This window comes from Ovis aries, chromosome 2 (genome assembly GCF_016772045.2).
Source record: "Ovis aries strain OAR_USU_Benz2616 breed Rambouillet chromosome 2, ARS-UI_Ramb_v3.0, whole genome shotgun sequence".
In the NCBI taxonomy this organism is placed as follows: Eukaryota; Metazoa; Chordata; class Mammalia; order Artiodactyla; family Bovidae; genus Ovis; species Ovis aries.
In genome coordinates, this window is record NC_056055.1 from 29,191,170 (window position 1) to 29,263,258 (window position 72,089).

Below are 72,089 nucleotides of genomic sequence, written 5' to 3' on the forward strand. Positions count from 1 at the left end.
TATTGGAAGACACTCAGCAAGGGTCAGTTCCTGTTTCAGCTGGTAGAGAACTGAGTGGACCGTGATATGTCATCACCAGATTCCATTCAAGGATTAATGGCTCCAAAGAGCAAGATGCCTCTCTAAGTCTTCCTGTAATGTTACACCCAGTAGTGACTTGTCCCACCATTCCAGTCCCCTTTGCACGTTGAGTGACAGAGGATGGCTTTTTACAAGTCTCAGAGAAACAGGACACATGAATAATCCGGTTCATGTTCTAAATCATCTTGTTTGGTTCAGGCCAAGTCATGGCACTTGTGGGATCTGCCAAAACAGAAGCACCCCTGCCCTGGGGTGGGTGGGGTAGCAAGAGATGGAATTTGTTTAGAGCCATCTCTCACCACTAGGGAAGGCTACAATGTCCCTGCAAATATACTGTCTGATTCTGCTACTAATTTGGTTCTGATGACCTTGAAAAACTGAGGGATTTCTGTATAACTCCTCATATATAAAGGGCTGTAACAATGAGATTTCAGGGCAGCACCTGAGGCCTTCACAAATCAGAGCTAAGGATCCAGGAGTGGGACTGAGAGACTTGCCCTCTGTTGTAACCCAACAGGATATCAGTTCACCTGCAAATTCATCTTTAAGGTACAGTGTGTTCAGCTCTGTGTTGTCAGGTGTGGGAACAGCTTACCTCTGGAGCTGGGAGTTGAGTCCAAATTCTTATACATGTGTTCTTTTTTGGACTCATTCTTTTCACCCCCTTCTGCACCAGTTTGGAAATAGAGTTAGGCCAACAGAGTTTTTCTGTCTCTGATTTCTATGTGTCAGTTATGCATGAATTTCAAGTTAAAGAGTGTGAGAAAGCAGAGATTAGCTTTTTATCTGACTGAGCAAGGCTTTCTTAAGATTAAATAAAATACAGAATACATCTCATGTTGATTAATGGATAACTTAGTCCCAATGAAACATTGATTGTGAGTGCTAGAAGCATGGAGGCTTCTCAGAAAGCTGAAGGTCAGGAGAATCAATCTTTAGTTGGTTTTTTCACTTGACTGAATTACCTGGAACTTGGGTAATTAAACTGTAGAAGTTTTTTTGTTTATATAACTCACCATTGCCTTGCCTCTCATTAGATGACATAAGTGCTTGAGCCTCAAACAAAATCAAAGTTCAATAAATGTTTTTGATTAAACTGATATTTATTTAAAGGAAGTCCTAGTATTCTTTCAGTATAAGTTATTTAGCAAACTTACCAGTTTCCAAAGGAACTGTGACTTTCCCAAATTGGTATTGAGTTGCTGCAAATAAAACTAATTACTTTAATAGATATAAACTTTAGTAAAAAGTACTTTACTATGGAGAGGAAGAGGAACAGAACTGCTCATTTGGCAAGAATAGTTCCCTTTTGCTATAGTGCCTTTTTGTCTAATCATTGATATTTTCCCTTCACATATGTGCAAAGCAAATAGATATCCTCATTTGGAAGATATAAACTGAAATACAAAGCTCCTATAATGCTGAAAGTACGGATTATTCCCTTGAACTTAATACTGATGGATTTCCCTGACTATTAGAGCTAGAAGAGAAGCTTGGTGAACGTCTAAACCAAATAACTCCATTCACAGATGAGGTGACTGAAGTGAAGTGTCCTTGCCAAAATCTAAAAGGAAATTATGTAAGCAAAGTGAATGAAACTCACAAATAAAAAAACATTTAAATATGTATTTAAGAAATGAATACGTTAATCATAATACAGTTGGGATAACTAGAGACTACATATCATCCAAAGAAAATAGAAATAGAAAGCAATAATTGGCCATATAGATTATCTACCTACTGTGAGAACTCTGAACATTTAAAAAAATTATCTCAAAATATGTTTCTTTCTGATTAGCACAAGAATGCAATTATACTTGTCAAAATTTATGTTTGTTTAAATGATGAGTTCTTTTTATGTTTGAACACAATTGAATTGAAATACATACTGGCTTTTTCTAACTCTATAAACATTCCAACACTCATATAACTGCAGAACAATATGGAATTATACTTTCAGCATTCAATAATACATAGCCTTTGACCTGTATTTATACTTCTAGGAGTTTATGCTCCATATAAACTTGTGAACAAAATGAATAATTCACTCTATAATTTTTTTGTAATAGATCTGAATAGGAATTAACTTAATGTCCATCCATATAAGCATGCTTAAATAAATTATAGCACATCCATTAAAAATGCTGACCATAAAAACAATACAGGCTGGAAAGGAAATATTTTTTAGAGTGAAAAATGGAGGACAATGTATTTAGTATAGTTCTACCTGTGAAAAAACATGCACACACGTGGTTTCATAAAAATGGAAATATACATTAGACAGCATTCACAGTGGATATCTTTGAAAAGTATATCCGGCAGCAGCAAGGAAAGAGAAGACTTTGAGTATTATGTCCTTTTAGTACTTTTTGAAATGGTTTGCTATATACTACCATATTTTCATATTCTTCAAGGAGCATCTTTGCTAATAGTGTAAAATTTCAAAACATGTTGATCAAATTATTTGGGGAATTTTCTGACAAGAAATATTGAATACATTATGGCATGCAATACTTCTCATATGTATCCCCAAATATATGGATGGTCACAATAAAGGGGAAAAAAATTAAATGGACCTACAATACTCAGAGAGAGAAAGGAGAGCGAATGTTTCCCTAAGTCTCCTTATTTTGGTTTCAAGTGTGTTATCTTTGTCAATATCACCACTAAGTGTGCCAAATGTGTTTATTCTCCTCATCATCCCTGCTCATTGTTTCCTCCTCACACTCCAATCTTCCTGACTTTTTCTGTTTAGACACAGCTGCCTCTCTTACATCTCTTGATTTTCTAATGAATTATGTTTTATTAATCACAACGATCCAGTTTATTTAGAAACCATCATCTATGGTGCAAAAATGTGAGTTAACAACCATCATGATTTTTATTCTCCCTCAACAGAGCAATAAAGATGATTAAGGAGGTTTGTTCCAGATATTCCATTTTCTAAAAGAAAAAAAATATTTCTGGACACAACTATATTGAGAAATCAGACTCTGGCTAATGCCCACTCTTTGAAAGGAGATGCACAGTTCATTTTCTGTTCAGAAAAAAAGTAACATTGATTAGTGACAGTCAAATAGCCAATGGGCTAGAATTTGCTGGGGTGGGGTTGGCGGTGAGGGGGGAGAACAATATTTTAGTCAGATTTTATATTTTAGCTATCTTACCACTTACCTTTAAAGCTTTTTCAAAGAATATAAAGTTTGCTAGAGGAGCTATCACTTTTAACTCAAAATTCGTTGGAGAATTTTGGCTTACTAGATGAATGATAACATCATGAGGAAATCACAGGCATTTTGTGCATTGGACAGGTAAGTTTATGATGCAGTGAGTGAAGGGTGCTGTATTAAGCAAGGTACTTGGCCTGCAGTGTTTAGAGTACAGTTAATGGGACAAGGGAATGGAGTTGGGACCTGGCTCTTGGTTCCAACTCAGCCAGGCACAGAGGTTCTCTGTGCTTCAATGGAGTTGGGCAAATGCAGACCCAGAATTTCTCTGTGATGGGCAGGATGGGCTTTATAGCTCCCCATTTCACTTTCAACCCCAATTGGATAACTAGACATCAATGGAGCAGCAGTCTAGATGTGGCCAATGTAAACCTGCAGTGGTTAGCAATGATCACAAAGGTGGAGGAGGCCGAATTCTGCTTGCTTTTGCTTTGCAGTTTTTAATTTTAACTCTACATGTGCTGGGTCTCTATTTCTCTCTGGAGAAGGGAACGGCAACCCATTCCAGTATTCTTGCCTTGAGAATTCTGTTGACAGAGGTGCCTGGGGTCTACAGTCCATGGGGTTGCAAAGAGTCAGATACAACTAAGTGACTCACACACTAAGGCATAGCTACATAGCCTGTGGAGAACTCCATGGTTTTTCCCATTAGACCATGTAGGACTCAAAAACTGGTGACCAAAGAGCCAAATCTGGCCAACAGACATTTTCTGATATTTACACAATGCTTAAAGTGTCTTAAATCCTTGTAGCTCAGTCAGTAAAGAATTTGCCTGCAGTGCAGGAGACCCGGGCTCAATCCCTGGGTTGGGAAGATCCCCTGGAGAAGGAAATGGCAACCCACTCCTGTATCCTTGCCTGGAAAATCTCATAGACAGAGGAACCTGGTGGATTGCAGTCCATGGAGTTGCAGAGTCGGGCAAGACTGAGCGACTAACACTGCTGCTGCTAAGTCGCTTCAGTCGTGTCCGACTCTGTGCGACCCCATAGACGGCAGCCCACCAGGCTCCCCCGTCCCTGGGATTCTCCAGACAAGAACACTGGAGTGGGTTGCCATTTCCTTCTCCAATGCATGCAAGTGAAAGGTGAAAGTGAAGTCGCTCAGTCGTATCCGACTCTTAGCGACCCCATGGGCTGCAGCTTTCCAGGCTCCTCCGTCCATAGGATTTTCCAGGCAAGAGTACTGGAGTGGGGTGCACACAATGTTTTAAAATAAGGAGGTTACATATTTTTAAAACTTGGAATTTTCAGCTTCACTTGAAAAACTTTTGGCAGCCCTGGGACCAAGCACTGCTGGCAAAAGTCAGTTAGAGCTAAGTAACAGTATCTCCTTTAAATGGGCCATGTATTTTAGAATTTGTTACAGAGCTGTCTAAACAAACCTGGACCTGCAGGCTTCTGAGTTTGTAGCCCTTGATTTGCAGGCAATCAGCATTTGCTGTTGTTGTTGTTGTTTAGTCCAACTCTTTGCAACCCCCATGGACTGCAGCACGCCAGGCTCCTCTGTCCTCCACTGTCTCCCAGAGTTTGCTCAAATTCATGTCTGTTGAGTCAGTGATGCTATCTAACCATCTCTTCCTCTGCTGCCCTCTTCTCCTTTTGCCTTCAATTTTCCCCAGCATCAGGGTCTTTTCCCTCATTCACAATCAGTATTACAAATATAAATAGACAACCCAGGATTTTATTAAGCACCACAGTAGTCAGATGCTGAATGCTTATCACACCAGTTTTTTCAATGGAAAACTTACTAATCTTGCAAAATTATATATTGTTCCATTTTACAGGTGAAAAAACAGACTTGGTTCAAGTAACTTGCCCAAGTGGAAAGTAGAGATGTCCTAATTCGTAGTTCAGGGTTCTTTCCATGACTCAGGTTAGGCGGTGCTCTTGAAGGGGTTAATTCTAAACTCATTGAAAATGCTCCTCTGAGAAAGAATGACCCATAATTCACGACTGTCAATAGTGTTAGGAAAATGCATCTGCTTAATGTAAAGCCCATTTTTAGATTTTTATTTTGAAACCATTTTAGATTTAGACAAAGTTGTGAATCTGTCACCCAGTTTTCTCTAATATTAACATCTTACATAATCAGGTACAGTTACCAAAACTGTATAATAAAATTGATACAATAAAATTAACTGCAGATTTTGTTCTGATTCCTCCAATTTTTCCACTATTTTTTTTTTTCCTGTTTCAGGATCCAATCCAAAGTACTACATTGTATTCATGTAATTTAGATGAGATATATGTATATATGTGTGTGTGTGTGTGTAAATATATATCCTTAGTTTCCTTCAGTCTATGACAGTTTTTCAGTCTTTCCTTGTCTTTTGTGACCTTAACATTTTTAATGGGTAGTGGTCAGGTATTTTGTAGAGTGTTCCTGAATTTGATTTGCCTGCAATTTTCTTGTGACTAGACAAGCAGAACTTTCTGGAGTTAAGGGAAGTATACCACAGAGATGACGTGCCCCTCTGTCTTATATAAAAGGACATGTGATATCAACACTGCTTATTACTAGGGATGTGAACCTTGTTCATATGGTTAAGGGTGCTATTTATTTCTCTACTGTAAATTTACTATTTTCTCCTCAGTCACCAAGTCATCCAAAACTCAAGGGGAGAGGAATTGAGCTTCATTCTCGGGTTGGGGGTGAGTAATCAATAATTTATGGTCATAAGTTAAAATTACCACAATAATTACTAAATTTTTGGAGAGGTTTTTTGAGGCTTTACAAATACCCTGTTTCTTCTTAAAGTTTCCTCCACTAATTTTATCATCCATCAAAGGATTCCACCTGAGACAGCTATGTGGTATTCTTATGGTGATATTTCAATTCCCCTCATTCCTTCTACATTTATTCATTGGAATTCTTCTAAAAGGGATGATTTTCCCTTTATCCCATTTATTTATTTCACTAATTTATATGAGATTCATCCTTTGGGTTATAACTAATGTCATGTTATTTATTTTGTGGCTCAAATTGTTCCCAGTTTTGGATATTGGGAGCTCTTTCAAGTTGATCTCCCATCTTTCTGCAATTCCCTCTGGTTTTTAAAAGACTTTTCTTACTTTTCGGCATTACAAAATGCTCAGTAGCAGGGAGTTTAATAGGTAACACGTGCCCAAGGTTTATTTACCAGAGGTCCGTGCTCTGCATACGAGGGTGGCAAGGCAGTGTGGTAAATGTGAGAGAAGCAAGGTGAGTGAGTAAGTGAAAGTCGCTCAGTCGTGTCTGACTCTTTGCGACCCCAATGGCAATTTTTCTCTTGAAAGAAAGAGAATAGTAATTTTTAGTTTTTTAACTTCTTATTTGGGAAAAAAAAGTCAAGATTGTGAAATGTTACAAGAATAGTTTTGGTCTAGTTACCAAGCCTCCCAGTTTAAGCCCGCAGAGACACAGGGATTCTCAGGATTGAGAGCATAGGTTGGACCTGGGTAAGTCCAACACATGCCCTTGCAGAGAATAATTATATTCTCTGATGACAGAAACTAAGTAGTCTTTATTTTTTCTAGGGTAGGTGAACTTTTCCCTTAATGAGTGAGGGAAGTGGTTCAAATTGTGGGAGGTGATGACAGGACTTTTGGAATCAGACAGCACAGGTTCAATGCTCAGCACCAGTGTTTACTGGTTCTGTGATTTGAACAAAAACGTAAACCTTCTAAACCTGTTTTTTGCCTGATAACAGGAAATAAGATCTACTTCCTAGGGCTATTTATATAATTAAATGAGATAATTTTCCAGATCTCATTAGCAACTGCAATGCATGATACGTCACCTGCTGCTACTTCTGTGTGATGTCAATATCTGATGAATGAACAGACCAGGGACCGTGAAATCCACAGGTCAGAGTAGATCCATGACTTTCCCTGTTGTTAACTCTGTGGCTGGGGGTAAGTCACTAAACTTCTTAGACTTACTTTCTTATCCACAAATACAGAAATAATAAAACCTACCACAATATTTTGTGGGCTAAATGAGACATTTGGTACTGTACTTGATGCAGATAGATAATCTGAATATAGATGAAAATGATGAGGATGTTTTCCCATGAGCCAGTTATTATGTTAAGTATTTTAGATCTAATCTCATTTAATTCTCAGAACAATCTTTTTTGGTATGAGAACTTTAAGTTTCAGAATGGTTATAGAAATTTCCCAGGGTTACATGGACTCAAGGCCACTTCTTTATTTAATTAACTACTTGCCTAATAATTATTGATACTCCTTCTTCATGACTTACTGTCATTCCAATTAATTCAGATAAATCCCAGAGGAAATAAGACGACCAAATTTTTATGAGCACATTCAATACAAGTGTTATTTTCTCATTAGTCTTCTCTTACTTAAAATCGTTAGCTAGCTCAGAATTCACTTGTCCCGTCCCAGGCAGTCTTTTATTTCACCTATGCCTATTCTTAAGACCCAAATATCATCAGTTCAGTTCAGTTGCTCAGTTGTGTCTGACTCTTTGAGATGCCATGGACTGCAGCACGCCAGGCCTCTCTTGTCCATCACCAACTCCATCCAGTCAGGGACACCATCCAACCATCTCATCCTCTGTCGTCCCCTTTTCCTCCTGCCTTCAATCTTTCCCAGCATCAAAGTCTTTTCAGTTGAGTCAGTTCTTTGCATCAGGTAGCCAACGTATTGGAATTTCAGCTTCAGCATCAGTCCTTCCGGTGAATATTCAGGACTGATCTCCTTTAGGATGGACTGGTTGGATCTCCTTGCAGTCCAAGGGACTCTTAAGGGTCTTCTCCAACACCACAGTTCAAAAGCATCAATTCTTCAGTGCTCAGCTTTCTTTGTAGTCCAACTCTCACATCCATACATGACTACTGGAAAAACCATAGCTTTGACTAGACAGACCTTTGTTGGCAAAGTAATGTCTCTGCTTTTCAATATGCTGTCTAGGTTGGTCATAACTTTTTTACCAAGGAGCAAGTGTCTTTTAATTTCATGGCTGCAGTCACCATCTGCAGTGATTTTGGAGCCCAGAAATATAAAGTCACCCACTGTTTCTACTGTTTCCCCATCTATTTGCCATGAAGTGATGGGACCAGATGCCATGATCTTAGCTTTCTGAATGTTGAGTTTTAAGCCAACTTTTTCACTCTCCTCTTTCACTTTCATCAAGAGGCTCTTTAGTTCTTCTTCACTTTCTGCCATAAGGGTGGTGTCATCTGCATATCTGAGGTTATTGATATTTCTCCTGGCAATCTTGATTCCAGCTTGTGCTTCATCCATGATGTACTCTGCATATAAGTTAAATAAGCAGGGTGACAATATAAAGCCTTGGTGTACTCCTTTGTCTATTTGGAATCAGTCTGTTCCATGTCCAGTTCCAACAGTTGCTTCCTGACCTGCACACAGATTTCTTAAGAGGCAGGTCAGGTGGTCTGGTATTCCCATCTCTTTCAGAATTTTCCAGAGTTTGTTGTGATCCACATGGTCAGAGGCTTTGGCATAGTCAATAAAACAGAAGTAGATGTTTTTCTGGAACTCTCTTGCTTTTTAGTTTTCAATACCAATGCATTTTATTCTATTGCTTATGTTAAAGAGGAGAATTATTTCTCTTTATCTATGTTTTTATCAACACTTGGAAAATGAAAAGATCAAAACAGTAAACCTGATATATATTTTTAAAGGTTGGGAATCACTTATTCCTAATAGTTTCTTATGAAAAAAATAACTCTTTTATGTGAACATTTCCAGTTAGCTGAGTGGGTAAAGAATCTGCCTGCAATACAGGAGATGAGAGTTCGATTCGATCCCTGGGTCAGGAAAATCCCATGAAGGAGGAAATAGCAACCCCTCCTATAGACAGAGGAGCCTGGGGGCCTACAGTCCATGGGGTCACAGAATCAGATATGGCTGAGCACAAGACAACATGGCCATGATAGCTATTTAAATTTGCTGCCCCTGATTTTCGAGCCATTGGAGGTGGGGGGAAACATAGCTATCTAGGTGTCAAGAAAAGGTAATTGTCTTATACTATCCTCTGTCCATGGAATTTTCCAGGCAATAGTACTAGAGTGGATTGCCATTTCCTTCTCCAGGGGATCTTCCTGATCCAGGGATCGAACCCAGGTCTCCTGCATTGTAAACAGATGCTTAACTATCTGAGCCACCAGGGAAATCCTCTAGGTGTCAAGAAAAAGTAATTATCTTATATTCTTAGAGAATCTCAGGATTGTTGTTGTTTCGTTGCTAGGTTCTGTCTGAGTGTTTTGTGACCCCATAGACTGTAGCCTGCCAGGACCCTCTGTCCTTGGGATTTCCCAGGCAAGAATATTGAAATGAGTTGCCATTTTCTTATCCAGTGGGTCTTCCCAACCCAGGGATCAAACCCACATCTCCTGCATTAGCAGGCGGATTCTTTACCACTGAGCCACCAGGGAAGCCCTAATACTGGAAATTAAAAAAGACTTTAGGAGCACACACATAGATTCATCTAAAGGGTCTATTCCTCTCTAATCTGCATACACCATGAGGTGAAAGTAGCAAGTTGAAATATAAAAGGAATGAGGGTAAAGATCTAAACTTGGGTTTATTTAAAAAAATCAATTTCAGAAGAACATAATGGAAACAACTGAGTTTGAAAAATTTCTCAGTAAAAGATATGATCTTAATCTCAAAGATCTTTCAAAATGACTCAGGAGTTTTCAGCTACCTGATGAGTTTATGTGTCCAGACATTCCTTAGCATTTTTTATCCCTGTGACTATCTAAGCAACACTGATCTGTCCCATAGTAGATTACAGTGGTTTTCCCTTCTTCCTGACTCCACTCAGAGAACAACTTAGGAACGTAATGCCTTTTCAGTTTCACTGAACCTACAGGGGCAGCACTACAGACGTAGTTGATGAGACATATAAGGATGCAGAGAAAGTAACTATCAGTGCTTAGGTTTCCCATTAGCACTCCTAGGGAAAGCTGGACACCTTTAATTTTCTGTCCCCTGCCTCATTTGGATATTTTCCTAAAAAATGTTTTTCTAAAGTTACTGTTAATTCTGTTTCTTGAGGCTAAAAAGGAGAAGAGCTACTACCATGCTGCTTATAGCACGGTATATGATGCAATAGATGTAACACAAGTAAAAATAAAGGAGTACAGGTGGCATAGCTCATCTAAAACAAAACGTATTTCCTCAAATGTAAATCCTTACAGGCTATAATGATCCTAAATGCTGAAGTTCACATTTTCCAGCAGTTTCTAGCAAAACAAGCAGGTTATGAAGTAACATGGGAGGATTGAGTCCAAACTTTGGCAGAATAGCAACTTGTCAACTTTAGTAAGACAATCACTTCTTAAACATATTGGACATTATTTAGTGAATGGGATTATAAAATCTGACCACAAGGATCCCCAAATACATGTTTCCTCCCCATGATGTGAAGGTGAAACATAACCAAGAACTTTTGTTGATGTGTTCTCTGTACTTTGCCCAACTCTGGGCCTTGAACAAACACGGAAGCATCTTATCCCTTAAGTATAAGGCTTTCCAGTTCTGACAGCTCATCAACAGAGATAAATAAACCTTAAATAATCTGAGCCAAGAAAGAGTAAAACATTTAATACCATTTATAAAGTAAAGAGGTGCTCAGTCACTCAGCCATGTCCAACTCTTTGCAACGCCATGGACTGTAGCCTGCTAGAACTCCTCTGTCCATGGAGTTTCCCAGGCAAGAATACTGGAGTGGGTTGCCATTTCCTACTCCAGGGGTTCTTCCTGACTCAGGGATTGAAATCGCGTCTCCTGCATTGGCAGGAGGATTCTTTACCACAGAGCCACCTGGGAATCCCTAAAGATGATAAGAGTTTGTTTAGGTGATGGTTCAAATTCATTAACATTTTTTGATCTTTTACCAGGGATAGGGCAATAGACTGAGCTCCCTGAGGGCAGGCATGTGTTGTGCTGGTAGATGAACATTTGGGGCATGAATAGAAGTGTATTAGGTGATTCCCTCTACATTACCACAACTAATCTCTAGTTTATGGATAATGAAACTGCGGCTCAGAGCAGCTGAAGGAGTTATTGCCCAAAGTCACAGCAGTAACAGTTCTCTGTCCTCCTTCTTAGCTCCTTGGCCATCCTCTAGGTATGGTGAATGGGGCCAGAACCAAATCTGTGTTTGGTAGGCCACTGTACCTGTATGTTATCTAGTAAGTGAGGTGAAGGTTGGTGGGAAGTTTCAACCCCGTTGCTGCTGGGATGACAGCAAGAGCCACTCTGGCCAGTGAGGATGGTGTTTGCACATTCAGGTTTGGAGGCAAGAAAGTGGCTGCTCAGAGAGACTGGCAGGGAGAAGGGAGACAAAGTGAAATAGTACAGGATGCCCTGCAGAGAGAGGCTGTGGAGGGGGTTTTGAGAAAAGGAAGAGAGATGTAAAGCTAAAGTCTTAGATAGAGAACACATCCCTTAAGAGAAGCAACTAGGGAGCCGTCAGACAGCACGCAGTTGAAAACCCTCTTTTTTTCAGCAAGCACAGTGTTCACCTCCATCTTGAATGTGATGTCTTGAAGCAGAGCATGTACTCTGCAAATGACCATGTCTTTCCCGCTCCCTGTTGCTTGGGTCTAGTGGCTTCACTCCCCTAGGAGTAAAGGGAGCCTGGCTTGACCCCTGAGAATATCTGAGTTTGACCCTTGTTCAAGTCCTCCCAAATGTTACAGCCTCAGAAGTGCTTTCTGACACAAAGGGAAACAGTGCTAGCATGCATCAGATTCTTCAAAGCCTGCTGCTTGAATTCCCAAAGGCTCACCCTGATTTAATTTATTCCTTGGATGTGTAGATATCACCCTGCTTTCAGCTGTTTCTCTTAACCTAACTTTAATTACACAACTGAAATGTTGTTTGAAATAGATCTTCAAATTGCACCTTTTTGCACCAATTGCACCTTTTTTTCTGAATGGAATGAATGTGAAATGACATGATGATGTGAGCAGTCTATGTTCCTGTATAGGCCTCTTTTTTAAAAATAAAAATCTCTTTAGAAAAAAATATTGTAAATATCAAGAAAAGAAGTTAGTGAACAAACTATCCTTTTTCTGAATACCAGATACCTAATATAAACTTGAAATCTGGGGGGACATTTTGTCATAAAAGAATGTGTGAATAAATCTTGCATTACCTTCTGTCTACTTTAGTTGCAAGTCTGCATTAACACTTTCCTCCCAGGTGAAAGCAAGTGGTATTTTCTTATCTAGTGTTTACAGAGGCAGAGATCACATCAAGAGAGTGAGAGGCCTTAGATTGCTTGAACTAAATTCATAGGAAACCTAATCGCCCATATTCTATACTCTAATTCTATGAATGAAAATTTGATATGCTATATACTTGTTAAAATCTGATATATTCTTTTATTAACAACTCTTTTAATGTCAAGTGATCAGGAATTTATCAGAAATATGTGCATTGAATCCTATGGCCAAGGACAGAAAACAAATGGGAAATATACCCTTATAAAACAGAACATGCTCCCGTCAGGCTGCAGAATGGGCCTTGCTCTACTCTTAAGACTCAGGGTCAGAGAGAATCTGGAGAAACTCTAGGGTACAGCACCTCCCCTCATGTTCCTGGCACAGTTTTGTCTGAGTCATTTGTGACTACAGAAATGACCAGATGACTAGAAGATGGGTCTAGGAGACAAAATAGGAGTGGATTTGGAAAAAAGCTTTATGGAATACTTAAAGCTGCCTTCAGTTCCAGAAAAGTCAAGCTTCTTTCTACTTTAAGACATTTATACATCCCTCTAAGTGGGAAGGTCTTGCCACCTCTCTGGTACAGAGAGTGAGAGTGTTAGTCACTCAGTCATGTCTGACTCTGTGCGACTCCATGGACTGTAACCCGCCAAGCTTTTCTGTCCATGGGATTCTCCAGGCAAGAATACTGGAGTGGGTTGCTATTCTCTTCTCCAGGGAATCTTCCTGATCCAGGGATCAAACCTGGGTCTGCTGCATTGCAGGCAGATTCTTTACCCTCTGAGCCACCAGGGGAGCCTCTGACTGGTACAGGTGTTAGTCTATATTATAAATATAAATAAAATATTCTGAATTATTCTGTATTATAAATATTATGTTATATTAATAAATTACATATTCTATAATATAAAATATTATAATTATATGTCTATATTATAGAATTATAACTATTCTATATTATAAATGCAAAATAATAAATGGATTACTTATTCCCTGAAACCTTTTCTAAACTTCTCTCTCACTCTCAATCCTCTGGGCTGCCCACCTAGGCAATTCAGCTTGCATGGGATCACCGGCACTCTGTAGTGAGGGAGTGAAGGTCAAGGTCCTTTCTAATCTCCAGCTGGAGACAAAGCTTTTCTCTGAGTAGGCACTCACCAATAAGTAGAAAAGGATTTGTTTTACAGTCTTTGCATCTACTTGCCCCTAAAAGCCACTAAGATCTGAAAAATGAGCAATGTTTAGGTAAAAAGTAAATGTTTTTTAGTATTAAACATGTATATTTTCATGGGACATACACACACGTGCTACACAAACTTGCTCTGGATATACTCAAATCCAAAATAGTCACCATTTCTTGTGATGAGGATTAATAGAAATAGAGGGCATGCACTTTTAAGATGGATAGAACAAGATCTAAATTTTTGCTCTTTCATGTTCAGTTATGAGGCTATAGGCAAATTCTGTCTCAGTTTCTTCATCTGAACCATGAGTTCAGATGAAGAAACTGAGAGAGTTTAAGACATTTATACATCCCTCTGTCTGAACTGTTGTGAGGATCAAATGGGACAATGTGTAAGAAATGCCTATTATATACTATATACTCAATAAATGATAGTTGTTCAATCGCTCAGTCCTGTCCAACTCTTTGCGACCCCATGGACTGCAGCATGCCAGGCTTCCCTGTCTTTTACCATCTCCAAGATCTTGCTCAAACTCATGTCCATTGAGTCAGTGATGCCATCCACCATCTTGTCTTCTGTTGCCCCCTTCTCCTCCAGCTTTCAATCTTTCCCAGCATCAGGGTCTTTTCTAAATGAGTTGGCTCTTCGCATCAGTTGGCCCAAGTATTGAAGCTTCAGCTTCAGCATCACTCCTTCCAATGAATATTCAGGGTTGATTTCCTTTAGAACTGACTGGTTTGATCATGCAGTCCAAGGGGCTCTCAAGAGTCTTCTCCAACACCACAGTTCAAAAGCATTAATTCTTTGGCACTCAGCCTTCTTTATGGTTCTACACTCACATCCATACATGACTACTGGAAAAACCATAGCTTTGACTATATGGACCTTTGTTGGCAAAGTAATGTCTCTGCTTTTTAATATCTTTAATATCTGCTTTTTAATATTTTTAATTAATGTCTCTGCTGTCTAGGTTAGGAGAAGGCAATGGCACCCCACTCCAGCGCTCTTGCCTGGAAAATCCCAAGGATGGAGGAGCCTGGAAGGCTGCAGTCCATGGGGTTGTGACTGAGTGACTTCACTTTCACTTTTCACTTTTTTTTGCATTGGAGAAAGAAATGGCAACCCACTCCAGTGTTCTTGCCTGGAGAATCCCAGGGACAGCAGAGCCTGGTGGGCTGCCGTCTATGGGGTCGCACAGTCAGACACGACTGAAGCGACTTAGCAGCAGCAGCAGCTGTCTAGGTTGGTCATAGTTTTTCTTTCAAGGAGCAAGTGTCTTCTAATTTCACGGCTGCAGTCACCATGAACAGTGATTTTAGAGCCCAAGAAAATAAAGTCTGTCACTGTTTCCATTGTTTTCCCATCTCTTTGCCATGAAGTGATGAGACCGGATGCCATGATCTTAGTTTTTTAATGTTGAGCTTTAAACCAGCTATTTCACTCTCCTCTTTTACTTTCGTCAAGAGGCTCTTTAGTTCGTCTTCAATTTCTGCCGTAAGGGTGGTATCATCTGCATACCTGAGATTATTAATATTTCTCCCAGCAATCTTGATTTCAGCTTGTGCTTCATCCAGCCCAGCATTTCACATGATGTACTCTGCATATAAGTTAAATAAGCAGGGTAAGAATATATGCCTTGATGTACTCTTTTCGCAATTTTGAACCAGTCTGTTGTTCCATGTCCGGTTCTAACTGTTGCTTCTTGACTTGCATACAGGTTTCACAGGAGGCAGATAAGGTGGTCTGGTATTCCTATCTCCTTAAGAATTTTTCACAGTTTGTTGTGATCCACACAGTCAAAGGCTTTAGCATAGTCAATGAAGCAGAAGTAGGTGTTTTCCTGAAATTTTCTTGCTTTTTCTATGATCCAACAAATGCTGGCAATTTGATCTCTGGGTTCCCTTGTCTTTTCTAAATCCAGCTTGAACTGAAAGTTCTCAGTTCATGTACTATTGAAATCTAGCTTGGAGAATTTTGAACACTACCTTGCTATGGTATGTGAAATGAGTGCAATTGTGTGGTAATTTGAACATTATTTAGTATTGTCCTTCTTTGGGATTGGAATGAAAACTGACTTTTTCCAGTCTGGTGGCCACTGCTGAGTTTCCCAAATTTGTGGCATGTTGAGTGCAGCACTTTAACAGCATCATCTTTTAGGATTTGAAATAGCTCAGCTGGAATTCCATCAGTTTTACTAGCTTTGTTCATGGTAATGCTTCCTAAAGCCCACTTGATTTCACATCCCAGAATGTCTGGCTCTAGGTGAGTGATCACACTATGGTGGTTATCTGGGTCATTAAGAACTTTTTTTGTATAGTTCTTCTGTGTATTCATGCCACCTCTTCTTAATCTCTCCTGCTTTTGTTAGGTCCTTACCATTCTGTGCTTTATTGTGACCATCTTTGCATGAAATGTTCCTTTGATATCTGTAAATGATAGATGTTATTTTTATTCTGTGAGGAAGGATGGAAAGACCATAACATTTATTGGGTGCCTGCTATTTGCCATGCATTGCCTCTAGAGCTTTGCACATACCATCTCATTCTACACACATACACACAGTTGGGAAACAACTGTTAAAGGATAATTTTTTAAGTTAAAATCATGACTCTCACAAATATGAGATGAACTAGTATCAAATTTTTTACTTTATTTAATGACAAAATTAGTAAGATATTAAAATGATTTAAGAAGAATTAAAAAAAAATATTTAGGCAACATATTTAGGCAACCAGGGCTTCCCTGGTGGACCAGATGGTAAAGAATCTGCCTGCCGTGCAGGAGACCTGAATTCTATCCCTGGGTTGGGAAGATCCCCTGGAGAAGGGAATGGCTACCCACTCCAGTATTCTTGCCTGGATAATTCCATGGGCAGAGGAGCCTGGAGGGCTATAATCCATGGGGTCACAAAATCTGTAAATAGCAGTGTATGGATTCAAACATCTTTCATCATTCCAAAATTAGAGTGCCTTTATTTGAAGTACTTGGATTTGTTTTTCTTTTTCTTTTTAGAGGATGAACAATCAATACATTCGTCGAGAAGTCTTCTGCTGTGAAACCTGTCATGAGCTCAAAAGCTTCTGGGAGAAGGAAATTAGCAAACAGACCTGTTATCGGGAACTGGAGGAAGATCGTCAGGAAAGGAGTGCCCTGAGAAAGTATGTGAATTGTTTCTTCACTGTTTTTCAAGGGGGATTTCCCCAGAAATATACCAGATATGAAGATGGAGAGGCTGAATTATTTTCATTACCCACTGTCCTAATTATGCAAATGTTGGAAGCAATATTGTTAGGTCAGTGCAGCCACAAATCAAAAGGAGAACAAGGCTTAGAAGGAAGGTGTTTATTATATTCACAGCTTTCAGAGAGAGTATCGCTGCATGCCATCCAGTGCCACCGGGGAAGCACCAGGTTTTGGCCAGGTGACAGAAGATGAAAGCAAGGGGAAAGTCTAAGCCAGAGCCTTTATTGGAATTTCCAAGGAAAAGACAAGTCAAGGCAGAGTCAACAGCTTAGGATTGGCTAGTTTGAGTAATGCCCAGGGGTTTGGGGATTTATGGGTGGTCTCTAGCTGTCTGGTGCTTGTCCTGGCCCTGGGATGGTATAGGGCAGAAGAAATACGGCTTTATGTATGCTAGAGAGATAAGGAGGTGGTAGGGGCCACAGACTCAGGATTGGTTGGCATGCAAAAGAAGGGCTAGCCCTGGGAAGGGCAGCCTTTCTGTGGTCATTAAGCTTTCTAAGATGTCAAACTATCATAAAATATAGAAAATTACAGACATGATTTATTCATCTACTCATGCCACCATCTATATCAGGATTTCTCATCCTTTTAACACTACTGACATTTAGGGCCTTATAATTATTTGTTAGTGGAGTGACTGTCCTGTGCCTTGTAAGAAGTTTAGCAGTATCCCTTAAAACATTAGATGCTGGTAGGATTTCCCTCCCTCATTGTGACAACCAAAATTATCTCCCAACATTGCCAAATGTCCCCTGGAGGACAGAGTCGTCCCTGATTGAGAACAAATGATATAGATATGAACAAGCTTTTTTTGGTATAAACAAAATTGAGTTTCTGTTATTTATATCTTAATGAACTGAAAAAAATCTCTTCTTCACCCTGCCTCTGTTGCAACCCCCAGGACACAAGATTATACTGAATTTCAGAGTTAGATCAACAGATGTGCATAAGTGTGAAAGATCCCACCTTTGAGATCCTACATATTAAGATCTGGGGTGTGGAGGATAATGTGGTCTTCCCTTCACTGGCAGTTGAACTTGTTCTTGCTAAAAGAGTCTGCTGAGAGGGGGACATTTATTTATGTGAGAAGAGGTGTCACATGTGTCAGCATTGCTCTGACTGAAATGGCCAGCACTTGCCCTCACGTGTGTCATGCCTTGGAGCAGACAGATCAGCTCAACTTTTCAGGGACTGTCTGGGTTCTCCATCACTGATATGGGAATAGCCCAGCCAAGCTGTCTGTTTGCTAAGATGCTCATTCACAAGTGTAATGGCATCTGTGTTCTGAGGGACAATGAGGCATGTACCTCCATGTTTCTGAGTATGCTGAGCTAAAAACACATATAATTCACATGTATTGTGTTGTACCATCATTAACTTCTTAAAACCCTTCTTCAGCTCCTAAGGGGAAATAGCCTCTTAGTACCCAGAGAAATCAAAACAAAATGTCAGAATGTTTATATATTGCTAATGTAACCATACAGTTTGAAACTTTGTCCTAGAATAATTATCTTCCAGCATACACTTGACCAGACCAATGAATGGCATAAACACTTAGGTTCCTATTTCAGCCTCCTGGGTTATGACTTTCCAAAATGCATATATGTAAGTGACAAACACACACATAACACTAACACTTTTTTAAAAATTTTACCCTCCATTTTAAAAAGTGGCAAATTCAAGCCACTGTGCAATCAAGAAATGTTTTAAATGAATGGTAGAAGACAAAAATCTGAAAAAAAAAATGTCAAAAATTTTCACCAATGCCAGAGCCAATAATGCCTTCTGTTCCCCAGCTGAGCTAACCAGCAAGACCTTGTGCCAAATGTGAGTAGAGTGGAAACAGGTGTTTTACCATGGACATGCTTATTAGCACACGCCTATGGGTTCACTGACGGAGAGGAAAGCAGCCAGAGCTGCGGAGAATCCATTTACCCTGGGAACATATGTGAGTTGAAGAGGTCCTGGAGATGAGATCACAAGGCAAAGTGGGTGGTCTCAGAACTAGAAATCATCTTACTATCTCTGAGTCTGGCTAGAAAGAAGCAACACAGCAGTGTCAGTCCCCTGGAGAAGTAGAAAACGGGTTTGAAATAACTGTTGAGGCAATCTGAGAGAAGTCAAGTGTACTGTGGGAATAATGGACAAATCTTGTGTGTTGGAACAGTCCAGGTATATGTATATCATTTTGTTATCATCATGTATTATGCTCCCTTTTATTTTCCAAAGAATCTCAATTTAGGTGATAACCTACATGAACATCTAAGTCTAAATAACCAGGCTGAAACTATATTTGAGTAACTGTATAGTACTTATATGAAAAAAATAATGTTTTAATGCAATAAGTATGACCTTCAAAATTCTTCTTCAGAATTTAGCAGAACTCACAGTGTCAATATACATTGAATCTGGTTGACTTGTGTGATGAGAAGGGTTTATTAGTCCTCACCCCAAGACCATTCACCTTCCTCTGTTTTGATTCTTGCTTATCAGTTATGTCAACTATGCTGTGGTTTGGGGTTCTTTCTATCCAATAATTTCCTCCTTCTCCACCCCATCCCTCAGCCCCTGCTTTATTTTCCATAGGTAATTCCTTTAATTATGCTTCTTGGAGGACCCAAACTGACATTTATTTGGGCCTAGCAAGCATGTGATAGAAAAACACTAATTATGTGCCCAACTGATCTCTGATTCTTAGGATTCTGGTTTAAGATTCACCACCCCCCTCACCAAATCCTGCTTTCTAGTTAAAACCCATACTAATCAATCAGAATTTGTATTCCTAGATATTAATTACAACTCCTCCACAAATCAGATGAATCTCGAACAATAAATAGTATGTATTATCTGGTCTCCATTTGAAAAGTGAGGTCAATATTTCTAGGCTTAAGGGAAAAAAAGTTTTCTTCAAGCTTTAATGTCTGTTTTATTACTCTTCTACTGTATCTGACTCTGTATACCTATTTTTAAGTGTTATCTTTTTCATTTTGACCTTTCTTACTATAGACTAAAAGGTCCATATACACTTCCATTCACCAAATTACTGAGAGCACAAAGAGAGAGAAGCAACACAGTAATGAAAGATAGTGACCAGAAAGGGGCAGTTAACAGTATAAATACTCATAAAACAGGATTTAGTGGGGATTTAGGTGGATAGTGGCATCTATCATCCAACTGGTAATATATAGTGATATAGCTACTATAAAAAGTGAATAAATGTGTCATAAACCCCAAATTCCTAAATTCTGTTCCTATAATAAATTAATCATTCCAAATGTATTCATTTGGGTCCTCCAAGAAGTAGAGGGCAAGATGAAGTTGGATGAATCTGTGGAGTATATACACACACACACACACACACACACATTCAACATTCAGAAAACTAAGATCATGGCATCTGGTCCCATCACTTCATGGCAAATAGATGGAGAAACAATGAAAACAGTGCTAGATTTTATTTTGGCGGGCTCCAAAATCACTGCAGATGGTGACTGCAGCCATGAAATTAAAAGACACTTGCTCCTTGGAAGAAAAGTTATGATCAACCTAGATAGCATATTAAAAAGCAGAGACATCACTTTGCCAACAAAGGTCCGTCTAGTCAAATCTATGGTTTTTCCAGTAGTCATGTATGGATGTGAGAGTTAGACTATAAAGAAAGGTGAATGCCAAAGAATTAATGCTTTTGAACCGTGGTGTTGGAGAAGACTCTTGAGAGTCCCTTAGATAGCAAGGAGATCCAACCAGTCCATCCTAAAAGAGGTCAGTCCTGGGTATTCATTGGAAGGACTGATGCTGAAGCTGAAACTCCAATACTTTGGCAACCTGATAAGAAGAACTGAGTCATTTGAAAACACCCTGATGCTGGGAATGATTGAAGGCAGGAGGAGTAGGGGATGACAGAGGATGAGATGGTTGGATTGCATCACTGACTCAGTGGACATGAGTTTGAGTAAGCTTGGGGAGTTGGTGATGGACAGGGAAGCCTGGTGTGCTGCAGTCCATGGGGTCGCAGGGTTGTACATGACTGAGCAACTGAACTGAATTGATATATATATATATATATATATATATATATATATATATACACATATATGTACATAAGTTAATTATAAATTTTACTGATATAAAGATGTGTAACACAAATCTTTACAAATCATAAGAAAATGTACAATGCTTTTTATTACACATTTCATATAGCCAACTGATTCTCATAGCATCTTTCTACTGGCTTTTGCTAAACTTTGTGTCTATAGTCCACCTGTGATTGCAATTCAGCTATGGTTTGATGAAATCAGACAAATAATAAATGCTTAATATTTTCAGCTTTGTCATATGCTCTTGTGTTGCAACTATTCAATTCCGTCATTGTGTGAAAGTAGTCACAGACAGTATGTCAACAAATGGGCAGGGCTACATTATGATAAAAGTTTATTCACAAAAACTGGCAATTGGCCAGCTGGATCTCTGAGCAACACATTTTCATGCTCACCACACAAAGGAAAGGTTAAAGCCCCTTTAATTAATGATGGACCTACATGATACTGGGGCTTCGCAGGTGGCACAGTGGTAAAAATCTGCTGGCCAATGCAGAAGACACCAGAGGCACAGTTTCAACCCCTGGGTTGGGGAGATCCCTTTGATAAGGAAATGGCAAGCCTTTCCAGGGATCTTCCTGATCCAGGAATCGAACTGGGGTCTCTTGCATTGCAGGTGGATTCTTTACCAACTAAGTTACCAGGGACGTCCATGTGTAAGGTACGTTGCCCACTAATTGAAAAGCATCAGTTACAAGTTTTATTTCCCCTTTCAAACTGGAAAATTATATCTTTGTGTCATTCATTCTATTTAAAGCTAAAGCAGAATAAGGATGATAACCAGTGTCTTTACAGTATTCAATTCTCTCAATATTTTAATTTTCCATCCTTGGTTGCTAATGCGCTTAAGCAACAACTACCACCAACAACAGGCCAACATTCCAAATTCTTTCCATTCTCTCTTGAGCCTGTAATTGAGCAGACTTTTAAGTAAGAAGTTTCCTAGAGACAGTTTGGTAATAGATGCCTAGAGCTTTCAAAATATTTATACCCTCAGACTTCCCTGGTGGTCCAATGGTTAAGAATCTCCCTGCCAATGCAGGGGACCATGGGTTCGATCCCTTGTCTGGGAAGATTTCACATGCCTAAGGGCAACTAAAGCCCATATACCACAACTACTGAGCCCACACCCTACAAAAATGAAAGCCTGCGTGCCTTAGAGGCCATGCTCTGCAACAAGAGAGACCACTGTGATGAGAGGCCCATGCACTGGGACTAGACAGTAGCCCCTACTAGACACAGCTAGAGAAAGCCTGAGCACAGCAATGAAGACCTAGTGCAGTCAAAAATAAAAATAAATTTAAAAAAATTTACACCCTCTCGTTATTCACCTCTGGGAATCTCTTCAATGAAAGTAGACTAGTATATAGAAAGAGTATTACATATTATCATATTCATTTTAGGGTTATTTACAAGACTGAAAAGTAAAGCTGAATCCAAGTTTTCTTTATTCTTTATCATATATTCTAATTTACCCATAATAATCATGCACTGCTTTAGCACTGTTATGAGTCGTGCCTCTCACCCTGCAAATTAGTATGTGGAAGCCCTAACCCCCAGTCCTACCTCAGAACGTGACTGTATTTGGAGATAGGGCCTTTAAAACAGATGAGCGTTAAAATGAGACTTTTTATGGGAGGTCCCAGTCCAATCTAACTGTTGTCCTGATAAGAAGAGGAGGTTTGATACACAAAGGGACACCAAGAATGCACAAACAGAGAAAAGGCCACGTGAGGATGGATTAAGAAGGCCACCTGCATGCAAAGGAAAGAGGCCTTGGGAGAAATCAAACCTCCATCTCGAGCTCCCATCCTCTAAAACCGTGAGACAATAAATGTCTGTTGTTTAAGCCAACCAGTCTGTGTTATTCTTTTCATGGTTGCCCTAGTAAATGAATGAAAGCATTTATCCAACTTAAGAAACTAACCAAGTGTATACCTTGGAAACCAGTGTCCTTCTCAGTTAGACTCCTTGACATACTCTCCAGAGAAAATAGCCATCAACAATTTCTCATCTATGTCTCCCCAAAACATTAGTTTTAATAAGCAAATAAATATGTGTGCTATATTTCTATACAAAATGGGACCTATACAATCTTCACTATTCTGCAACTGCCTTTTTTAACTTACTCTATCTTGGAAGTGGTTCTATATTAACATTTTCAGTTCTTCTTTAATGTCTTCTACTATAATGATGTGACAATCAATTTAACCAATCACCTTGAAGAACGTTTAGGTTGTTTTTCATTTGGGGACTTTGTAATCAATGTTGCAATAAGAATACTTATACATATATTTTTCATACATGGATAATATTATGGGATAAGTTCATAGAAATGAAGATGTTATATTAAAGGATGAATGTTTAAAATATTGGTAACTATTGCCCTCTTGTTTTGCAAAGAGGTTGTTTTAGTTTAAACTTCCACTCAAGTGTGGGAATGTCAAATTTTACTGTCACTCATACTGTGTGTTGTCAGACTCTTAATCACTTTTAATCTAACAGGGGAAAATGGCATCTTGTAATGAATTAATTACAAGTTTGGTTGAGATCTTTTCATATGCATAGGAACTAGCTGGATTTTTTTCTAAGGAAACTATATTTGTATATGTATAGTCTGTGCCTGGTAGATTACAGACTTTCTTTTTCTTAATTGACTTATAAGCCTGCATTTCTTTGCTTTTTGTGTACAGATGCATGAGTCTGGCAAATGCTCAGAATCACATAATCACCACCATCAAGATATAGAATAATTCCATCACTCTGAAAAAAATCCCCTTATGCTTCTGCTTTGGGTCAACCTCTATACCAATTTCCAGTCCATAGCAACCACTGATTTGTTCTATATCACAATAGTTTTGCCTTTTCCAGAATGTCATAAATGAATTACACAGTATGTAGTCTTTTATGTCTGATTCTTTTCATTTAGCACAATGTGCTTGTGATTTCTTCTTCTTGTGTGTATCAATTGTGTGTATCCATTCCTTCTCATTGATGAGTACTTTTCTATGGTAGGAATGTATCATAACTTGGTGATCCACTCCCCCACTGAAGTACATTTAGGTTATTTCCAGATTTTGGTGACTATAAATAAAGTGCTGTAAACATTCACATACAGATTTCTGTGTGAACATAAATTTCTATTTCTCTTGAGTAAACTCTTAGGATTGAGATTACTGGGTCATATGGTTAACATATGGTTAGCTGTGTAAGAAATTGTTTTACAAACTGACCGCACCATTTTGCATTTTAATAACAATGTAAGAAAATTCTGGCTACTCAGCATCTTGACTAATGCTTGGTTTGAGTTTTGTTGTGAAGATGTTTTTGGTTTGGTGGGTGAAGGTTGAATTTTAGTTTTGCCAGGGGAGGTGGAGAGTGACAGAGTTGGCTTTGTTTTTATTTTGATCATTCTGTCAAGTGAGTGATACCTCCTCGTGGTTTAATTTGTATTTTCCTAATTATATTGAGCATCTTTTATCTGTTTATTTGCCACTCATCCTAATTATGTTGAGCATGTCTTATGGGTTTATTTGTCACTCATATAACTTCTTTAGAAAAATGACTGTTCAAATATTTTATCCATTATATTATTCTCTTATTATTGAGTTTGAAATATACTTTCTAGAAACAAGTCTCTTATCAGACATGTTATGTGCAAATACTGTTAATGGCTTGTCTTTTATTCTCTTCACAGTATCTTTCAAAGAGTAAATGTTTTAATTTTGATAAACTCCCAAATTTTCTCTTCTTTTAAGAATCATGCTTTTTTGTGTTGTATATAAGATTTTTTTCCTGATCCCAAGATCATGAAGATATTATTTTTTGGCTGTTTTATTGAAGCCTTAGTCTTACTTACCTTCAAGTAAGTGATTCATTTTTAGTTAATTTTGTATAAAATGTGAGTGTGGGTCAAGGGCCATGTTTTTTTTAAAAAAAATATGGATGTATAATGTTCCAGTACCATTTTTTTTAAAAGCTATCCTTCGTGTCAGGTGGCTCAGTGGTAAAGAACCTGCCTGCCAATGCAGGAGATGTGAGTTTGATCCCTGGGTGGGGAAGATCCTTTGGAAGAGGAAACAACAACCCACTCCAATATTCTTGCTGGGAAAATCCCATGGACAAAGGAGCCTGGTGGGCTACAGTCCATGGGGGTCACAAAGAGGTGGACATGACTGAGTGACTAGCACTTATACATCTTTCCTCCATTGAGTTGTCTTTGTCCCTAATCAAAAATCAATTGTCTGTGTTTGTGTGTATTTATATCTATACTCTCTATTCTGTTCTATGATCTGTTTGTTCCTTCACTGATGCTACACTCTCTTGATGATGGTATCTTTATATTAAGCCTCAAAGTCACATGGTCTATATCCTCCAACTTTCTTCTACTTTAAAGTTGTTTTGCTAATCAATTTCTTTTGCCTTTCCATATAAAATTTAGGATCAGCTTGTTGATACCTACAGAAAAGTCCTGCTGGGATTTTGATTGATACTACACTGAATCCACATATGGATTTCGGAAGGAGTAAATTTTGGAGAAAACTACGCATTCATAGACTGTTCATTATTCTTATTAATTATTTTCTTCATTAATTTGTAAAAGCCATTTGTTTCTCTTAAAAATATTCTTCAGAAGAAAATAAACTTCACTGCACCAGCAGATGCAGAAACAAATGCAATGACCATGAATATTGTTTCTTTTCCTCAGGCTCAGAGAAGAATGGAAGCAGAGGCTGGAGAAAAGGCTGAGGATGTTGGACAATCCTGATGGGAAGGAAAAGCAGGCAAACACTGTGGGCTGAGAGCTTCCTGCCTCATCCACTTCAAAGATAACAAACCACCAAGGGCACTTTTCTAGGAGAAAAAACTAACACCCAAGTTATGTTGACTTACTAAGCAGGACGCTCTTTATTTGCTCTCCCATTTGTGAAGGGATTTACATGTGAAACCTCCCCTAGTGCTAATGGGACTCTTTATCCATCTCAATCCTCCCTGTCACAGAGGACAGGATGACCGCCAATGGGATACGAAGCTTGGGGTATCTAATATAAAAATCTCTTGGAATTAGCACTTCCAAGTTTCAAAGATCCACATAATGTAATTTATTTCCACATTTTCTTCTCATTTTGAAATCTGAATATTTTATTTAGGCTTACCAGGGGCAATTCCTGTTTGGGAACCTGGCTTCCCTAAGTATTCTGGAAAAACAGAGTCATGCAATCTTATTTCCTATCCCCACCCCCTCCCCTTTTTTTTTAAATGAAGACAGAAATGCTACTGCTAACAGAAAGAAAGCTAAAGAAAGAAAGAAAGAATTCTTATAAAAAGAATAATTTTTAACATTATGGTTTGAAAATGAACTGAACTAAATTATTTTCTCCTCATACAAATTTTTATAAACTTTTAATTAGAAGCATGCAGTGAAAGCAAGAGAATGTTAATAAACTTGGTTGTTGTGTCCTCAATGGTGTGTGCCCTGTGTTATTCCCTCATGCCTGTCATGGTTAGTTCTCCGACGCTCTAGCAAGCGTCAGCTCCAGCTGCCTTTAGACACATTTTGGAATTTAAAGTCACGTTCACTGAAGCCTCCTCTTGGGCCCAGACATGATCATGGTCATGGTCACAGATCAGGAGGGATTCTGTCAGTCACAGGAACTAGGGCTCCTCCACTCCTCTACCCATGGATGCCTCACTGTGGACAGGAGCAGAGTGAGAAGCCCCAGCCAGCCAAAGAGCCCAAATGGCCAGAGGGACCCAGACAATGACACGCACAGTGTTAGGGAGGGTATCACAGCACTCACAGATGCTATGTGGTGGCATAAACTTCTTCCACTGTAAAACTAAAAGAGATCCTTATGGCTGAGGGGGTCACAGTGTGGCAAGAGGGCTAGAGAGGTGATTCCACAGTCCCTCAGTTATGAGATACAGAGTACAATGCTCAAATCCTTGCTATAGGCTCTTATCTAATTCAGATACAACTAGGTGAAGTGAAAGTCGCTCAGTTGTGTCTGACTCTCTGTGGCCCCATGGACTATACAGTCCATGGAATTCTCTAGGCCAGAACATTGAATAACTTCTCAAGGTGATCTTCCCAAGGTGATCTTCCCAACCAAGGGATAGAACCCAGGTCTCCTGCATTGCAGGTGGATTCTTTACCAGCTGAGCCACAAGGGAAGCCCAAGAATACTGGAATGGGTAGCCTATCCCTTCTCCAGTGGGTCTTCCCAACCCAGGATCTCCTACCTTGAAGGCGGATTCTTTACCAACTGAGCTATCAGGGAAGCCCAGATACAACTAATAAGTAGGAAATTACAGCTGGGAAAATTTGAGCAAAGTTTGGGGAAAGAGGCTAATAATAAAATGGAAATTTATAAGGACAGAGAACCATGGGAATAAATATCAGAATACCTAACCACATCGGAGGGTCAGAGAAAGCCCCTTGAGACACTGATTTTTAAACTGAGGCCTATAAAAATGAGTAAGAGTCATGCGGAAGAAAAGAAACAGCATGAAAGAAGAACCAAAGACGAGCAGCAGGACTGCAGGGTAGAGGAGGAGAGGGTCCTGGGAAATGATGAACCGGGAAACACGTGTCTGTGACACAGAATGAAGAGGGCAACTATTTCATAGGAGGGTGGAGATGTGAGCAGGGACCTCCAGAGCCCAAACTAAAGATTCTGTATTGATCCACAGGGAATGAGGAAGCCCTTGACAGGTAGTGAAATGAACAGATTAGATTCGCATTTTTAACTTTTTCACATTTTGTGTATACATATATATGTGTATATAATTTTATAGAAGTGCATAAATATACATGCTGATATGATTTTATTACAGTTTTTATTAATCTTTTATTAACCTTGTTTTTACTGTCTTGACTTGCTCCCTCCATTTTTTTCTGCATTCTCTACCATCAGCAACACTTGTACCCATTTACCCATATTAATTACCCAATATGAGTCTTCCTGTAGTTTTTCCTGTATTCACATAGCCATGTACACATACACACACACACACACACTCACATACACACTCACACACACTCTACATCTATAGGACTTTGTGTAAATATATTGTGTGGCCATAATTTACAAAATAAGATGATATCAGAATTTTGCCTCTTGATTTCCTTACTCAACTGTTCCTGATACAAATGCTTTGAGGTCCAGTACATATTTTTAATGGGATCATATTATGATGCAGATGCACCATAATAAAGTCAACAGTTCCTTTAGAGATGGAATAGTCATGCTACATCCAGGTTTTTGCCATTTGAACAATACAGCAGTAAATACAGGCCCTTTATTCTAGTGGTTTTGAACTGGAAAGTAAGTTGATTTTGAGGAATGGGAAATTAAAGAAAACATTATTGCAGTTTCTACTTTTAAAATGTTACTAGAACACTTCCCAAAAAGGCTGGTGAAACTCCCCTGTGAACGAGCAGTCTATAAGAGTACCCTCCTTCTAAATTGCGACTGGTAATATGTATCAAAGCTGTTTTTAATTTTTTTCTAATCTGAGGAGTGTTGAGTGACATCATGTTGCTTCTTTGACCATTAGTGGTTGAGGATTTCTTTCCATTTGTTTATTGGTTTAATTTCCTCATCAGTTCAGTTCAATTCAGCTGCTCAGTCATGTCTGACTCTTTGCAACACCATGAATTGCAGCACGCCAGGCCTCCCTGTCCATCACCAACTCCCGGAGTCCACTCAAACCCATGTCCATTGAGTCGGTGATGCCATCCAACCATCTCATCCTCTGTCGTCCCCTTCTCCTTCTGCCCTCAATCTTTCCCAGCATCAGGGTCTTTTCCAATGAGTCAACTCTTCACATCAGGTGGCCAAAGTATTGGAGTTTCAGCTTCAACATCAGTCCTACCAATGAACACTCATGACTGATCTCCTTTAGGATGGACTTGTTGAATCTCCTTACAGTCCAAGGGACTCTCATGAGTCTTCTCCAACACCACAGTTCAAAAGCATTGATTCTTCGATGCTCAGCTTTCTTCACAGTCCAACTCTCACATCCACACATGACCACTGGAAAAACCATAGCCTTGACTCATTGGAAAAGACCCTGATTCTGGGAAAGATTGAGAGCAGGAGGAGAAGGGGATGACAGAGGATGAGACGGTTGGATGGCATCATTGACTCGATGGACATAGGTTTGGGTGGACTCTGGGAATTGGTGATGGACAGGGAGGCCTGGCATGCTGTGGTTCATGGAGTTGCAAAGAGTCTGACACAACTGAATGACTGAACTGAACTGAGCTGACTAGATGGACCTTTGTTGGCAAAGTAATGTCTCTGCTTTTCAATATACTATCTAGGTTGGTCATAACTTTCCTTCCAAGGAGTAAGCATCTTTGAATTTCATGGCTGCAATCACCATCTGCAGTGATTTTGGAGCCCAGAAAAATAAAGTCAGCCACTGTTTCCACTGTTTCCCCATCAATTTGCCATGAAGTGATGGGACCAGATGCCATGATTTTAGTTTTCTGAATGTTGAGTTTTAAGCCAACTTTTTCACTCTCCTCTTTGACTTTCATCAAGAGGCTGTTTAGTTCTTCTTCACTTTCTGCCATAAGGGTGATGTCATCTGCATATCTGAGGTTATTAATATTTCTCCTGGCAATCTTGATTCCAGCTTGTGCTTCATCCAGCCTAGCATTTCTCACGATGTACACTGTTCCTCATCAGGAAGAGAAAAAAAGAGTTCAGTACATGCAGATAGACACATAGGTAGACTCAGAGAGAGACATGCCCTGTGATAGTTTGTCATTTATATGAGTCATTTCTCCCAGGTTTCCTTTGGCCAGGCATTCTGCAGACTGGTTCTGAGTCTGCATTTGATATATCTCAGGATCCTTCTATGTGTGCACTCACATCTCTCAGCCAGGATGGATTCCAGGGAAGAGGACTATGGGTAGGTTGGCATCACTCCCCTTTTTACTTCTAAGGAGATTTCTAGTTAGAAGAGCTCCCTGACTTTGAGAATGAGAAATACACGGTCTTTTATCTCTTATCTTGGCAGGCCCAGCCGCCTCTCTAGATTTGTCTTGCTATTGATATTTTGGAGTTCCTGTCCACAGGGAATGAATTCCAGTTGTTCACAGTGGGGAATGTATCTACCTTCTGCCTCAATCAGAATCATCTAGAAAACTTTTATTAAAATGTATGGATCCCTGGACTCCACCCCCAGAGATTCTAATTCTGTTGGTCTAATATGGCGCTCAGGAATTATTGCATTTTCATTTGAGCTACCCAGGAGATTCTGATGCTTAGCCAGACTTGGGACTGGCTTCTCCCGAGGCGACAGGATTGAATGGAGAAAGACAAAGAAAACTGAATCAGTCACCAAGGTGTACACTAGATCTCTAAAACTTAGTCATCCTGAACAACTGAAATGTACCATCTTTCCATTTCCTCCAGGCTCCAGCCCCTGGCAACCACTGTGGTTGATAACAGTGTATTGTGTATCTGAAATTTGCTAAAAAATACAAATACACATACAAAATAAGGTAACAAAGTGAGATGATGGAAATGTTAATTAGCTTGGCTGTGGTAATCATTTCACAAAATATACATGTATCGAATCATTATGTTGTATATCTTAAATATATATAATTTGTCAATTTTATTTCAGGAAAGAGGGATGGAAACTGAGTTAGCATGGTAAGGCCATAAGAAAGGCATAAGGATCCAGCTTGAAAGAGGCATGGAGGTCTCACAGAGGTCGAGATCAGGCCTTCAGATGGGGAACAGCATTCCTAAGGAATGAGCTGAGATTTTAGCTGGAGAGATGCATTGGGGTTAAATGAGGAGGCCCTTAAAATGCTGGCTAAGGAGCTGATGAGTCTCCAAAGTTGATGAGTCTCCAATGGCAATGGAGACTCACCAAAGGTTTTTGAGCAGGGCAGTAACTTGCTAAGAACTTGCCTTAGTGACTGATAAAACAATCCTGGCAGTGGTGTGGAAAATGCACTCTACAGATGCTAGGGATTGTCTTTATTAAAACTATGTTTATCCAGATAACTTAATTTGGAAAATGTACCCTTTATAAGATCTCCACTTCATTCAAGGTGAGTGAAAGTACAAATCAGAATGTGGTCTTAAGTGATGAACTATAGAGACCAAAACATGACTAATTTGCCTTATGCTTTGACTTAAAACAAACACCTTTAAACATACAGCTTTTTATTTCAAAATTAATTAGCACATTTCCTTTAATTACCCTGTGTCCTGTGATATGTTATGTGGAAACATAAACTGAAAATGGTAAAATCTTGAATTGCACCAGATTAGAGATGAGCACCACTCAAAAAGGCTTTACTGAATTTAAACCACAGCTTCATTTATGATTAATAAGTAGCTATAAAAGGTCTTTTTGTCTTTGGACAAACAATCCAGTATCAGTGACAGAAGAAATGAAAGCAGAAGTTATCTCTTTTCACAAAGCAATTAAGTGGTAAGATTGTGAAGAGCTGTCAACATCCAGATCAGTGCTTAAGCCCTCAGACTGACTTTTTTGGTGCAGACTAGCTAAAATACATGTCCAGCCAGTAGACAACATGTAACTTACAGGCTTTTCTACCAGAGACATGGTTGATGGGAATGGAGTAGGGAGTGGACAGTAAAAAATTTTACTGTCTTACACATTCAGATAAGATGAGCCCAGTGACCTTTGGATAAATCAAAGGATTGTTTGTAACACTGGGCCATCTCCCCACAAAACACCATGAGCACTGAAGCACAGTTGAAGTGCAGATGAGAAGCAAAGCCTTCCCCAGACGAAGACCATGACAGAACAGGGTACATTGATGTGATAGGAGAAGGTACATTAGGAATGAGGCCAATATTTTAAACATTGTTTATTTGGGGTTGATACCAAAATATGAGATAGTTCCTCCTACAAGGAACATTCTCTTGTCTTCAGATACTTCCTTGATGCCCAGGGTGTCACTCCAGTGCAATAAATACAGGTTGGCTCCTTAAAAGTTCATCCATCCTCAGGGAGGTGGTAGCACTCCTGAGAAGCCCTGCATGAAAGAGGACTCCTTTACCTGATCCCATCTGGTACTGAGTCTTTCCAGTCTTTTCTCACAACCAGTATCTCCTGCTATGTGATAGTCAGACAAATGATGGTAAAAGGCTTTTAAAAATGCTTAATAGATGTGTATCAGTATTTGTATGCATGTATACCTGCTCAGACACTCAGTTCAGTCATTCAGTCATGTCTGGCTCTTTGTGACCCCATGGACTGTAACCTGCCAGGTTCCTCTGTCCCTGGAATTTTCTATTCAAGAATGTTGAAGTCAGTTGTCATTTCCTACTCAAGGGGATCTTCCAAACCCAGGGAATGAACCCACATTTCCTGCACTGGCAGGAGGGTTCTTTACCATTGAGCCACCTGATAGAAAGGATAGTTTTTTTCTTTTTTTAAAATACATGGTGCTGGTACATCTCCTGCATCTTCTGTGTTAGATTTTTTTTTTTACCACTGAGCCACATGGGAAGCCCATAAGTGTTTGTATATATTGGTTAAAAAAAAACAAAACTGGGTGAGATTTATAAATGTTTTTATATATTTAAGTAAAAGAAAGTGAGCATATTTTAAAAAAATATTAAACAAATAACAAGACAGATAGTACACAGATATGTTAGAACAGTGTCTATGATGTTGGAACAGTGGAGGTTTGGGACCCTTCCCCAGTGTAAAACCAGGACAGAAGATCCCTATTATTCTGATCTGATCCATGTCTATGAAAAGTCCTGGTCACTTCAGAGCACTAAATAGGTGTTGGCAGGGGTACATTTATTTCAGTGTACAGCTGATTCTTGAACAACACAGGTTTGAACTGTACAGACCCACTTATACTCAGATTTTTTTTAAATAAAAGTGTATTGTAGCACTACATGACCTGCAGTTGGTTGAATCCCTACATGCATAACCACAGATATGGAGGGCCAACTGTAAAGTTATAAGTGGATTTTCAACTGCAGGGAATCTGGACCATATCCCCCACATTATTCAAATGTCAACTGTATTAAAAGTTAAAATAGTAGCTTATACTCATGGTTAAGATAAGAGTTCACAGTATACTGAGGAAAGTTCCCTCACAGAGCTTTTCCTCAGAAGCTCCCACAGCACAGGAAGGTGAATGAGCTGCAAGAGCAGGGAAAGTCCAGTCCTGGATACTGATCAAACTTCCTCCAAAGATCAGCATTTTAAACGCTGATTCTTTCCTTTCCTTCCTGTTCCCTTGACTATTTGTCCCTCTGTAATTACTCTTTTTCACCTCTTTCTCTAGCTTAAACAAGAGAGGGAAGCAGAGTAGGCTGAACTTTTTAAGACCAAATACTTAGCACTTTTCTGCAGTATCCATTTCCTTACCAGCACCTGGTGTCTCCAGGAGGGTCCAGCTGAGTGAAGCCCCATTGCACTGCCTGGATCTCTGTGCTATCAGTGGAGGAAACTTCATGTTGATATATCTCTGTTTCCTGGTCAACCCACAAGTGCCCCTCCTCCTTCCAGAAGTTAATTTAAAACACAAGTCTGACTCTGAAGATTTGGTCATAAACATAACTGAAAACAGAGCCAGGTCTCAGAGGAATTACTCTTGGTGCAAGACCTCAGAATCAATGGTGATGCCTCAAGATTAGGTCAAAGTTGAACTTTTCTTGTCGACCTTGCACTAAGAGGATGTCCAGATCACAACCAAGAAGAACCTTAAGCTTTCTTATAAGACTAGTTGAAAAATAGAATGCAAGAATTCATCCTCCAGATGAGTACAGAAGATTGAATAATGTGGCTGCTCAGTGGGTTGGAAATGCACAACAAAGAAATCACAGACTTTAGACTTATTCTAGTATTAATATTGCTACCCCAGTTTTCCTTGGTTGATATTTACTTGGTATTCTTTTTCTAGTTCTCTATTTTATGCTGTCCTGCTGCTGCTGCTGCTGCTAAGTTGCTTCAGTCGTGTCTGACTCTGTGCGACCCCAGAGACGGCAGCCCATGAGGCTCCCCCGTCCCTGGGATTCTCCAGCCGAGAACATTGGAGTGGGTTGCCATTTCCTTCTCCAATGCATGAAAACGAAAAGTGAAAGTGAAGTCACTCAGTCGTGTCCGACTCTTAGCAACCCCATGGACTGCGGCCCACCAGGCTCCTCCGTCCATGGGATTTTCCAGGCAAGAGTGCTGGAGTAGGGTGCCATTGCCTTCTCTGATGCTGTCCTAGTCTGACACATATTGAACATAGGGTGAAGCAACACAAATCTGATATCATTCTTGTTTTGTCTACCTGCCAACTAAAGCACACGCAGTAAACTAAGCGCCCCCGAAGACAGCACAGGGCAGGGACCCTATAAGTGGACATGAAGGAGTCCCAGAAGATACCACTTGAATTATCATGCTTTATCTTTTCCCTGTCAGGTCTTATGAGTTGGAGGACAATGCCAAGTAATAAAATTTGGGTGTTAAAACTTGGTTAAAAGGGGAAGACCCAGAGAGATGTTATGGGGAGGGAGGTGGGAGGTGGGGTTCATGTTTGGGAACGCATGTACACCCATGGTGGATTCACGTCAATGTATGGCAAAACCAATACAGTATTGTAAAGTAAAATAAAGTAAAATTAAAATTAAAAAAAATAACAGTGTTTAACTGGGGCTAACTTTTTAAAGAAAGCTGAGCACAGAAGAATTGATGCTTTTGAACTGTGGTGTTGGAGAAGACTCTTGACAGTCCCTTGGACTGTAAGGAGATCCAACCAGTCCATCCTAAAGGAGATCAGTCATGAGTGTTCATTGGTAGGACTGATGTTGAAGCTGAAACTCCAGTACTTTGGCCACCTGATGCAAAGAGCTGACTCATTGGAAAAGACCCTGATGCTGGGAAAGATTGAGGGAAGGAGGAGAAGGGGACGACAGAAGATGAGATGGTTGAATGGCATCACCGACTCAATGGACATGAGTTTGGGTAAACTCTGGGAGTTGGTGATGGACAGGAAGGCCTGGCATGCTGCAGTTCATGGGGTCACAAAGAGTCAGACATGACTGAGCAAATGAACTGAACTGAACTGAACTTTTTACCAAGTGTGACCTGATGATACTTTTCTTCCAAGATTCTTCCTGTTATTAAATTCACAGTATTTTTAAATAAATATTTAATAATTAGCAGTCAGCTATTAATGGGCAACTCTCTTGGATGGAATAGTGGTTGGGAGAGTGAATAACAGAGGGAACAGAAACCTACAAGTCTAGCTTTCAAGTGTTGCTTGCTAAGACTGTGACCAAGACTCAAATACCAAGTTGTTAGTAGAGTCAAGAGGTTAAGTGTATAGATTTTGGTGTTGGCAGATATGGAAACTAATCACAGGTCTGCAAAGTTACCTGGGGGATGTGCCCCAGCAGGAATCCCAAGGACACCAAGACAGAGCAGATATATCTCTTCTGCTGCCATGAGTACAACCTTTGTGCTTGGCAATGCAATTCAATTCTGATGCAAACTCCTAGAGTTAGCATCAGACTTCACAGGTCCCCAACAAGACTATCCCCCTTTGAGATGCCAGCCACAAGTTCAGGGATTCCCAGCCACTTATTCTTCTGACAAAATGGTTACAAGTCCAAGAGGCCCCCATAACTCTGGTTAGTGTCAACAATTCACTTAAATGACTCACAGAACTTAAGAAAACACTATCCTTATAAATACCATTTTATTAAAAAGAATTCAAATAAGATGAGACAAAAGAAGAGATACATAGGGTGACATCTGAAACTGTTATGAACACAAAGTTTCCATGCCCTTCCCCATGGAATCAGGGTGCATCACCTTCCTCAGGCATTGATGTGTTCCCCAGCCAGGAAGCTTAACCAAGCTTCAATGTCCAGAGATTTTATTGGGATTTTATTGTGCAGCCATGATTGGTGGAGTCATTGGCCATGTGACTGAACCTAATCTCCAGCTTCTCTCTCCTCCCAGGAGATCATACTGGCTCAAAACCTCAATTCTCTAATTACATGGTTCATCTTTCTGGTGACCAATCTCTATTCTGAGTTATTTTGTTAGAAGAAACTCTGGTGTGATCCCAGAGGCTCATGAATAACAAAGATACTCTTATTACTCAGGAAATTCCTAGGATTTAGTCTCCTTCCCAGGGACAAAGATCAGGCAAACTCTTTATAATAAGGAACAAGCTTCATACTCTGGGACACCAAGGGGAAAAACAGGATGGTGACATCCCAAAGACTGAACTTTTGTCTAAAAGCCATAGACACCAGTCCTGATATGCAATGGAACTTTAAATAGAAACCATATGATCAAATCCAAAATGTTCTGTTTAAACCAAAATACCATTTACTGGGAGGGCCTTTCCAGATGGCTCAGTGGTAAAGAATCCACCCACCAATATAGGAGATACAGGAGACATGGGTCGGATCCCTGGTCAGGAAGATCCCTTTGAGCAGGGAATGGCAACCCACTCCAGTATTCTTGCCTGGGAAATCCCACAGACAGAAGGGCCTGGCGGGTTACAGTCCATGGGGTCACAAAGAGTCAAACATGACTGTGCACACACCCGCCCCCCACCCTCCCCTGCCTACACACACACTGTTTACTGGCAAGTCTAAAGCATCTGACTACCCCACAGATTGTGTGTTCCTGAGGGGGACCAAAGCAGTTTGGAGGCTATGAAACAGACTAGCACCAACCTAACTTATCAAATAAGTGATATAAATTTGAATAACACTATAGTATTTTGTGACTAGAATTTTTGAATATGCAATTTGAATGTTTTTATTAGGTGATTCAAATCATTGTACAAACTTTTTGGTGCCTTCTTCCACTTGCAGACCAAAGTTAACATTCAGGGCCAATTAACAAGAGAATGGTGCCTGGTGACTATGGAATCAGAACAGTGACAAACTGCCCTACATTCTCATTTTTTGACCCTTTTTCTTTCACTCCAGGTATACTATTATCCTTCTATTTTCATGATGGAATGCTTTCCTTAGATATACTTGTAATATTTGTTTACATGAAGCCTCATTCACATTTGTACTGTATTTTCTTGAGGATACTTCAAAGGTCATTTAGGTTGACCTTTGAAGATTAACAAGTTTCCCTCAATATATACTTACCATCAAACCTGCAGGTTTACCTCATGCTTGTATCCACTTTAAAATTGACTATGACTAAACAATTCCAAGGCCATAAATTTTTGAACTTACCCCAGAATTTGGCCTTTATACAAGCTCAGTTCAGTTCAGTTCAGTTCAGTCACTCAGTCGTGTCCAACTCTTTGCGACCCCATGAACCACAGCACACCAGGCCTCCCTGTCCATCACCAACTCCCGGAGTTCACTCACACTCAGGTCCATTGAGTCAGTGATGCCATCCAACCATCTCATCCTCTGTCATCCCCTTCTCCTCCTGCCCCCAATCCCTCCCAGCATCAGAGTCTTTTCCAATGAGTCAACTCTTCTCAGGAGGTGGTCAAAGTACTGGAGTTTCAGCTTTAGCATCATTCCTTCCAAAAACACCCAGGACTAATCTTCAGAATGGACTAGTTGGATCTCCTTGCAGTCCAAGGGAATCTCAAGAGTCTTCTCCAACACCACAGTTCAAAAGCATCAATTCTTTGGCACTCAGCTTTCTTCACAGTCCAACTCTCATATCCATACATGACTACTGGAAAAACCATAGCCTTGACTAGATGGACCTTTGTTGGCAAAGTAATGTCTCTGCTTTTGAATATGCTATCTAGGTTGGTCATAACTTTCCTTCCAAGGAGTAAGCGTCTTTGAATTTCATGGCTGCAGTCACCATCTGCAGTGATTTTGGAGCCTCCCAAAATAAAGTCTGACACTGTTTCCACTGTTTCTCCATCTATTTCCCATGAAGTGATGGGACCAGATGCCATGATCTTCATTTTCTGAATGTTGAACTTTAAGCCAACTTTTTCTCTCTCCTCTTTCACTTTCATCAAGAGGATTTTAGTTCCTCTTCACTTTCTGCCATGAGGGTGGTGTCATCTGCATATCTGAGGTTATTGATATTTCTCCTGGCAATCTTGATTCCAGCTTGTGCTTCTTCCAGCCCAGGGTTTCTCATGATGTACTCTGCATAGAAGTTAAATAAGCAGGGTGACGATATGCAGCCTTGAAGTACTCCTTTTCCTATTGGGAACCAGTCTGTTGTTCCATGTCCAGTTCTAACTGTTGCTTCCTGACCTGCATATAGGTTTCTCAAGAGGCAGGTTAGGTGGTCTGTATTCCCATCTCTTTCAGAATTTTCCACAGTTTATTGTGATCCACACAGTCAAAGGCTTTGGCATAGTCAGTAAAGCAGAAATAGATGTTTTTCTGGAACTCTCTTGCTCTTTCGATGATCCAGCGGATGTTGGCAATTTGATCTCTGGTTCCTCTGCCTTTTCTAAATCCAACTTGAACATCTGGAAGTTCACGGTTCACGTATTGCTGAAGCCTGGCTTGGAGAATTTTGAGCATTACTTTACTAGCATGTGAGATGAGTGCAATTGTGCAGTAGTTTGAGCATTCTTTGGCATGGCCTTTCTTTGGGATTGGAATGAAAACTGACCTTTTCCAGTCCTGTGGCCGCTGCTGAGCTTTCCAAATTTTCTGGCATATTGAGTGCAGCACTTTCACAGCACCATCCTTCAGGATTTGAAATAGCTCAACTGCGATTCCATCACCTTCTATACAAGCTAGAACCCTTTAAATGGTGTTTTCTTGACATTTTATTGTTCACCTGAAGCCTTTACTTGTCTTTCACTGGTGGGGCATGAATAAAGAATGAGGTTACCTCAGATGGGACTGGGATGGTAGTAAGCATTACAGAGAAGCTTAAAGCAGTGAGGAGAGAAGCTCAAAAATATGATACTACCTCTGTCTTGGGTGGATCTCAAATGTGTAGGTTTTTAATTTTCCAAAATCATTAAATGAAAAGGCAGCTGTTCAGAGACTCAAGGACTGTGACTGAACATGGCATTTAGCTTCAGTGAATTAGCACATAGCATCTGCCTTTTATGCTTGATGCTTCAGAAGCACTCTGAAGACTGGTAATCCATGGGTCTAAAAGACTAGAGTTGAAGACATGGATGCTTTCCTAGTTATATACACCTAATCCTATTTTATCTACCACCCACACCATGTATGGTTTAGTCAAGATTCTCTCACAGAGCAGCCTTTCAGAAGAAGAAAAAGTTATTTTTGTCAGCTGCCAAGTGGAGCAGACTGGGTGTTATATCTGTTTTCTCTCTTGGGAGTGGTCATGGGTTCTCACATGTCCCGTGAGAAACATGCCTCAGAAAACAAGTCATGCTGTGAACCAGATAGTATCACTAGAAACCCTCCCAGAAATCAATGTGAGCCTCAGCTGACCCTGCACCAATGCCCCACGTGTAGGATCCCCTGCACTGGCAGCCACAAACTTCCTGAGACTCAAACTCAAGTTCAAAACAAGAGTTATGATCACCCCTCCAAACTCCTTCTATCTGAGTTTCCTGCCCTAGGCACTGGCACCACCATCCATCCAGAAACATGGAGATCTTTCTTCATTGGTTTCTTCCCTCACCCCACATAGCAACCTTTCAACAAGTTCAGTCACTGGCCCTCTGACTTTTCTCAGATTTATTAATATCCACTTCTCTCCACCTCAGCCTCAACACCCTAGTTCAAGCAACTTCCATCTCTCTTCTGAAGAACCCTGACACTTCCCAACTGGCCAGCCACATCCATTGCCCCTCTACCCACTTTCCATCCTAGTCCATGGCAATTTTTAAAAACATATTTCTGTTGCTGTCCTGATGAAGGCTCAACAACAATATCCCACTGATCTCAGGACAAATATCAATATCTAGATTTTCTATGGCCTTTTCTCTGCCTGTGACCCTGGCCTCATCTCAGGCCATAAAACATCCTCCAAATCTTGACAAACCAGCCCTGCTGGCTTTCCTCTCATCCATGCTCTCTCTTCCCACAAGACATTGGTACCTGCTGTCCTCTCTGTCTGCAACGGAACCATCCTAACACCATACCCCCTTTTATACTGTGGCAAAATATACCTAACACAAAATTTACCATTTTAACCAATTTAAGTATATACTTTATTAGCATTTAACACTTTCACATTGTTATGCAAACATATAGAACACTTCACAAATTTGTATATCATCCTTTAACAGAGGCCATGCTAATTGTATTGTTCCAATTTTAGTCTCTGTGCTGCTGAAGTGAGCACTTTCTCCCTTTTGACTGTAAAGTTCTTTTGACTCCTCCTGCGTTTATTCAGGGAAGCCTTCCAAGGCCAAGTCCATCACAAGTCATACATCCCCTTGACTGCCCAGCACCCAGTGTGAGTTTTATGCTTGATTCCATTGATGTCTGTTCTCTCTCATTAAATATGAACTCCTTAAAGGCAGTTCTCATTGTCTAAAGGAATGCTAGGTACACAATGGAAGCTCAGTGTATCCTAGTTAAATGAATAAACAAAGAAATGCAATTCTACCTTCAGTGAAGATCATCTTTGACATTATAGAAAACTCTGTAGTTCTACATTGCCTTGAACTCCATTCCAGAGAAGGAACTTGACTTTTGAAAAACTAAAATCATTGATGAAGGGTGTTTTTTTCCCCTTTTTTCAAAGAGAAGACTTATTAATTCAGACTTTATCTTTCATAAAAGAGGAAAATACCTGATAGCCTTTATTTTTATATTAATTGAATATTTATATTTATTTTTCTGTTTTATAATTGTATTCATTTTTCTATGAGATCCTTAATTTTTTTAAATTTTTATTGGAGTAGAGTTGGCTTACAATGTTGTGTTCATTTCTGTTGTACAGCACAGTGAATCAGTTATACATATACATATATACATTCTTTTAGATTTTTTTTCCATATAACCCATTATAGAGTATTGAGTAAAGTTCCCTGTGCTATATTGAAGGTCCTTATTAGTTATCTATTTTATGTATAATAGTGTGTATATTACTTTGCCAACTAAGGTCCGTCTAGTCAAGGCTATGGTTTTTCCTGTGGTCACGTATGGATGTGAGAGTTGGACTGTGAAGAAGGCTGAGCGCCGAAGAATTGATGCTTTTGAACTGTGGTGTTGGAGAAGACTCTTGAGAGTCCCTTGGACTGCAAGGAGATCCAACCAGTCCATTCTGAAGGAGATCAGCCCTGGGATTTCTTTGGAAGGAATGATGCTAAAGCTGAAACTCCAGTACTTTGGCCACCTCATGCGAAGAGTTGACTCATTGGAAAAGACTCTGATGCTGGGAGGGATTGGGGGCAGGAGGAGAAGGGGACGACAGAGGATGAGATGGTTGGATGGTATCACGGACTCGATGGACGTGAGTCTGAATGAACTCTGGGAGTTGGTGATGGACAGGGAGGCCTGGCATGCTGGGATTCATGGGGTCGCAAAGAGTCGGACATGACTGACTGAACTGAACTGAACTGATATTGTAAATAAGTTCATTTATACTATTTCTTTTAAGAGTCCACATATAGGCAATATCATATGATATTCTTTCAACAGTAGGTTTTCCTTTGATTCTATTCATCAAGATTTCACACTTATTGAATCTACACTAAGGCCTCTGAAGGAGTTTGTAATTTACAAAAACTAATGTAAACTATAGCTTATTTTGCCAAAGCCTGAAAGATACCCATCATGATGCTGCCCCACCACATCTGCAGAGAAGTCCCCACCACTCATTGGGGCTGATAGTGGGGTCTGGACATGGCTCTCCCTGGAACCTGAGGTATGTCTGCACCCATCAAGTTCATGGAGAACTTGTCATTCCTGACTTCAAGAAGCCCTGCAATGGGCCAGACCGGGATAGATTTGAGATTTCATGAGACCAAGGATGACAGCCCTGAATTATAGAAAGAACAGCTGAAATGAACATGACCCTTCACACTTTATGGGTTGTTCATAACATCAGGAGCTCTTAGGGAGCAACATCAACAACGGCATCTTCAGTTTAAAGATGAGAGGAAAACATTCAGAGGTCAAGCAACTAGTCCAACATCCCTCAGCCAGTAGCCAGGTCAGATTTAGCATGTAGTTTTGCTGCCTAAACCCTTGCTTTATTAACTCTACTTTGCTCAATATGTCAATAACTACCACACTTTTTTCAAAGAAAAGGTCAATGCCAACAGCATCCTAGAAATGGTATAAATAAATTCCTCTGGCCACTTTGCACCATGGATGAATTCATAGAAAGTAGAAAGAAATGTGGCCTGTGCTTATAAGGCCCTTTAATGAGGAGCCGATTCATTGGAAAAGACCGTGATGCTCAGAAAGATTGAGGGCAAGAGGAGAAAGGAGTGACAGAGGATGAGATGATTGGATGACATCACTGACTCAGTGGACATGAGTTTGGGCAAACTCTGAGAGATAGTGAAGGACAGAGAAGCCTGACATGCTACCGTCCATGGGGTTGCATAGAGTCAGTCATGACTTAGTGACTGAACAACAACAATGTGCTCAAACACTTAACTTACCACTTTAATTGCATACTTTGTGGTTATTCAATAAGTGTGCTTGATTCACTGGCTGATCAAAAGTCTAGAGGTATCACATGATGATCAAGACTGCTTGTTAACACACAAAACCCTAAAAATTCTGGGTCCATGAGTTATCCCCAGGCTCTCGTTCCACTGTGTCCAGGCTTGAAGCTGTTTCCTGTCCTGGCATTCTGCAAAGTTTCACTTAATGCCGTCTGCCTCCAAGCACAGCCTCGGAGAGGCTGGGTCTGCTGGTTTTCCTCTAAATCTTGCCTGTTCCCACCCTCTTCATTGAGAACATGGTGAAAAACACACTAATCTCTTGGATCAAAGTGAGAACAAAATGCATAATTCTCCCACTGCAGGATCAGAGCATGCTTAGATAACCCTGTTGGCTTTTGGCTGAGGAGGTGTTGAAAGGGAGAGAGGCGCCTGTCATGAGGTCATGGACCAAAACCTTTGGACACTTGTCGCCTTGCCACCACCACCGATGTTCATACTTGGCCCCACTGAGCCAAAGTTTCCAGTGACCAAAAATGTCCCTCAGTCTGGCATTTCCCATCTCCCAGTTAGGTTTTCCTTTCTTCATATCTATAAATCTGCCTTTTGTCACCTCTGCCGCATGTTCCCCACAGCTCCCTATGGCCCTTTCCTCCTCTCCCCTTGGTCACAGCTCATTTTTTTTTGCATCAACTGTCAAAAATCTAACTGAAGGTCCTCCCTGATGCTTAGTGAGAAAGAATCCACCTGCCAATGCAGGAGACACAGGTTCAATCCCTGATTGGGGAAGATCTCACATGCCTTGTGGCAACTAAGCCTGTGTGCCACAACTACTGAGCCTTTGCTCTAGAGCCCAAGAGCCACAACTAAGGAACACATGTTCTACAACTACTGAAACCCCACACCCTGGAGGCCGTGTTCCACAATGGGAGAAAGCTAAGTGTAGACCCTGTAGGCTGCTACTACAGGAAGCCCACACACAGCAATGAAGAGCCAGTACAGCCAAAAATAAATAAATGAAATCTAACTGGAGCAGAATGTAAATAATTCAACTCTACTCACTCAGCAATGTATGCACACATCCCACAACCTTTTATTATCTATCTCCATCTTAGGTATTCCAAAGCTCCTTTGTTTAAAAAAGAAATCTTTCCAGGGTTCCTTCATCTCTTACTTCAGTGATATCAACTTTCTACTAAAAGACAAAATGTGATCCACTGGAGAATGGAATGGCAAACCACTCCAGTATCCTTGACTCAAGAACCCCATCAACAGTATGAAAAGTCATATTTGTGTTAAGTAATACCTTATATATAGCACTTAAAATAGGTTTTACAGTTTAGAATATAAGATATAAAGAATCTCAAACATGTCAATCATTTACAATCATGAAGTACCCTACTGAAACATAATCACTGGCCCTGAACACATATATTATCTATTACTATGTAATTACTCCAAAACGTACTGACTTAATAATAAATATCTATTATCTCTTACAGTTTATTTGAGGTAAAAGAACTTAGGGTGGTTTTGGCTCTCTGTCTCTCACAAGGTTGTAGTAGGCAAGGGCTGTCAGGATCTGATAGCTTGATGAGCTGGAAAAACAACATGCATGTTGGCCAATTCATGTGGCTGGCAGCAGATACTGGTTGTTGGTACCTAGCCTCTACCTAGATGGTACCTAGTTCTCTACCATATGGGCTTCTCCACAAAGCTGATTGAATATCTCCATGGCATGATGGCTGGCTTCCCACAGAGCAAATGTGATGAGAGAGGTGGAGGTTATATCCTATTTATGGCCCACTCTCAACAGTCACATAACATCACTTCTATTCATTAGAAATAAGTCACTATGTCCAGCCAGCATTCAAGGGGATAGGAATTTAGCTGTGCATTTTGAAGAGACAGATGTCATAATTTGCAGGCATGTTTTAAAATCATCAGTGGTTATATAGAGATGGAAATTATTTTAAAGCTTTATAGTTTATTTTGAGGTACAATTTATGTAAAGTAAAACTCATAAATCTTAAGTGTACAGCTGAGTAGTTTTACATGAGTATATACCTAAGTAATCACCACCTAGATCAAAATATAGATTTTGTTGTGTATAATATATAATATTTTCATCATCTTAGAAAGTTTCATTATGTGAATTACACTGAATTTTCTATGTACACAATCACCATGTACAAACAAAGACACCTCTAGCTTTTTGTGTCTCATCTTTGTAGCTTGCCTTTACTTTTGATTTTCCCTACTGTTTGGGACCTCCAGTTGTATAGATGTGATGTGGGTGGACATCCTTGTCTTGTTCTCAACTTAGGAGAATATGTTCAGTATATCACCATAGGTAAAGTAAAGTGTTAGTCACTCAGTCATGTCTGACTCTTTGTGATCCCATGGACTGTAGCCCACCAGGCTCTTCTGTCCCTGTGATTCTCCAGGCAAGAATACTGGGGTGGGTAGCCATTCCCTTCTCCAGGGATCAAACACAGCTCTCTTGCATTGCAGGTAGATACTTTACCATCTGAGCCACCTGGGAAGCCCAATATTTCACCATATTTACCTGTAAGTGGCTTCTAGATAATTTTGATCAGATTAAGGAAGCTCCACTCCTAATTTGGTTAAGTTTTGGCTATAGACATATAAAGATAAATCAGAGCTCATAAATTTACCACTTGCTCCTTAACATTAAACATTAGCTAGAGTATTGTCTTTACCTGCAAATGTCCCTTATCTAATTTAGAGAAAAATCATGCCAGGTCTACACATTAAAGAATAAAATTGCCAGAGCAGTCTTCAATTTCCAAATATACCAGTCTTCAAAAATGTATTTGTCAGTCCTTTGTGAATTGCAAGATTTTCTGACATGGAAGCTTAATTATGTTTGGCGCTTAACTATATAAGCCAGCTAGAAAAGTGTATTTAATCTACTTTGTGCTCAAAGTTACTGCCACAGTTACTGGTGGGGGATGGTGGTGGAATTCTGGGGAGAAATGAAAGAAAGAAGAGAGGAAGCAGCAGCAGCAGCAGCTACAGCTTATGGGGAAGACAGTTCTTGTCACAGACTACCACACAACCCCAGATCTGGGTGTGACTGCCATTTACAAATTAGCATCACATGAATCAGGGCTCTCTGAAGCCCACCGTTTGAAGCCCGTGATGAAGAATTTTTAAATGCCTCAGCACCCAGCACATGTAGCTCTAAAAGCAATAAAGTTTAAAATAAGAACATTGGAATAGCACTGACAAAGTGGTTTCCAAATTCATTGTCACATTTACTCTTCACAGCAGCCCTGTGAGGTTAACAGACGAGGGTATTGAGGTTTAGAGACTTTTAGTAACTTGCCAAAGATCTCTCGGGCTAGAACACTTGCACCCAAGACCCGATCCAAGACTTAGGGCATGCAAACTTCACTGCATCATGTTGACAACAGATTGCCATTTTTTATGTATTCTCTTAATTCCTGCAACAGATGTGTCATGCTTAATGTAATTTTTTTGATTGTTCATCAAAAAAGATTGTTCATCTTTTATTATTATATATTTTAGTACTCAAGAAATGATTGTGGTCATATATATATATATATATATATATATATATATATATATATATATATATGAAAATTATGAAGGCCACGGTTTAGATTAACTTAAAAGACATTTTCTATGAAGTCACCCTTTTTCTCCTTCAGAGTGGTCCTTGAGCATCAATCAGTGTTTGGTGGTTGCTCTAGTAAGGCTTTGCTTCATTAATTTTGGTTGCTAAGTAAGGAGAGCCACCTTTATCTGGGTGATTCAAAGTCATGCTTCTCCTGTGAACTGCTCTAATCTTGGGCTTGCTGGCAGATAGGCTTGCAACCCGAAATAAGACTTACTTCTCACCTACTCATTTTCTGTTCAAATCCTCCTTTATAGTAGGATGAAAAGCTAGGAGTTGATATCTTCTTTGCAGTTTCTGTGATTACTTGTCCTAGAGGTTTCCAGATCTGAAATACATAACAACTTGCAAATCCAAGAGCTGCAATACCCAGCCTCACAGCCATCAAATTTCTTGCCAGTCCACAGTCAAATATTGGCATCTAATAGCTTGGGGAGCGGGGGAAGGGTGAGGGTTGTAGTGCAGGCCCTCAAAAGAGATGGCAACGCTGCCAAGGGCTTAATGTAACTTTAGATGTTACTTTGATGTAAATTGAAGCGACTGTTCTAAAAACGACTATTTTTAAATCCCAAGCCTTGATCACAGTGCATTTAGACATTTGGTTTAGCAAATTATTTCTTAATCCACGTCCATGTATGTACCTTTTTCACATTTTAGAAATTCTGTTCCAAAACATCTATCAATATAGCACTTGTCAAATAAATTTTGACCTGTCTTTAAAAAAAAGGAATTCTGTATCAGGTGACAAGGTATGAAACTGGGACAAAGCTGATAAGGAAACAGTTCTATAATTTGGCAAGTATCCTAAACATTACCCACCATAAGACTAATAATAATGATGAAAATTGTTCAGCATCATCATTTCATTCATATCAGCACATCTGTTTCCCACTGCCATATGCAAGGTCCTGCCTTGGACATTCAAGTCATTAGCAAGCAAATCTCAATTTACTAATACCTCCTTATGTAATAGATATTGAGAACATATTTGTTTTTCAAATGGAAAAACACAAAGTATATATAAGGCACTGAAGGATGTACACAGTTTAGATGTTAGGTTGATTTTTACAGTATATGGTGCTCTGCAAAGGTGCTTTTGAGACCAGATATGCAGGCAGTGGTGAGCAGGTGAAGGATGTCTCTGGTCTCCATTTACCAAAGTCCCATTTAGAAAAGGACATTCAAATGCACCAGATGGGAATGACATCAGGGCACAGACAGGCCTGGTGATCCCATTTCTAAGTGAGGCAACTGTGGATCCATCCAAAGGGCTGATAAAAGGGCAACTAATTGGGCTGGATATATGCCAGGGTAACTATGACATAAAGATCCAGCAGGACAGTGAAGGGAATCTCAATGTTAAAATAATAAATGACAGCCTCTAGGGAAGATAGATTCTATTTTCTGAAAGTATTTTTTATTAATATTTGAGCCAGATGACATCAGTGTCAAATATGAAAGGGCATATTTCCAAAGGCTGTTAATACTAGTCTCATTTGCTATGTAAACAAGAACAGAAGTCATCAAAGCCAGAATGCCATTACTCCTTGGATTCTGAACATTCTAGAAGAGCTTATTGCTCTGTTTTTGTTACTGTTGTTATTAAATCATTGATTGGATCATCCCATGGAACATGAAAGTTTATAGCAAGATTGATTTTTCTGAAAGTAAAGCAGCAAAAGTATTTTAGTGTGGCTTAGACCTCCTTAATTTTCTGAAGTTCTCTTAAGGAAGAAAGCCAGTGGTATTAACAGTTGGTAGGCAGGATTTCAAAGGCTTTTTAATGGCTCTGGTTGCATGAAATCTATTTTAAAAATTACCACCCCTTTAGACATTTATTTTAAAGTGTCTATCATGGCTTTGATGACTGCCAATCTAGGTTTCAGACCTCTCCTCAGCTGCCCTGTGACTAGTACATCACTTCCCACAGATAAAAGGATGGCAAGAACCCCTAGCCTCACTGGAAGAATCAGAGAATATACACTGGCAAGAACTCTGTCTTTTCTGGAGGTCATCAGAGAAAAGTAAGGCATTCTGTCATCCTTCCCTAATAGGTGATTTCTTCAGCTAATTATTATTTCCTTTAAATGTAGTTTCTACAAAATATCACAGGAAATTCGTTTTATACTCTCTCTTTTTAAAACATGTTTATTTATTTATTTATTTTAATTGGAGGCTAATTGCTTTACAATATTATAGTGGTTTTTGCCATACATTGACATGAATCAGCCATGGGTGTACACGTGTCCCCCATCCTGAACACCCCTCCCACCTCCCTCCCCATCCCATCCCTCAGGGTCATCCCAGTGCACCAGCCCTGAGAGCCCTGTCTCATGCATTGAACCCGGACTGGTGATCTATTTCACATATGGTAATATACATGTTTCAATGCTATTCTCTCAAATCATCCCACCTTTGTCTTCTCCCACAGAGTCCAAAAGTCTGTTCTTTACATCTGTGTCTCTTTTGCTATCTCACATATAGGGTCATCGTTCCCATCTTTCTAAATTCCATATATATGCATTAATATACCATATTGGTGTTTTTCTTTCTGACTTACTTCACTCTGTATATTAGGTTCCAGTTTCATCCACCTCATTAGAACTGATTCAAATGCATTCTTTTTAATAGTTGAGTAATATTCCATTGTGTATATGTACCACAGCTTTCTTATCCATTCATCTGCCGATGGACATCTAGGTTGTTCCATGTCCTAGCTATGTAAACAGTGCTGCGATGAACATTGGGGTATACATGTCTCTTTCAATTCTGATTTCCTCAGTGTGTATGCTCAACAGTGGGATTGCTGGGTCATATGGCAGTTCTATTTCCAGTATTTTAAGGAATCTCCACACTCTTCTCCATAGTGGCTGTACTAGTTTGCATTCCCACCAACAGTGTAAGAGGGTTCCCTTTTCTCCACACTCTCTCCAGTATTTACTGTTTGTAGACTTCTTGATAACAGCCGTTCTGACCAGGGTGAGAAGATACCTTATTGTGGTTTTGATTTGCATTTCTCTGATAATGAGTGATGTTGAGCATCTTTTCATGTGTTTGTTAGCCATCTGTATGTCTTCTTTGGAGAAATGTCTGTTTAGTTCTTTGACCCATTTTTTGATTGGGTCGTTTATTTTTCTGGAATTGAGCTGCAGGAGCTGCTTGTATATTTTTACCTCCTTTGTCAATGATAAGGTGTCCATAGGTGCGTGGCTTTATCTCTGGGCTTTCTATTTTGTTCCACTGATCTATTCTTCTGTCTTTGTGCCATTACCTTACTTTCTTGATGACTGTAGCTTTGTAGTATAGTCTGAATTCAGGCAGGTTGAGTCCATTCTTCTTTCTCAAGATTGCTTTGGCTACTCGAAATTTTTTGTATTTCCATACAAATTGTGAAGTTATTTGTTCTAGTTCTCTGAAAAATACCGTTCATAGCTTGATAGGGATTGCGTTGAATCTATAGATTGCTTTGGGTTGTATACTCATTTTCACTATATTGATTCTTCCAATCCATGAACGTAGTATATTTCTCCATCAATTTGTGTCATCTTTGATTTCTTTCATCAGTGTTTTATAGTTTTCTATATATAGGTCTTTTGTTTCTTTAGGTAGATTTATTCCTAAATATTTTATTCTTTTCATTGCAATGGTGAATGGAATTGTTTCCTTAATTTCTCTTTTTGTTCTCTCATTGTTAGTGTATAGGAATGAAAGGGATTTCTCTGTGTTAATTTTATATCCTGCAACTTTACTATATTCATTGATTAGCTCTAGTAATTTTCTGGTGGAGTGTTTAGGCTTTTCTATGTAGAGGATCATGTTATCTGCAAACAGTGAGAGTTTTACTTCTTCCTTTCCAATCTGGATTCCTTTTATTTCTTTTTCTTCTCTGATTGCTGTGGCTGAAACTTCCAAAACTATGTTGAATAGTAGTGGTGAGAGTGGGCATCCTTGTCTTGTTCCTGACTTTAGGGGAAATGCTTTCTATTTTTCACCATTGAGGATAGTATTTGCTGTGGGTTTATCATATATAGCTTTTATTATGTTGAGGTATGTTCCCTCTATGCCTGCTTTCTGGAGAGGGTTTTTTTTGTATATCATAAATGGATGTTGAATTTTGTCAAAGGTTTTCTCTGCATCTATTGAGATAATCATATGGTTTTTATCTTTCAATTTGTTAATGCGGCTTATCACATTGATTGATTTATGAATGTTGAAGAATCCTTGCATCCCTGGGATAAACCCCACTTGGTCATGATGTATGATCTTTTTAATATGTTGTTGGATTCTGTTTGCTAGAATTTTGTTAAGGATTTTTGCATCTATGTTCACCAGGGATATTGGCCTGTAGTTTTCTTTTTTTGTGGCATCTTTGTCTGGTTTTGATATTAGGGTGATGGCGGCCTCATAGAATGAGTTTGTAAGTTTACCTTCCTCTGCAATTTTCTGGAAGAGTTTGAGTAGGATAGGTGCTCTTCTCTAAATTTTTGGTAGAATTCAGCTGTGAAGCTGTCTGGTCCTGGGCTTTCATTTGTTGGAAGATTTCTGATTACAGTTTTTATTTCTGTGCTTGTGATGGGTCTGTTAAGATTTTCTATTTCTTCCTGGTTCAGTTTTGGAAAGTTGTACTTTTCTAAGAATTTGTCCATTTCTTCCAAGCTGTCCATTTTATTGTCATATAGTTGCTGATAGTAGTCGCTTATGATCCTTTGTATTTCTGTGTTGTCTGTTGTGATGTCTCCATTTTCATTTCTAATTTTGTTGATTTGATTCTTCTCTCTTTTTTTCCTGATGAGTCTGGCTAATGGTTTGTCTACTTCTCAAAGAACCAGCTTTTAGCTTTGTTGAGTTTTGCTATGGTCTCCTTTGTTTCTTTTGCATTTATTTCTGCCCTAATTTTTATGATTTCTTTCCTTCTAATAACCCTGGGGTTCTTTTTTTTTCTAGTTGCTTTAGGTGTAGAGTTAGATTATTTATTTGATTTTTCTCTTGTTTCTTAAGGTAATCTTGAATTGCTATGAACCTTCCCCTTAGTGCTGCTTTTACTGAATCCCATAGGTTTGAGGTTGTTGTGTTTTCATTTTCATTCATTTCTATGCATATTTTGATTTCTTTTTTGATTTCTTCTGTGATTTGTTGGTTATTCAGAAGCATGTTGTTTAGCCTCTATATCGTATTTTTTAATAGTTTTTTTTTCCTGTGCTGCTGCTGCTGCTAAGTCGCTTCAGTCGTGTCCGACTCTGTGTGACCCCAGAGATGGAAGCCCACCAGGCTCCCCTGTCCTTGGGATTCTCCAGGCAAGAACAGTGGAGTGGGTTGCCATTTCCTTCTTCAATGCGTGAAAGTGAAAAGCGAAAGGGAAGTCACTCAGTTGACATCTAATCCTACTGCATTGTGATCAGAAAAGATGCTTGGAATTACTTCAATTTTTTAAAATTTACCAAGGCTAGATTTATGGCCCAGGATGCGATCTATCCTGGAGAAGGTTTCAAGTACACTTGAGAAAAAGGTTAGATTCATTGTTTTGGGGTGAAATGTCCTATAGATATCAATTAGGTCTAACTAGTCAAGTGTATCATTTAAAGTTTGTGTTTCCTTGCTAATTTTCTGTTTAGTTGATCTATCCATAGGTGTCAGTGGGGTATTAAAGTCTCCCATTATTATTGTGTTACTGTTAATTTCCCCTTTCATACTTGTTAGCATTTGCCTTACATATTGCAGTGCTCCTATGTTGGGTACATATATATTTATAATTGTTATATCTTCTTCTTGGATTGATCCTTTGATCATTATGCAGTGGCCTTCTTTGTCTCTTTTCACAGCCTTTGTTTAAAGTCTATTTTATCGGATATGAGTATTGCTACTCCTGCTTTCTTTCAGTCTCCGTTTGTGTGAAATATCTTTTCCAGCCCTTCACTTTCAGTCTGTATGTGTCCCTTGTTTTGAGGTGGGTCTCTTGTAGACAGCATATATAGTGGTCTTATTTTTGTATCCATTTGGCCAGTCTTTGTCTTCTGGTTGGGGCATTCAACCCATTTACATTTAAGATAATTTTTGATAAGTATAATCCTGTTGCCATTTACTTTGCTGTTTTGCGTTTGAGTTTATAAACCTTTTCTGTATTTCTTGTCTAGAGAAAATCCTTTAGCATTTGTTGGAGAGCTGGTGGTGCTGAATTCTCTCAGCTTTTCCTTGTCTGTAAAGCTTTTGATTTCTCCTTCATATTTGAATGAGATCTTTGCTGGGTATAGTAATCTGGGTTGTAGGTTTTTCTCTTTCATAGCTTCAAGTATATCCCACCATTCCCTTCTGGCCTGAAGAGTGTCTATGGAAAGATCAGCTGTTATCCTTATGGGAAGCCTCTTTTGTATTATTTGTTGTTTTTCCCTTGCTGCTTTTATTATTTGTTCTTTGTGTTTGATCTTTGTTAATTTGATGAATATGTGTCTTGGGGTGTTTTGCCTTGGGTTTATCCTGTTTGGGACTCTCTGGGTGTCTTGGACTTGGGCGGTTATTTCCTTCCCCATTTTAGTGAAGTTTTCAACTATTATCTCCTCAAGTATTTTCTCATGGCCTTTCTTTTTGTCTTCTTTTTCTGGGACTCCTATGATTTGAATGTTGGGGCATTTAACATTGTCCCAGAGGTCTCTGAGGTTGTCCTCATTTCTTTTAATTCTTTTTTTCTTTTTCCCTCTCTGCTTCATTTATTTCCACCACTCTATCTTCCACTTCACTTATCCTATATTCTGCCGCAGTTATTCTACTGTTGGTACCCTCCAGAGTGCTTTTGATCTCAGTTATTACATTATTCATTATTGACTGACTCTTTTTTTCTAGGTCCTTGTTAAACATTTCTTGCATCTTCTCAATCCTTGTCTCCAGATTATTTATCTGTAACTCCATTTTATTTTCAAGATTTTGGATCATTTTTATTATCATTATTCTGAATTCTTTATCAGGTAGACTCCCTATCCCCTCCTCTTTGTTTGGTTTGGTGGGCATTTATTATGTTCCTTTACCTGCTGAATATTTCTCTGCCTTTCCGTCTTGTTTAGATTGCTGTGTTTGGGGTGGCCTTTCTGTATGCTGGTAGTTTGTGGTTCCTCTTTATTGTGGAGGTTCCTCACTGTGGGTGGGGTTGGACAAGTGGCTTTTCAAAATCTCCTTGTTAGGGAAGCTTGCATCAGTGTTCTGGTAGGTGAAGCTGGATCTCCTCTCTCTGGAGTGCAATGAAGTGTCCAGTAGTGAGTTTTGAGGTGTCTGTGGGTTTGGTGTGAGTTTTGTCCGCCTGTATTTTAATACTCAGGGTTATGTTCCTTGTTGTTGGAGAATTAGCTTGGTATGTCTTGCTGTGAAACCTGTTGGCTCTTGGGTGGAGCTTCATTTCAGTGTAGGTATGGAGGCTTTTGGATAAGCTCTTGTCAATTTATGTTCCCTGGAGTCAGGAGTTTTCTGGAGTTCTCAGGTTTTGGATTTAAGCCTCCTGCCTCTGGCTTTCACTCTTATTCTTATAGTAGTTTCAAGACTTCTCCATCCATACAGCACTGATGATAAAACATCTAGGTTAATGGTGAAAAGATTCTCCACAGTGAGGGATACCCAGAGAGGTTCACAGAGTTACACGGAGAAGAAAAGAGGGAGGGGGAAGATAGAGGTGACCAGGAGGAGAAGAGGGGGAATCAAAAGGGGAGAGAGCAATCTAGCCATTAATCAGTTCCCTTTGTGCTCTCCACAGTCTGGAACACTCAGAGAGGTTCACGGAGTTACACAGAGGAGCTAGAGGAGGGAGGAAGGAGATAGAGGTGACCAGGAGGAGAAGAGGGGAAATCAAAAGGAGAGAGACAGATCTAGCCAGTAATTAGTTCCCTAAGTGTTCTCCACAGCCCAGAACACCCAAAAAGATTCACAGAGTTGAGTAGAGAAGAGAATGGGGAGGGAGGAGATAGAGGTGACTGGGGGGAGAAAAAGGAGAGTCAAAAGGGGGAGACAGCAATTGAGCCAGTAATCACATTCCTAAGTAAAAACGGGTACTGAAGATTGGACTCTTAAAGGTACAAAATTGATTAAAAAAAAAAAAAAAGCAAACATCAAAAATCTAGAGTAGAGGTTCAGTTCAGTTCAGTTCAGTCGCTCAGTCATGTCCGACTCTTTGCGACCCCATGAATCCCAGCACGCCAGGCCTCCCTGTCCATCACCAACTCCCGGAGTTCACTCAGACTCGTGTCCATTGAGTCAGTGATGCCATCCAACCATCTCATCCTCGGTTGTCCTCTTCTTCTCCTGCCCCCAATCCCTCCCAGCATCAAAGTCTTTTCCAATGAGTCAACTCTTCGCATGAGGTGGCCAAAGTACTGGAGTTTCAGCTTTTAGACTCTCAAAAATATAATATTTTTTAAAAATCACAAAAATTATAAAATATATATATATGTATATGAAATTTGCTTTTAAAATATGGTCTTTTTTTCAAGGTAATGGTTATAAAAATGAAAATTAAAGGAGTAATAAAGAACTTAAAAATTTTAAAAACTTTTTAAATTACAAAATAATAGTAAAATATATCTAGGAATTTTTTTGGAGCTGTTGAGAGCCAGTGTGGGGTCAGTTCAATTTCAGATAGTTCCTTGTTCCAGCTTATACATCTTCTCAAGGTCTATAGGCCCCTTCCAATGTAGTTAGTGCTAACTACTGGGTTTTAATCTGTTGCACCTGTCACTTCCACAGCTGTTCCCTCTTCTTTGTTTATTTTGGCTTCCTCTGTTTGCAAGTCTCTTCAGTGTCTAATTTCCAAGGGGGTGAAGGTGGTTATTTATTTAGGCTAACTTGTTCAGTTGTGCTGTGGGGAAGGAGGAACACTGCAAACAAATATCACTGGTGTGGGGTGGGGGGCGGAGTGCTGATAGTGTCTTGGCCACACTGGGTTTACCCCTGCTCATGGCATGTGTGCTTTCCTGGTCTACACTGCTCAGGCTCCAGGTTGCTCTGCAGGGGAGCTGTCTAAAGTGGGCCCTGGGTTGCGTGCACTTCCCAGGTCTAAGCTGCTCAGGTTCAGGTTCTTGGGTACTCCACAAAGGCACAGACTCGGTTGGGCCTGCATTTTCTGTCCTTCCCAGATCCGAGCAGATCAGGTGACCAGGTGCTTGGCATGTGCACTCTCCCAGTTGGGTGGTGAGTCTTATCACCTGCTCAGTCCCAGCCCTTCAGTTTCCTGGGTGCACCGCAAGAGTGCCATCTCAGGTGTGCCATGTATCTCCTCTGGAGAGCTGATCTCTGACTGCGACCCTCCTGGCAGATGTCAACCGTCCAGGATCTCAGGAAGACTTCGTTAGTAACTGGGAGCCTGCTCACAGTTTGGTAGAGGATACTGTCTCTGGGGCCAAGATTGCCCCTTGTCTCTCAGCTCTGGCTGTCACCCACCTGCCTTTTCTGCCTCTGGTGGGGGAAGGGGCCAGTCCACAGCCGGCTAGCTCTCCTCTGGTATTTGCTCAATCCTTTGTTCTGTGAGTGGGCCAGGCTGTGCCTCGGAGCTTTTTGCAGGAAAGTTCTCTCTCTCTTTTTTTTTCTCTCTGGCTATCCCACAATTTGGGTTGCCATCTCACATTAATGGCCTCAGATTGCCCTCAGGGCATTCAGACCCAGTCCCCACCTTGTGCATACAGCCCATGCCTCCCTGTTCAGCCCCCATTCACTGCTGGTGTATGTGAGCATCTGGGCTACCTCTCCACTTGGAGTCACGGCTAGGCGCATAATCTGTGGGTTCTTTTTTTCCTTTAACTCTTGGTTATGTTGCCCTCTGAGATTCTGAAACCCCACAGACCCGCTGGTGAGAGGGTTTCCTGGTGTTTGGAAACTTCTCCTCCTTCACAACTCCCTCTCCGGACGCATCTCCATCCCTAACTCTTTCGTCTCTCTTTTTATCTTTTATATTCTGCCCTATCTCCTTTCAAAGAGAATACACTGCCTTTCTGGGTGCCTGGTGTCCTCCACCAGCATTCAGAAGCTGTTTTGTGGAATTTGCTCAGCGTTCAAATGACCTTTCGATGAATTTGTGGGAGAGAAAGTGGTCTCCCCATCCTATTCCTCTACCAGTTTAGGGCCGCCCCCCCCCCCCTACTCTTACTGAGTGTTTTTTCATGTCTTTTCCAGTGAAATTCACATTGCTTACCCCTCGTCACAGTTTGTGGTATTTTTCAAAACTCTAGTTCTAGTTTATATATTTTTCACACTCCCTTAATGATCTTGATTATTGAAAATTATTTCACCATTAGTCAATTGGTTTCATCTTCTGTACTATGTAGCCTGTGAAATCTTACTGCTATAGTAAGGAGTTGGGCCTGAACTCCAGAAGTGGGAGACGGCACTCCAGGACTTTGGACCACTACAGAATTCCTCATCCTATAGATCATGAATAGACAAGAGCCCTCCCAAAGGCCTCCAACTCAGCACTAAGACCAAGCCCCACTTAAGCCAGCAAGCTTCAGTGCAGGATGTCCCATGACAATCCTTCAACAAAGCAGGAGCACAACCCTGCACATTAGCAGACAGGCTACTCAAAGCCATACTGAAGCCACAGACAACCCAAAACACACTACCGGACATCACATTGCCCTTCAGAGAGATACGATCTAGCTAAATAAAAAAGAACACAATCACAAATCAATCCAACCAGGAAAACTTCATAAGACATTGGTCTAACACCACCAAGGGGAGGCAGACTCCACAATTCAGAGGAACTATGACCGTCCAGCATACAGACAGGACACCCAAACACAGTAATTTAAAACAAAATGTAAAGACAGAGAAACATCCAATGAATGAAGGAACATGATAAAAACCCACAAGATTAAACAAATGAAGAGGAAATAGGCAATCTACTTGAAAAGAATTCAGCATAGTGATAGTAAAAATGATCCAAAATCTTGAAAATAAAATGGAGGCATGACTAAACAGACTGGAGGCACAGGTTGAGAAGACACGAGAAATGTTTATAAGGCCTTTGAAGAGTTAAAGAATAAACAATCAACAATGAACAACAAAATAACTGAGACTAAAAATACACTGGAGGGAACCAACAGCAGAGGAACTGAAACAAAAGAATGGATAAGTGAGCTATAAATTAGAATGGAGGAAATAGCTGAAACAGAACACAATGAAAAAAAAAAAAAGAATAAAAAGTATGAGGATAGTCTCAGAGACCAATGAAATTACTTTAAATGTAACCACATTCAAATCATAGGAGTCCTGGAAGAAGAAGATGAAAGAAAATGGCATGAGGAAATATTTGAGGAGATTATAATTGAAAATTTCCCTAAAATTGGAAAGAAAATAACCACCCAAGTCCAAGAAGCCCAGAGAGTCCCATATAGGATAAACTCAAGGAGAAATCCATCAAGGCACATATTAATCGAACTAACAAAAATTAAACACAAAGAACAAACATTAAAAGCTGCAAGGGAAAAGCAACAAATAAGATTCAAGGGGATCTCCATAAGGCTAACAACTGATCTTTCAATAGAAACTCTACAAGCCAGAAGGGAATAGCAAGACATATTTAAAGTGATGAAAGGGGAAGAACTACAACCAAGATTATTATTCTAGTGAGAATCTCATTCAGATTCAAAGGAGAAATCAAAAGCTTTACAGATGAGCAAAAGCTAAGAGAATTCAGCACCACCAAGTCAGCTCTTCAACAAATGCTAAAGGAACTTTTCTAGACAGGAAACACAAAAAGAAGAGGCCTATAAAAACAAACTCAAAACAATAAAGTAAATGGTAGCAGGGTCATACATACCAATAATTACCTTAAATGAACATGGGCTAAATGCTCCAACCAAAGTCAAAGGTTGGCTGAATGGATAAAAAAATGAGACACCTATGTATACTATCTACAAGAGATGTACCCCAGGCCTAGGTATGCACACAGACTGCAAGTGAGGGGCTGGAAAAAGATATCCCATGCATTGGAAATCAAAAGAAAGCAGGAGCAGCAACACACATATCAGATACAATAGACTTTAAATAAGACTGTTACAAGAGACAAGGAAAAGACAGTATACAATGATCAAGGTATCAATCCAAGAAGAAGATATAAAAATTATTAATATATATGCACTCAATATAGGCACAACTCAATGCATAAGGCCAATGCTAACATCAATTAAAGGGGAAATTGACTGTAACACAATAATAGTGGGGGGATTTAATAACCCACTCACATCAATGAACAGATCATCCAGACCAAATGATACATTGGACCATTTGTACCTGATTGATATGTACAATAGGTACAGGGCATTTCATCTAAAAACAAAAGATGACCTTTTTCTTAATTGCACTTTGAACATTCTCCAGGATAGATCATATCTTGAGCCACAAATCAAGCCTTGGTAAACTTTAAAAAAAAAAAAAAAAAGAAATCATTTCTAGCATCTTCTCTGACCACAACACTGTAAGATTAGACATCAACTTCAGAAAAAAAAAAAGAAAAAAAAACTATCAAAAACTCAAACACATGGAGGCTAAACAACATACTATTGAATAATCAGCAGATCACTGAAGAAATCAAAAAGGAAATCAAAATGTACCTAGAAACAAATGACAATGAAAACAAGAAAGCTCAAAATCAATGGGAGGCAGTAAAAGCAATGTTAGAAGGAAGTTTATGGCAATCAACCTGACCTCAAGAACCAGAGAGACATCAAATAAACAACCCAACTTTACACATAAAGGAATCAGAAAAAGAAGAACAAAAAAATCTCCAAAGTTGGTAGAAGGAAAGAAATCATAAATATCAGAGCAGAAATAAATGAAAAAGATATGAAGGCGACAATAGCAAAGATCAATAAAACTAAAAACTGGTTCTCTGAGAAGATAAAATTGACAAACCATTAGCCAGACTCATCAAGAAAAAAGAGAGAAAACTCAAATCAATAAAATTAGAAATGAAAAAGGAGAAGTTATAATAGACAATGCAGAAACAAAGATTCATAAGAGACTACTATGAGTAGTCTCATATGCCAATAAAATGGACCTGGAAAAAATGCACATACTTTTTGAAAAGTATAACCTTCAAAACTGAACCAGGAACAGAAAATATGGACAGACCAATCACATACACAGACATTGAAACTTTAATTAAAAATCTCCCCCCCACCCTACCCAAAAAGCCCAGGGCCAGATGGCTTCACAGGTGAATTCTACCAAAAGTTTAGAGAAGAGCAAACACCTATCCTGCTCAAATTCTTCCCCATAATTGTAGGAGAAGGAAAACTCCCAAACTTACGCTAAGAGGCCACCATTATCCCAATACCGAAACCAGGCAAAAATACTACCAACAAAGAAAATTAAAGGAAAATATCACAGATGAACATAGATGCAAAAATCATCAACACAACTCTAGCAAACAGAATCCAAGAACACATTAAAAAGATCAGACACTATGATCAAGTGAGCTTTATCCCAGAAATGCATGGATTCTTCATCATATGCAAATCAATCAACGTGACACATCATATTACCAATTTGAAAAATAAAAATCATGTAATCATCTGAATAGATGCAGATAAAGATTTTTACAAAATTCAACACCATTTATGATAAAGAAAAAAACTCTCCAAAGAATAGGCATAGAAGCAAGATGATGTGGTGTGCTGAGTCACTTCAGTCATGTCTGACTCTGTGCAACGACTGACTCTGTGCAACCGTATGAACTATAGCCTGTCAGGCTTCTCTGTCCATGGGATTCTCCAGGCAAGAATACTGGGCTGGGTTGTCATACCCTCCTCTAAAGGATCTTCCCAACCCAGGGATCGAACCTGGACTCCTGCACTGCAGGCAGATTCTTTGCCACCAAGCCATCAGGGAAGCCCATAGAAGGAACATACTTCAACATAAAAATGTTGTATATGACAAATTCACAGCAAACATATTCTCAATGGTGAAAAATTGAAAACATTTCCTCTATTTTTCAATGCAATTACTACCAAGTTACCAATGGCATTTTCCACAAAACTACAACAAATAATTTCACAATTTGTAGAAAGCACAAAAGATCCTGAATAGCCAAAGCAATTTTGAGAAAGAAGAATGGAGCTGGAGCAATCAATCTTCCAGATTTCAGATGTTACCAAAAAGTTAGAGTCACCAAAATAGTACAGTACTGGCACAAAATAGAAATATAGACCAGTGGAACAATGTACAAAACCCAGAGACAAATCCATGCACCTATGGGCACCTTCAGAGAAGGCAATGGCAACCCACTCCAGTACTCTCGCCTGGAAAATCACATGGATGGAAGAGTCTGGTAGACTGCAGTCCATCAGCTCGATAAGAGTCAGACACGACTAGGTGACTTCACTTTCACTTTTCACTTTCATGCATTGGAGAAAGAAATGGCAACCCACTCCAGTGTTCTTGCCTGGAGAATCCCAGGGACGGGGGAGCCTGGTGGGCTGCAGTCTATGGTGTCGCACAGAGTCAGACACGATTGAAGTTACTTAGCAGTAGCAGCAGCAGCATGGGCACCTTGTCTTTGGCAAAGGAGGCAAAAATATACAGTGGAGAAGAGGCCATCTCTTCAATAAGTGGTGCTGGGAAAACTGGTCAACTACATGTTAAAGAATGAAATCAGAACACTTCCTAAGTGCTACACAAAAATAAACTCAAGATAGATTAAAGACCTAAATGTAAGACCAGAAACTATAGAACTCTTGGAGGAAAACATAGACATAAACCACAGATCAAGATCCTCTATGACCCACCTCTCAAAGTAATGGAAATAACAAAAATAAATAGTTCAGTTTAGTTCAGTTCAGTTGCTCAGTCGTGTCCAACTCTTTGCGACCCCATGAACCACAGCATGCCAGGCCTCCCTGTCCATCACCAACTCCCAGAGTCCACCCAAACCCATGTCCATTGAGTCAGTGGTGCCATCCAACCATCTCATCCTCTGTCATCCCCTTCTCCTCCTGCCCTCAATCTTTCCCAGCATCAGGGTCTTTTCAAATGATTCAGCTCTTCACATCAGGAGGCCAAAGTGTTGGAGTTTCAGCTTCATCATCAGTCCTTCCAATGAACACCCAGGACTGATCTCCTTTAGGATGGACTGGTTGGATCTCCTTGAAGTCCAAGCGACTCTCAAGAGTCTTCTCCACCATCACAGGTCAAAAGCATCAATTCTTTGGCGCTCAGCTTTCTTCACAGTCCAACTTTCACATCCATACATGACCACTGTATTAGAAAAATGCAAATCAAGACTACAATGAGGCATCACCTCACACCAGCCAGAATGATAATCATCAAAAAATCTACAAATGAGAGAACAAGATGGCAGAGAAGTAGGTGGATGTGGAGTACATCTCTCTCTATGGATACATCAGGAACACACCTTTAGACACAGAATATCTTATGGAACACCAGCTGAGAGCAGGCAAGGGTACCTGACCAATGGAAAAGAATATATAGGACCACACAGAATTCAGTAGGACAAAGCAAGGAAGGGAAAAAAATAAGAAAGTGAGCAGGACTGGATCTGCACCTGGGGGGGTGGGAGAACTGAAGCAGGGGTTAGATCCCACATCTCGGCAATTGTTTGGGACAGAGGGGAAGCATTTGAGGCTGTTGGAGAGTGAAACAGCAGGTCCATGACAGTCTAAATGGAGTGAGAATCACACAAACAATCCTTGCCACAGCCATACATACCCCAGACAGGAATGCAAGTCCCCTAGAAAGTGCAGCAGCTGGGAGCTGGAGCATAAGGATTGGAGAGCAATAGTAGGGGATGTCTGCTGTTGACTGCAGGGAGACAACCTGAGGGGACATGAGGGAGGAGACTGAAGTGGGAAATGACTGTGGAGGAAAACCAGGCAGTCATGGAGGCAAGGCTGAGTCATGTATGGGGGGTGGAGCCATCACTGTAGCCTCTCTCTGCCCACACGCCAGCACTGGCAGTTGAACATAGAAAAAGACTCCAGAGAGGCTGGCTTTTTAAGCACCTGATGTGTGGAGCCAAAGAAAAGGACCCCAGCCAGGGTGGTCATTTAAGTGCCTGATATGCCAAGCAACAGAGAAGGACCAGCCAAAGAGGCACTCTGACCACCATTTGCCAGAGGCTAGAAGACAACTGATAGGACCATAGTTTGTGGGGCTGAGATAGTCAGTGTCCCTACACACTTCTTGCCTCCAGGGTCCCCGTGATTCAAGCAGCTGTGTCACCTCTATACTCAATCCTCAATGGGGCAGAGCTGCCAGAGGCTGGAAAAAACCCTAATAGCATCACATCTCCTGTGACAATAGCCACCAGCACCCCTCTATATCTGGCATTTTCAGAGTCCTTGTGATCCCGGCAACTGCACCACCTTCATACTCGAACCCCACTGGGACAGAGATGCTGGAGGCTAGAAAAATACCCTAAGGGCACCATATTTCCTGCTGCCCTAGCCACTGGCTCTCCTAAGAACCTAGTGGTGCCAGGGCCCCTGCAATCCAAGCAGCTGTGCCACCTCCACACCTGGCCCTCACTGGGGCAGACCCAAGTCCTCCAGGGCAGACTCAGGAGCAAAACCCCTGTGGACGACTCACATGCAGAGGAGAAGATAAAATCACAATTGAAACTCAGGGGCAGTGTGGCTAAAGTAGAGGACCCAAAATCTTCCCAACAGCTGTACAAGTTGCAGATTAAATCCACATGATCAACTAGGCAGACTCTGTGCTGATGGAATATAAAAAAGGACAATGAGAGCTCCAACAAAAGAAAATGCAGTCTCCTCCTGCCTCTGGTTTTTGGTTCCAACCTTTTACAGTAGCATCAAGACTTCTCTGTCCACACAGCACTGAAGACAAAACCCCTAGATTAATGAGAAAAAACTCTCCACAGCCAGGAATACCCAAAGAGATTCACAAAGTTATATAGAGAAGAAAAGATGGAGGAAGGAGAAAGAGGTGACCAGGAGGAGAACAGGGAGAGTCAAAAGGGAAAAGAGCAATCAAGCCAGTAGTCAAATCCCTAAATGAAAATGGATATTAACAATTAAATTCTTAATGGTACAAAATTAATATCAAAAGATAAAAAAAGCAAAACTTGAAAACCTAGAATAAAAATTAGACTCTCAAAAGAACAATATTAAAAAAAAAAAACTAAATCAGACATAAAAAGCCATATTAGGACAGTATGAGGGAAAAAAGAAAAAGAGGATGAGAAATAAAGTTTAAAAAAAAGAATAGAAAATTTTTTAAATTAAAAAAATCATGTTTTTTTAAATTAAAAAATAGTAATATTATAGAAAAATAGACCTAGGAATTTCTCTGGAGCTGTTGTGGGCAGAGTGGTATCATTTTAGTGTCAGATAACCTTTTGTTCCTTCTTGTACTCATTCTCAAAGTCTACAGTTGCCCCTCAAATCCGCAGTCTGAGTTTAACTGAAGAATTTTAATCTGTGTATACCTGCCACTTCTGGGGCAACTCCCCCTTCTTTTCTTTGCTTAGGTTGGCCTCCTCTGCTTGCAAGTCTCTTCAGTGTCTAATCTCCGCTCTGACATGAGGGGGCGAAAGTGCCTCTTATTCGGGCTCACTTGCTCAGTTGTGCTGTGGAGAGGGACAGTGCAAACAAACACAGCTTCGATGTGTGGGGAATGCTCACAGTGGGTGGACCAAAGGAGAGTTGCCACAGCCCAAGGCAGTGTGCACTTCTCAGAACCAAGCTCCTCTGGGTCCCAGGGGTGCTGCGAGTGCACAGTCCCAGGTGGGCTGTACATTTCCTCAGCCAAGCTGGTCTCAGGCTGTAGTACTCCTGGCAGATATGAACCATCCAGGATCCTAGGAAGACTTGGTTAGTGACTGGTGGCCCACTAAGCTTGGCAGGAGGTGTGGTCTCTGGGGCCGAGATAGCAGTGCCCCCTTGCTTTCTGCATCTGTTGTTGTGCACCTGCCTCTCTGCCTCCAGGGAAGGCTGTAAATGGCAGCAGACTTGCTCTCCTTTGTTATTTGGGCATGGTCCTTTGATCCTTTGTTCTGTGAGCACTCCAGGTCACAGTGTGGCATTAGAGCCTTCCCATGGGAAAGGACTTTTGTCTTTCTTTGTCTTTCTGGCATTCCCATGGTTTGGGTTGCTATGCCACATTAGTCCCCTCAAAGTGTCCTCATGGCATCCAACCCCAGTCCTTACCCTAAGGACTGATCATGTAGCCTGCACCTCTGCATCCAGCCTCCACTTGCTGCCTGTAGGCAGACACGAGTGTGTGAGCCACTTCTTAGCTTGTAAATTCTGTCATGATTTTTTTCTACCTCACTTTGAAGAGATTGGTTTGCCTTTCTGGGGGTCCTCTGCCAGTGTTCAGAAGCTGTTTTGTAGAACTTGCTTCACCTGCAGATGATTTTTGATGTATTTGTTGGGGAGAAAGTGGTCTTCTAGTCTCATTCCTCCACCATCTTGGGACCACTCTCAAAACAGACTGTTAAATCAATAAGATGTTTCAAATAAGCCTCAGAGTAACCACAAAACAGAAACTTAAGTAGATACACACAAGATAAGGAGAAAGGAAAAAATATACCACTGTATAAAATCATCAATTCACAAGAGAAGACAGCAAGAGGGAAAGAAAGGGGGAAAGAATCTACAAAACAGCAAGAAGACAATAAACAAAATGGCAATAGTAAGTCCTTACCTATCAATAATTATTTAAATATGAATAGATTAAATTCTCCAACCAAAAGGAATGAAGTGGCTGAATGGATAAAATAAAATAAGACCCAATTACATGCTGCCTATAAGAGACTCACTTCAGCTTCAAGTGACACATTGAGACACACAATGGCAAAAGATATTCCATACAAAGTAAAGTAAAAAAAGTAAAACAAGAGGTATATATATTTATATTAAATAATAAATAAATACAGCTTTGGCTTTAAGTCAAAAGCTATAACAAGAGACAAAAAGCATCATTGTATGATGATAAAGGGACAAATTCATCAAGGGGATATAACCACAGTAAATGTTTATGCACCCAATATTGGAGCACCTAAATATATCAAGCAAACACTACCAGATCCAAAAGCAATAACAAACAACAGTACAATAAAGGGGACTTCAATATCCCCACTTTCAGCAAAGGATAGATCATTCAAACATATAATCAATATGGAAACATTGGATCTGAACTATACTTTAGAGCATATAGGCCTAACAGATATACACAGAACATTTCACCCAAAGACAGCAGAATACACCATCTGCTCTAGTCCACACGGTATAATGTCCAGGATAGGTCATATATTAGGTCACAAAACCAGTCTCAACAAATTTTAAAAGACTGAAAATATGTGAAGTATTTTATCTGACTGATCATGTCAAAGTAGAAATCAATAAAAAGAAGAAACCATAAAATTCACATACATGAAAATTAAACAACACAGTCTTAAACAACAAATGGATCAAATATTTTGACTTTATCTTCCCAAAAGTTGTAAAACTTATTTTACAAAGCCAGTATTAGAAAGAAAAGGAAGAAAGAAAGTGAAATTGCTCAGTCGTGTCCGACTCTTTGCGATCCCATGGACTGTAGCCCACCAGGATCCTCTGTCCATAGGATTCTCCAGGCAAGAATATTGGAGTGGGTTGCCATTTTCTTCTCCAGGGGATCTTCCTGACCCAGGGATTGAACCCAGGTCTCCCACATTGCAGGCAGAGGCTTTAACCTCTGAGCCACCAGGGAAGCTGCCAGATAATATACTACAAACAAAACAACAGAAAACCTACAAGATTCATCTCAAACACCACATTTTCCATGAAGTTTATCTTCTTCTCCCAACTGGAGAAAAGTGCATTTGTGCAAAATGCCTGGTCTTTGTTGCCAAGTAGACCTAGGCTTGAATCTTGACTTCATTAAAGCACTATGGTCTTGGTCATGTTTCTTAGCTTCTCTGAACCCCAGTTAACTCACCTGCAAACTTGTTCATATTATGCAAAATACTATATGAATAAAATAGCTTGGCAAATAGTTCCCCCAAGGGATTTCATTTCCCTTCTCCTCTCTTTCTAGTTTAGAAAATCACTAGGCACACAAGGTTAATATTTCCCTCTAATTTGGAACTTACCTGTACTACAATTCAGCAGTGTCAACAACTTCTTCTCTTGCCACTATTTTTCTTCTGCAGGTCCATAATCAACTCAAATTTGTTGAATTGAGCACCAGAGGTCAGAGATGCTGGAGACAAAGTGTGTCTGACTAGCCCAGACTCAAAACTTTCAAAGTTAAATTGCAAAGGAATGCAGTACATTTAGGTCCTATAAAGCAGATTCTACAAAACCAGAAGTAATGATGTAAGAATAATTAGATAACAGCACAATCAGGGAGACTTCAGGGAGCCTTTGATAGGTAATTTAAGGACACATTTTCAAAACGAAAAGAAATGTTTTCTTCCACTAAACAAATTAAATACTAAATAATTTAATGTAAGTCTATCTTCTTGTAACAATCAAATTTAAATGTAATTAGATGCAAATGGACATGAATCATTTAGGGATAATGTATTGTGGTGATAATTTAATTATATACTTCAAATAGATTAATTTTATTGGATATAAATTATGTTTCAATAGAGTTTTTTTAAAAAAGGATAATTGGGGGAAAGACTGTGTGCTAAATTGTTATTAGATCTGACTGTCAATTCCTGCTAGGGCTGTTGTAATCTCTTTTCATCTTAGTTGCTCAAAGTAGATCTTTGATCCACATTTGTTGAGTGAATTTGTTTTATAGGCAACTAAACATTTAATATTTTAATCTGTTTCATATTTAAGACTTTTAAATATGCCTTTTGAATGTATGTCAAAATTTTGGAGGAAATGATTTTGTTTTTTAAAATTTTTTTTCAGAGAGAAGAGCTTTGAAGGTCCAGTCATGCCATTCACCTTCACTAGTAATAATTCAGACTGAAATCTGAGCTAACAGGAGGGCAGATTAGCCCCAGGAAGATTGGTCAAAAATCCTCCTATTTTTCTTATTGTATGCTTATTCACGGAAGAAAACAAGTAATAAAACAAAGAAAGAAACTATATTGAAGTGATTACATAAAGCAGTTTAACATGCCATGAGAAGAAATCATGAAACTTATTTAAAAATACGTTCTAGGCTGACAATGGAGAACAAACATCATCCTAGAGCACAGGGCTCTGCTGACTCCTAGTGGCTTCATTATAAATGGTAGATGTGAACTTGAGAGATTTAGACTCTACAAAATCAATTCTAAAACTAATAACTAGTAACTGGCCCTAAATCATTTTGTTTGCTTCTTTATGCATTTAACATCCATTCATGGTAGCTGCAGTCCATGGGGTCGCTAAGAGTTGGATACGACTGAGCGACTTCACTTTCACTTTTCCCTTTCATGCATTGGAGAAGGAAACAGCAACCCACTCCAGTGTTCTTGCCTGGAGAATCCCAGGGACAGGGGAGCCTGGTGGGCTGCCATCTGTGGGTTCACACAGAGTTGGACATGACTGAAGTGACTTAGCAGCAGCAGCAGCAGCATGGTTGCTGGTTACTTTTCTAGTGCTACAAATTCTGCAGGGCTGACACTGATCAAAATGTTTGAATAAATCAGGTTATCTTTGTCAAGGTCTGAAAAGCCTCCTTTGGTTTCTTTCTTTGTCTTCATATGCATACTTCACATTCCCTGACCACTTAGTGTGGCAAACCCCACCCTCTTCCATCCCTTGACCCCATTAATGCTTGCTCCATTAGGTGTCACAGGTCAACCCAAGTTTAGTAAGTGTTCAGAAGAAAGCCCATTGATTACACCAAAGGAGTGTAATCTGGCTGCTGGCTTCAGATGAACTATACTGGTTAAACAAATAAATCTCTAATCAGAAGTCGAGGCACAGTGATAAAGTGAAGAATTTCATGGGAACTATTCAGGAGCGGTGGTTACTTCTAAGGGTTCCTTAGAGTAGCTCTGGCCCCAAAGTGTCGAATAATAGGATGGGAAATAGAACTTTCTTTTCAACTTTGAATAAAAGACCCAGGAAAGCAGACACCCATACACAATCCATGGACAGAAGGCTCATTCTGGACACAAAAGCCTCCAAGTGTGGATATGGTAGGAAGTTGTCACTGACACTCATGAGTGGAGCTAAAGTCTAGGTGAGACTCGGGGCTGCCCAATAATCTCTCTAGGACAGCCACTTTGTGACTTAACAGTCTTTTTGATTATTTCTCTCTCGTGGTCTTCCTTTAACAGTCCTCATCCCCTCAGTTATTTAATGATAGGAATTACATTATAAGCCTGAAGGATAAACATGTCAACCATACAAGTGGAGTCTTGCTGTGATCAAATAGCCTACACCAGACACAAGTCAAGAGTTTTATTTCCTTTCCTTTCTTTTTGTTCTAAGTGCACATTTGGAGGAATGAGCAATAGTACATGTGTCTTAAAGGCAAGTTTGTGGTTGACTTGGCAGCAGAGCATGATGTTGGAAAAAGGAAATAAATGCACAGATAATCTGGGATTTTAGCACTCCAAGGAGTTCTAGAAATCATCTACAGGAGTCTCTCTCAGGGAAGAATCTTACCTAGATAGGTTAGCTGACCCAAAGTCATGCAGGACAGTATCAGGGGCCAGAACAAAACTAGTGGCCAGGGCTCCAGACACACCACAGATTTCATTTCAGTAGGCATGAGTACTGTTAGTCAATACTTATCTGTTTGCTATAGGAAAATACTAATTCTCTTCAGAGGGGAATTATTTTCTAAATTTGGTACACTGTTAGTGAAAATATGTTTGAAACAATCACATCAGGACTTTCAGGATGGTGGAGGAGTAAAACAGGGAGATCACCTTCCTCCCCACAAATATATCAAAAAACCTTCTGCATGTGGAATACTCCTACAGAACCCCTTCTGAATGTTGGCAGATGGCCCCAGACTTCCAAAAAGGCAAGCCATTCTCCTCAGAATGAAGTAGGGCAAAAGATAAAGATAAAAAGAGAGACAAAGAATTTGAGAGGAGGATCTGCACCCTGGGGTGGAAGTCATGAAGGAGGAAAAGTCTCCGCACACTCTCAGAAATGCCCGCACCAAGCAGGGACGAGGGGAGCTCATCAGAGGGGAAGCTTCTCACAGTCTCTTCAGAGGGGAACACAGCAACAAGTGCTTGGAAGGCAAAACAGAGAGAATTTATCACAGAGATCATTGCCAGTCAATACTTCCCAGCCAAGAACTAGCTTGCACGCATGCTACAGTGAGGGGGGCTGAGTGGTGAAGCTGAGGCTTCAGGATTAGGACTCCAGGGAGATGACTGGGGTTAACTACTATGAAGATACTCTGAGGGGGCTAGTACAACACAGCTGAGGGAGTCCAGGGAAAAGGCTGGACCTCCCAGAAATGCAAGAGATCCTTGCAATGGGGACCCTCTAACTCCACATGCTCACAGACCACAGGAAGCATCCTTTGCCAATGTCATAGATGGGATGAGCAGCAGCTGTGAATTTCACAACCCCAGAGGTAGAAATGCCTGGCCACTGCCAAAGCTGGCACAAATGCCAGAGGAAGAACTAGACACGACTATAGTTTACAGTCCTGGAGAGAACAAAAGCTAATGGGCCACTGCCAAAGCCAGGGCGAGTGCCTAAGGCAGAGTACTCAGTGTATACAGTCACCACTGTGGTCCTGACCCTACAGGAAGCAAGTGCCACCAAGCTGTGAATAGGCACAGGTTATTGCCCACACCTTCCCATGAGCCTATGCAGTTTGATTCTGCTGAGGGACCCTTGACCTGGGGCCAATTCCCCTGGAAGAGCACATGATCCACCTCAGACTATTAGCAACATATGTCAGTGGAGGGTGGTGTAGAAGCAGAGGTGGGCCCCAAACCAAAGCAGAGCACCAGGGAATGTGTAAACCAGGAAGAGGAAGGGAATTCAATCCTGCGGCTGCAGGTGTGGCAAATTCAATCTCCACAATTACCTTTAAGCTGTGTACTCTGGGTGTAATTGTGGATTTGGAAGCAAGTACAAGCTGGGATGGGCTTTCCCTGTGGTTCAGTGGTAAAGAATCTGCTTGCAATACAGGAGATGCGAATTTGATCTCTGAGTTGGGAAGATCCCCTGGAGCAAGACACAGAAACCCACTCCAGTATTCTTGCCTGTAGAATCCCATGGACAGAGAAACCTGGCGAACTGAAGTCCATAGGGTCGCAAAGAGTCAGACAGGACTGAAGCGGCTGAACATGCACACACAAGCTGGGATAAGGCCAGAGCTGAGTCTGAGCTGAGCCACAGTGCCCACAGCAGGTCCAGAGACCTTTCTAGAAACATTGTAGGACTTCCTAAGTAAGTAGATTTTCTGGTGCTCACTGTGTGGAGAGGACAATGGAGAACTCTGGAGGTCATCCTTACTACCACTCTACACATGTTTTTCTTTTTCCTTTCTTTTTCATAGTGTTCTAATGTTGTTCCTCTTTATTGTTCCCTTAAGTTTTAATTAATTTATTTTAATTAATTTATGTTTAATTGGAGGATGATTGCTTTACAATATTATGTTGGTTTCTGCCATACATCAACATGAATCTGCCATGGGTATATGTATGTCCTCTCCCTCTTGAAACTCCCTCCCACCTCCCACCCCATCCCACCTCTCCAGGTTTTCATAGAGCACCACCATACAGCAAATTTCCACTATCTGATTTTACATATGGTAATATATATATTTCAGTGTTATTCTCTGTTAATCCAATCCTCTCCTCCCTCCTCCCTGTGTCCGCAAGTCTGTTCTCTATGTCTGTGTCCTTTAATTTTTAGTTTTTAAACTTACTTTTCCTTTTCAAAAACATTTTTCTTTTTAAATAAGTATATTTTATTTTTTCCTATTTTAACAGTACACCTATGAGTTTGTTTACTGGCTTGATTACTCTCCTTTTTTATTTCTATTTTTACTCTTTTTTCCCTCTTTTAGTCTCTTCTTTTCTCTTTGTAAGTGTTTTTGGGTATTCTTGTCTGTTGAGTGTTACTATCACCATTTTTTGTGGGTTTTGTCTTCTGTGCTGTGTGACTCGAGGAATATTGGTGCTACAGTAAGGGACTGGGCCTGAATCTCCAAGATGGGAGACCCAATCCAGGGCTTTGGACCACCAAAGAACTCCCAATTCCATGGAAAATTAATCAGTTAGAGATCTCCCAAAGTTCTCCATCTCAACATTAAGACCAGGCCCTTCACAAAGACCAGCAAGCTCCAGGCCAGATGTCTCATGTCAAACCTTCAGAAAAACAGGAACACAGCTCTGCCCATTAGCAAATAGGCTGTGTAAAGCCATACCAAGCCCACAGACACCCCAAACACACCACTGGACATGGCACTGCCTTTCAGAGAGACAAGATCCAGCTTCATCCACCAAAACACAGCCACAATTCCTCACAACCAGGAAAACTTCACAAGGCACTGGAGCAACTCCACCCACAGGGGGAAGACTCCAGAAATAAGAGGAACTACAGTCTTGCAGACTATAGAAAGGAGACCTCAAACCCAGCAAATTAAACAAAATGAAACAACAGAGAATCATTCAGCAAATGAAGAAACATGATAAAACCCCACAAGATCAAGCAAATGAAGAAGAAATAGGCAATCTATCTGAAAGAATTCAGAGTATTTAGTAAAGATGATAGTAAAGGTGATCCAAAGTCTTAGAAATAAAATGGATGCACAGTTAAATGAATGGAGACACATATCTAGAAGATACAAGAAATATTTAACAAGGACCTATATGAAATAAAGAATAGACAACTGGCAATGAAACACACAATAACTATGATAAAAATACACTAGAGGGAACTAAGAGCAGAATAACTGAGGCAAAAGAATGAATAAGTGAGCT

General features: G+C 40.1%; 1 protein-coding gene and 1 pseudogene across 1 annotated transcript; one reads left to right on the forward strand and one right to left on the reverse strand.

Annotated features, from left to right (window-relative positions):
- The first annotated feature begins 16,603 nt into the window (after positions 1 to 16,603).
- On the forward strand, positions 16,604 to 26,144 carry FAM240B (family with sequence similarity 240 member B). Its single transcript, XM_027964214.2, has 2 exons — positions 16,604 to 16,856; positions 25,747 to 26,144. Exons 1-2 carry the CDS (start codon positions 16,714 to 16,716, stop codon positions 25,838 to 25,840), a joined length of 237 nt encoding a protein of 78 aa, XP_027820015.1. The 5' UTR covers positions 16,604 to 16,713; the 3' UTR covers positions 25,841 to 26,144.
- Positions 26,145 to 40,194: 14,050 nt separating this feature from the next.
- Positions 40,195 to 40,295, reverse strand: LOC114113344 (U6 spliceosomal RNA; annotated as a pseudogene).
- Between the last annotated feature and the right edge of the window lie 31,794 nt (positions 40,296 to 72,089).

Excerpts from the sequence above, each read along its gene's own strand:
- FAM240B (XM_027964214.2), top strand. The coding sequence starts at position 16,714 with ATGAACAATCAATACATTCGTCGAGAAGTCTTCTGCTGTGAAACCTGT. Across the intron at positions 16,857-25,746 it reads GAAAGGAGTGCCCTGAGAAA|GCTCAGAGAAGAATGGAAGC; the intron begins GTATGTGAATTG and ends TCTTTTCCTCAG.